Raw genomic sequence first — 72,089 nt, 5'->3', positions numbered from 1 at the left:
TTTCCTGATTGGCAGGCTGAAGGAAAGCAGTTCAGTAGCACCACCATGTCACACCACAGCAGCATTCCTTTAATTAGGATGCATTCCAACACCTGGCCATAGAAAAGGACCAGTCTGAACCAACCTGAACTGGTACAGTTCTGCTTTTTACTATATTCATTTCTGCACTGTACCGGTGCATCAAAGCCCAAACCACAAGCTACACTTTTACAGTAGTTAATGGATGCTTACAGTAGTGTTAGTCTGGTCTTGATAGGTTAGCGTTTCTTTCATTCTAATAACCCTAATTTGATTAATCATCTTATGAAGCCCTAGATCGTGGGAACTGGAGCGGGCGAGGAGGTGTTGTAAAGAGCTCAGAGAAACACTCACTGGTATCGCTGGATTTCCTGCCAATAAGGAAGGGGGTTTAATGTTTGTAGTGAAGATAACACTGGGATCAGAAGACCTCATTATGAATATTGAAGTTCAAGGTCATTATTTTACTGCTATTATTTTTACTGGTATGTTGAATAGGCTCTGTGTTGTGCCATCATAGAATAAAACATCCCCCCCCCCCCCACCCCTCACCCCTGAGGAAAAAACACTTTTTAAAGAAAATTGTACAATAGTGCAGCATTAATTGTTAAGCCCAGGGGCAGTTCATTACAAATGCATGACCTGTGCCAAAACAATTTAATCACTGCCACGAAGTTATCCTGTTGAGTTAATGATGTCCATATTTCTTGCAATTTTGGGAGGAAGGGTAGGGTAATAGGACTTTTTCACCCAGACTTCTCGCATCACAAATATCATTTTGTTCTGAAGTAAAAAGTGTTCCAAGTGTTTTATCACTGATGCCATGCCTTCTGATAGGGGCTTTTAATTAATGCCAAATCCTATTTTGGCTCTCTCTGCTAAAGAACTGTGATATATTTTGAATTTTGGAGCTGGGCAGGAGCCAGCCTTCTGCCACAAATGATTCCAAATTGCCCCCAAACTAAATCACCCCAAAGATTTTAATATATAAGTTTTATGTTTATGTATCAGAAACTGCCATTATGAACTGCCAGCTCATATGATATCATTCATCCATTTTCTGGAAATAGGCATTATTGTTCCTTATTTAACAGTGCTGTTGTGCAACGGTGTTTATTATTGGTTTAAGATTGCATTTTGGGGAAGAACTGTGTGAGCGAGAAGACATTGCCAACTAAAAAAGCTTGATATGATTTGTACCCATCACCTAAGCTCTTTGTGATGGGTTTTCACTCATTGAACACAATGTATTACTCATCCCTCATGACCTGTCTTAATATTATCTTATGATTGTCGGGTACTTGGAAATTCCTTCCCTCTGTTGGGGAGCTGACATGGTCACGGCTTCATTATATGAAACGCGACTTTTCATTTTCCTCCTGTTTTTCTAACTCAAGCTGCCACCTCAGTATCAGTTTATTATATTTTTCCCCTGTCTGTTAGACAGACACAAACCATGTGGTTTTTGTATGCTAACCTCTGTTAATAAAAATGTTTATAGTTTATTTTCGCCAAAGATATGCAATTGCATTATACATGGTATTATGGAATAAAATATGTGCTTGTTTTACATGAATTGTCCCTATTTTTGTTAATAAATCCTATATCTGCTCCCACTCCTCTGAAAAGAGAAGTTCATTTCTTATTCTGGAATAAAAGTGCAGTTTCACTCACCAGACACGTTATTTAAAATGTCTACATTGTGGTTGTAGAGAGGCTGTAGCCCTTAACCAAATGTTGCCATGCACAATGCAACGGCCCATTTCTGACCACAGGATCACAGTGTGGCTGGATATTTTGGGACACTCTCAACCCAGCAGTTACACTGAAATTTGTAAAAACGCCTGCGTGACTGCTGTGCTCAACACCCACAATCGTGCCACTGTCATGTCGGTGTAAATGGTGTATTAGGAATTGTCCCAAATAATATCCGGTCAGCAGTTGTCCTGTTCACCCAGGGAGCAGTGATGAAGAGCAGAGAGACTGACTAACAAACTGTGAATGTGATGGGCTCCAGTGTAACTGGCCACATATAAAATTTGCCTGCAAAATAATGCTTAATTAATGATGCCAATGAAGTGGCCAGCAAGTGAAGGTGCAAAATGTGTTTCTAAGGTTAACACATTTCTCAAAATGTTTCAAATAAAGTGCTTGGTGAGTGTAGTAGATTTGTCAGATTTTTTAATGTGATGAATCTGTAAGCTTAAGCAGTGGTGCCATCTCCTGGTTACAAAACAGTGTGAATGCAGTATTTCTTCTTCTGTCTCAAATAGTGGAATGCAGTTGTAGCAGTTACTATTGTACACATATGTACTGGATAATCCAGTTTTTTCTGCCTACACATTCTCTGCTTCTCACTCATACACCTACACTCACACAATCTTGATTAAAAGTTTTGGTTATTGTCCCTGAAAAGCATCTTTCTTGGCCAAAACATTATATATTTAGCTATAACTTTTTCTTAAGTTATAAGTGCAACACTGAGCCCAGTATGTTTATATACTGCCGTGTGTGTGTGTGTGGAGTGAAGAGGGGCTCCTCATCTTCCCTGTCTGACTCCACCAAGCCCAGCCTGAGACCTGCAGTCTTCCCTCGGCATTACAGTGCCCTGGCAACTGCACTATGCTGCCAGTTACCAAGCAACCAGACAGGGCTGAAGTCTCAGTTTGTGAAGTACTATATGAATGAGCGGGAAGCAGCTTGTCTATGTGAATTAGAATTCAGTATCTACATATCTGCTACGGTATGAAATAAACAGCACATACTTTCATTTAGCCTTTGTAACATTGTGGTATCAGATTATTATTAGTAATGTAGTATATATTTAAAAGGCTTTTCCATGTTGGAAAAACAAGCCCTAAGAGAGAACTTTAGCTCTAAAGAAAGATCTGAACTAACACAAATACAGAGGAACACAGAGTAGTGAACACAGTTACTGAGGCGTTCTGAGTGTGCTGCACTTGAGGGGCTGCGAAATCTCTGGTTGTTGATCTTCAAGTACTGTGATCAAACATTCAAGATTTTTATAACGTTAACACTGAGAGGTTTCCAAAGAAGATAATTGCACACAATGTAGTAACAGCTTTGTTCACAATTTGGGGTTGTTTATAAAGGGTGCCCCCTATAGAACATGAAATAAAACATGTAATGACAAGCCTGTATGACCACCTACTGATTTTAGGTGGTCATGCATATCATGACCAAAATAGGAAATAAGTGTGAGAATGTGGGTGAGGTGCTGAAAAGTAAATGTAGTAATGAAAAGTAATGTAGTAAAAACAATACATTTCATAATGCATTTAACACTGCACAGTTAGCATATAAAAACAATCTCTGAATATTAATGGATCATTTGCAGATTCCGTTTCTGAAGCAATCTACAGCTTCATAGCAAATAACATATTTATTTTCTAAATGAACAGTAACAAACTAATGAGTGGGGTGCTGGTGAAGAGATGAATAAATGTGACAATTGCACATGGTGTAACAAAGTAAAGACAGGGCAGACTAAACGTGCAGGGAACACTTGAGTGAGTGTCTGTCAGCTGGGCTGTGCATGGGTGTGTGAACGGGGAGTGTGGGGAGTGTTTGACAGCTGACTCATTTGTCTGACAGGTGAAGCAGGTGAGGGCCTTCTTCCAGCTGTCCAATATGATTCCAAGAAGCTCTGTCAGGCAGGATTGGCACTCTGGGTGAGGGCTGTGATTGGCTAGTTTAGCAATAGTATTCCAAGCTGGTGTCAGCTGTGGGGAAGGCGCACAATAGTGAGATTGTGTTCTGGGTTTACAGCAGCTGTCTCCAACATAGCATTTGCATACATAGCCCTGACACAGCCTGTATCACTAACATTCTTCATCTTCATACCACCAGCAAAAGGGATACCTTTAATTGCACAGTTGTCATTATAAGATGCATTTACTAGAAAGAGCTATGTTGTTATGATGGATTTTGTTACTGTACAATAATTCACAAATAAAGACCAAACTTTGTACAAACCGCATTCCAAAAAGGTGGGATACTAAACAAATTGTGAATAAAAATTGAAAGCAATGATGTGGAGATGGCAAATGTCAATATTTTATTCATAATAGAACATAGATGACAGATCAAAAGTTTAATCTGAGTAAATGTAACATTTTAAAGGAAAAATATGATCAAAATTTCACAGTGTCAACAAATCCCAAAAAAGTCATGGTCATAGGGGCAGTCATGGCCTAGTGGTAGGGAACTGGTCTTGTGACGGGAGGGTCGTGGGTTCGATTCCCAGACCTGAGGCCATGACTGAGGTGCCCTTGAGCAAGGCACCTAACCCCAACTGCTCCCCGGGCGCCGGGCTAGGGCTGCCCACCGCTCTGAGCACGTGTGATCCAAAGCCCCCTAGTAATCACTAGTGTGTGTGTGTGTGTGTGTGTGTGTGTGTGTGTTCTAACTGCACAGATGGGTTAAAAGCAGAGGACAAATTTCGATTGCGGTGTAAAAATCACAATTGACAAAATATGGCACATTTTGCACAAACGTTGGGACAAGTAGCAATAAGTGGCTGGATAAAAGAAAGTGAGCATATAACGAAGAGCTGGAAGACCAATTAACACTAATTAGGTCAATTGACAAAATGATTGGGTATAAAAAGAGCTTCTCATAGTGTCAGTGTCTCTCTGAAGCCAAGATGGTAAGAAGATCACCAATTCCACCATTGTTGCATAGAAAGATAGTGCAGCAATACTAGAATGGTGTTACCCAGCATAAAATAGCAAAGACGTTTAAGTCATCATTATCAACCGTGCATAACATCATGAAAAGATTGAGAGAATCTGGAGCAATCACTGTGTGTATGGGTCAAGGCCCTAAAACTACTGGATGCTCGTGATCTCCGGGCCCTTGAACGTCACTGCACCTCAAACAGGAATGCCACTGTCAAAGAAATTAAAGAATGGGCTCAGGAATACTTCCAGAAAGAATTGTCAGTGAACACAATCCACTGTGCCATCCGTTGTTGCGAGCTGAAACTCTACAGTGCAAAGAGGAAGCCATTTCTAAACAAGCTCAGATGTTTGCACAGGTCCAGGGGTAATTTAAAATGGAGTTTGGGAAAATGGATGACTGTTCTGTGTCTGAGTCACAATTTGAAGTTCTTTATGGAACATTGGGACGCCATGTAATTTGGACCAGAGAGGACAAGGATAACCCAAGTTGTTATCAACGCTCCGTTCTGAAGCCTGCATCACTGATGGCATGGGGTTGCATGAGTGCTTGTGGCATGGGCAGCTTGCATGTCTGGAAAGGCACCATTAATGCTGAAAACTATGTTCAGGTTCTAGAACAACACATGCTCCCATCTAGACATCATCTCTTTCAGGGAAGACCCTGTATTTTTTTCTGTAGGCCTACATATATATTTCTGGGTTTTGATTTCTTGGCACATGTGTTTTATCATGATGATATTATGGAACATTTGATTTTAATTCATCTTCCCCCAAAATAAAAGTTTACCTTCTGTTCATCAAAAGAGCTGAAGTGCACAGCATAGACAATAAGGCTGACTTCATTTAGTATTTTTCCCTGTTCTTATGAAGGCCAGCAGTTTATTCCACTTCAGATAAGTAACATGAAAATTCTCTCTGTTGGCATAAAATGATTCCTAGAGATGTAGTCATGAAAATCTTTATTTGGACCTAAAGAAATAGACTGGCAGAAATTACAACTGTTCCTGTCATCTGCTGATCACGTGTTGAATATGAGCAGCAGAGGCAACCTGCACCTGTCAGGGCTGACCCACACTGGCTCTCTCATCTGACACAGGGCTGGACACAAGTGAAGCAATCACACACACACACACACACACACACACACACACACACACACACACACACACACACAGATGCAAGATGAGGTTGGGCACCAATCAAACTCCAAGCCTTCTATTTCTCTCATACCAAACTGCTGAAAAAACACAAGTAAATATCAACTGCTGAAGCCAACAGCTGCTCTAACAGATACAGAAATGCTTGGTTGGGACCAGTTATGTTTGTACGGTCAATCGGCTCACCTGTGTGCTCATCGTCTGGGGACAGGAAGGTGGCAGTATGCAATAGTTTCAACTTCTACAGAAATACTTTGTGTGGAGGGAGAGAGAAAGAGAAAAATGGTAGAGTAGCATTATCTACAAAAACAATTAGAACATTTTAGAAAATTCAAACATTAAATGACTGTTACAACTCTGTATTCTGTAGATTATCAATTCATGGGTTTTTATTAGCTCTATCTTGTGTACTACACTTAAATCACAGTACAGAATGCAGTAATGGCTTGCTAGTGTAACGACGGTGGTAGGGACGCACACACCGTGTTAGAGAGAGCGAGAGAGAGAGGTGGAACCAAGTGCCACAAAACAATAACAGAACTAAAAGGAGCGCCTTCATAAACACGGACTGCTCAACGCGTAAAAAAGAAATAAAGCAAAACAAGGACGCCAGGGGAAGTAGCTGGCTAATAGCAAAAAGGCTAATCAAACAAAAAAACCTTCCCATACAAACAGCAACAGGATAGGAAAATAAACAGGTTGAGGAAAACTTGAGGAAGGTCAGTAAGCGACGCAGGAGAGGACTCGAAAAAAGACAGAGAAAACAGACAGGAGAGATAGGTGACGGGACACCTACAGAGGCCAACGCTGCAACAGAGAAAGACAAGAGAGGCTGAGAGCGTAACGGCATAACCACAACGAATCAGCAATGATCTGTCTCCACTGGCTTCCTTAAGAAGCCATGGCAACAGGTGAGACAGATCATTGCTGATTGCGTTGCCGGAGTCTAGGACTGGCTCGGGTGCCCCTTGTGGATGTAGACGGCACGGCATCCGAGCCAGCCCTGACAGAGCCCCCCCCTCTAGGCCCGAGACCCCGCGGGCCCAGAGCGACAGCCCTGTCACGATGGAAGTCACGAATAAGAGAGCGGTCGACAACCCGAGAGGCGGGGACCCATGACCGTTCCTCGGGCCCGTAACCTGCCCAGTCAACGAGGTACTGGTCCCGACCACGAACACGGCGGTGATCCAACAACCGAGAAACGGTGTACACCGGACCGCCGTCAACCATGCGGGGAGGCGGCGGGGCCGGAGCACGGGGCATGTGACATAAAACAGGGCGGAGACGCGAGACGTGGAACACCGGATGGACCCTCATGGAAGGAGGGAGCAGCAGCCGATAAGAGACGGGATTGATCCGCCTGTCCACCTTGAAGGGACCCAGGAACCGAGGGGCCAGCTTCTTGGTTCCACCACGGACCGGCAGATCCTTGGCGGAAAGCCAGACCCGCTGCCCGGGGCGGAAAGACAAAGCCGGAAGACGGTGCTTGTCAGCGTTGCGACGGTAACCGGCTGAGGCAGACAGAAGGGCCCTACGGGCCTTACTCCATGCCAACCGGCACCGCCGCACCAAGGCACGGGCACCCGGAACCGCCACCTCGTCCTCCTGGTCAGCAAACATAGGAGGGGCATAGCCATAGAGACACTCAAAAGGTGACATCCCGAGGGCAGAGTGCCATAGGGTGTTGTGGGCGTATTCGGCCCAGAGGAGCTGGTCAGCCCAGGAGGAGGGGTTGGAGGACGCCAGGCACCTGAGAGTCTGCTCCAGGTCCTGATTGGTCCTCTCGGTCTGACCGTTGGTTTGGGGATGGAAACCCGAGGACAGACTGGCCTTGGCGTTAAGCAGACCCAGAAAAGCCCCCCAAAACCGGCTAGTGAATTGCGGCCCACGATCGGAAACCACGTCGACGGGGAACCCAAAATGCCTGACAATATGGTGCAGGAAGAGCGAGGCGGTCTCTTTGGCAGACGGGAGCTTGGGGAGGGCTACGAACCTAGCTACCTTGGAGAACCTGTCCACAATAACTAATATGGTAGTGTTGCCACGGGAGGGTGGCAACCCCGTAACAAAGTCTAAAGAGGCGTGAGTCCAGGGCCTGGATGGAATAGGCAGGGGGCGAAGAAGACCCGAGGGCTTAGAGTGGGTCGTTTTATTTTGTACGCACGTGGCACAGGTCGAAACGAAGTCGCTAACGTCCTTATCAATCCCCGGCCACCAAAACCGTCTACGAATAAGTTCTGCCGTACGACGAGAGCCAGGATGCGCAGCAAAGGGTGAGTTGTGACCCCATTCCATGACTTTCTTTCGCAGGTTAGGGTGGACAAAGAGACGACCCGATGGCTCACCACCTGGGCCAGGATCGGCTGCTAACGCCCGTTTAACGGCGGTCTCGACCTCCCATTGAATGGGCGCAACGATTTTGGAGGCGGGAATGACCGTACCGGGCTCGGTGGAGTCGGGGGGTGTCTCCCATTGACGAGAGAGAGCATCGGGCTTAACGTTTTTAGTCCCTGGGCGATAGGAGAGGGTAAACTCGAAGCGCCCAAAGAAAAGCGACCACCTGGCCTGACGGGGATTGAGCCTCTTGGCTTGCTGGAGGTAGGCCAAGTTCTTGTGGTCTGTCCACACAAGAAACGGGTGCTTGGCCCCCTCCAGCCAATGCCGCCATTCTTCCAGGGCTAGCTTTACAGCCAAGAGTTCCTTATCACCCACATCGTAATTACGCTCGGCAGGAGACATACGGTGTGAGTAATAAGCACAAGGGTGGAGCTTAAGTGGCATACCCGTTCTCTGGGAAAGGACGGCCCCAACCCCGTAGTCAGACGCATCGACTTCCACCACAAACGGTAGGTCAGGGTTAGGCATGCACAGAACAGGTGCCGAGGTGAACCGCTCCTTGAGCTTATCAAAAGACTCCTGGGCAGCAGGAGACCAGACAAAGGGATCCGGGGTTTTCTTGGTAAGCGCAATGAGGGGACCAGCCAGAGTGCTGTAGTTCTTAATAAAGCGACGGTAGAAATTAGCAAACCCCAAGAACCGTTGAACCAAACGAAGCGATGTGGGAGTGGGCCAGTCGGCGACTGCTCTGATCTTAGCAGGATCCATAGCAAGAACGTTTTGGGCTATTCTGTAGCCCAAAAAGGCCACCTCCTGGACGTGAAACAGGGATTTTTCTAATTTAACGAACAGGTGACGTGTTTGACGTGCTCAGACCGTGAACTACTGTAAATAAGGATGTCGTCAAGATACACGAAGGCGTACCGGTCGAGAGCCTCACGCAACACCTCATTAATAAGTCTCTGGAAGACAGCCGGGGCGTTCATCAGACCAAACGGCATCACAAGGTACTCGTAGTGACCCGATGGTGTGATGAAGGCTGTCTTCCACTCATCCCCCTCTCTGACCCTCACTAGGTTGTAGGCACTCCGAAGGTCTAGCTTAGTGAAAATGGTAGCTTGTTGGAGTGCCTCAAAGGCCGTTGACATAAGTGGCAGGGGGTGACGGTCTTTGACAGTGATCTTATTGAGACCCCTGTAATCAATGCATGGCCTCAGCCCACCATCTTTCTTGCCGACAAAGAAAAAACCAGCACCGGCTGGAGACGTGGAGGGCCGTATGAACCCAGCGGCTAACGCCTCCTGGATGTACGTTTCCATGGCTCTTCGCTCAGGGGCGGCCAAAGAGAAGAGACGACCCCTAGGAGGACTAGACCCGGGAAGTAGGTCAATGGCGATGTCGTAAGACCTGTGAGGCGGAAGAAAACTGGCCTTCTTTTTGCTGAACACCGCTTGGAGGTCGTGGTATTCAGCAGGGACAGAGGAAAGGTCAACGATCTCGACCGGCTTTTCAGCAGAAGAAGCAGGGAGGCTCTTACGACATGTGTTTTTGCACATAGCACCCCAAGACCCGATACTGCGCGAGAGCCAGTCTATGTCAGGGTTGTGTCGTTGCAGCCATGGAAACCCTAGTATGAGCGGCATGTGAGGGGCGCTGATGACATATAGGGTGACTAACTCAACGTGCTCCCCGACGTGCATCTCCAGCGGTACGGTTTGGCAGTCGATACCGCCGGAGATAAGGGTGCGGCCATCCACCGCGGCGACAGCGAGGGGTTTTTCAAGGCGAACCAGAGGGATTTGTAATTCCTGCGCTAAAGAGCTGTCGATAAAATTTGCCGCGGCACCAGAATCAACAAAAGCCATAAGGCGCTTTTCCTGTGATTTATGCCACGACAACGAAACGTGGATGGATAAACCGGTTGTGGGAGGACTTGTGTTACGACCCGCCAGAGCCTTCCCGTCTACTGGTGGGTCGTGTCTTTTCCCTGCAGCTCGGGGCATTTGGTACGTTGGTGTCCCCCGCCCCCGCAATACAGACACCGCCCCTCCTGTAAACGCGCCTGTCTTTCCTGCCGTGACAGGCGTGTATGACCGAGCTGCATGGGTTGCGGTTCATTACTGGGATTATCGGTTTCACCGGACTGCACAACGTCAGGCATGCGGGGTGTTTCGCGATGGAAATGCTTTTTGGTGTTTTTGCGCTCGCGCTGGCGGTTATCGAGCCGTACCGTCAGGCTGATCAGCGTTTCTAGATCAGACGGAGGGTCGCGGAGAGCTAGTTCGTCCTTCAACTCCTCCGTTAGCCCTTCCAAAAACACGGACATGAGGGAGTCCAAACCCCAACCACTTTCGGCTGCCAACGTGCGAAACTCTATGGAGTACTCTGCTATGGACCGCTTTCCCTGCTTGAGACGCAGAAGCCGCTGACCGACAACCCCGCCCGACGAGGGATGGTAGAAGGCTCCTTTCATGGCCCGGGAGAAGCTATCGTAAGTAGCACAAACTTCGTTCTGTTTTTCCCATACTGGGGTTGCCCAAGCCAGGGCTTTGTCTGTAAGTAAGGCTATCACGTATGCTATTTTTGCGCGCTCGGTAGGGAAGCGTAGAGGTTGCTGTTCGAATACAAGCGAACACTGTAGTAGAAAACCCCTACACCCTTCGGGATCCCCTGAATAGCGAGCCGGGGCGGGGAAAGTAGGCTCGAAGTGCCGCGGGGCTGTTGCGGGTTCGGTTGGGCTTGCGGGAGGCGGATCCCGATGAGCGGGAGACGGGTTACGTAAAGCCCGGATGGCAGTGGTCACGTTGTTGAGCTGATCCATGATCTGGCGGAGGACCTGGTCATGGCTGCCCAACAACTGACCCTGCTGGGAGAGGGCTGCCCTTAGTTCTGCTGCTTCGTTAGAAGCGGCTGGTTCCATGTCACGGGCTGATTCGTTCTGTAACGACGGTGGTAGGGACGCACACACCGTGTTAGAGAGAGCGAGAGAGAGAGGTGGAACCAAGTGCCACAAAACAATAACAGAACTAAAAGGAGCGCCTTCATAAACGCGGACTGCTCAACGCGTAAAAAAGAAATAAAGCAAAACAAGGACGCCAGGGGAAGTAGCTGGCTAATAGCAAAAAGGCTAATCAAACAAAAAACCTTCCCATACAAACAGCAACAGGATAGGAAAATAAACAGGTTGAGGAAAACTTGAGGAAGGTCAGTAAGCGACGCAGGAGAGGACTCGAAAAAAGACAGAGAAAACAGACAGGAGAGATAGGTGACGGGACACCTACAGAGGCCAACGCTGCAACAGAGAAAGACAAGAGAGGCTGAGAGCGTAACGGCATAACCACAACGAATCAGCAATGATCTGTCTCCACTGGCTTCCTTAAGAAGCCATGGCAACAGGTGAGACAGATCATTGCTGATTGCGTTACCGGAGTCTAGGACTGGCTCGGGTGCCCCTTGTGGATGTAGACGGCACGGCATCCGAGCCAGCCCTGACAGCTAGCATCTTATACCCCACCTTTAATGGGCAGGGCGTGTGGGGCATGGCGTTTAGGGGTTCAAGACTAGTCTAAGATAATCATAAAACATGATTTAATTCCAACACATGGGATCATGCATTTTTGCTAATTTAAGGGTAATTAAATGAACAGTCCATGTTTATCCACACCACAATTCACACTGAAAGGATTTGGTATACATGCTGGCTCTTAGTCCTTAGCTGAAACCATAATGGTTACCACAGGCTGCTATTTTTACATCTTGCTGCCTGAAAGATTCTTTGTGCTCATGACCAAAGAACCTTCAGAATGAAATGTGTACTGTTTGTCTTGCATTGCAAACCATGCTTTAACACCATTCCCTACGTTAACTACAGACACACATTCAGCAGTCTCACAATACCATTCCACTTCTCACACCATTCGGTGAAGAATGAAGTCGGTACTGTTGTTGCATTAAACTTCTGGAGTTTAAAGAGTTCTGGCGTCACCAGTGGTAATGCAGAGAGAGAAGCTCATGGCTCAAAATGCTTTGCACATTCTCAGCTTCTTTGCAATTGCTGGTTAACCTCCCATCAAACACCTTAATGGATTTCAGATTTTTTAGATATTTTCTTATCTTCAGAATTACTCAGACACTTTTTAGGTATTTCAAACAATGCTAGCAAAACAGTTCAGCTCATGAATTAATCTCCAAATGCTAAATGTTTTTCTCTCTTAGTCACATTAGCTTATTGGGGTGACGTATTCCTAAGCTCAGTGTTTCAGAGGAATGAGGCCAGAGAAGAATAAGTTTATGCAGCTCAATTTATCAGCACTGCATCTAACAGAATATTAGTGCCCTCTGATTAAAGCAAACAGGTTGTTAAAAGGTTCTTAGTGTGATTAAAATGTCATATCTGGTTGGTTAGGAATAAAACAAGCAGTGCTTACAGACCTCACTCCATCTCCAGTGAAAAAAACGTAGCTGGACTAACAGCTGTGTCCATGTCTTTAATTAAAGGTCTTTAATATTCTAATAAACTTCTCTGCTCCAAGCTACAATGCTGTGTTGGGATGCTGGGGCTGTATTGCCCTAATCAACTATTGTGATGACATAATTGTGAAAGGTGCACCCCCCCAATTAATGATATTTTGGAGGCAGAAAATAAGGTCCAGGCAGTCATAGATGTTAGTCCTGGCCTCCAAACAGCTTTGATATGTTGGAAATGCATTCCAATGATGGAGCAAATCCTAGCTAGCACAATGCCATGACGACACATGATTGAATGACCTCATTGAGGGCAATTTCCTCTGTGATTGCAGGGTTGCCAACTTTTCAAGATCACTTGGAGTGAGATTTGAACCTGGGGGTGGCGAGTGTAAATTGTTGATTGGGGGGGTGGCGTAAATTGTTGTGTCGGATGTGTGGCGTGAGAGCGTGTGAAGACAGTCAAATGCGTGTGTCTCACGCTCAATGCGTGAGAGTTGGCAACCCTGTGATTGCCACTCAAGACTGACTTCCGATTGTGTTTGGTGAAGGGACAAACATGTCAGTGACTGTCAGTGACTTTTTGCGATACCTTTCATCGTCACATTACTCCACCCCCATCTCTGTCTGTTTACCTAAGGTGTTACGTGGAATGTGGGACTGGTCCAGGGTCACGCTGGGAGAGCAGAATCGGGGAGGTACAGGAGGACAGGGTACGAGGTCTAGGAGGGAAGCAGAGGTCAAAGCATGGGAAGACAATTATGGAGAGAGTATGTTCAGTATGCAGCATAGTCGGCAATACTTCGCAACCTGGAAGTGTGATTCAGGCATTTAAATAGCAAGGGCAGAGGGTGTGACAACGAGAGGCAGGTGCAGCCAATATCATGACGAATTGTGTAAATAGACAAATCATTATTGATCAGAGAGCTTTGTAACTTTAATGCTTTGAGCGAACCTGCTTCAGAGATGTACCTAGATAACCTATCTATGTAAGCTAATGTTGCACACTTAAATGAAAATGTCCTCAAGTGTGTTTAATTTCAAAGGGTTCGTCGTTTTATTTTCATTCACTCACTCATCACAATCCATCTACATCGTTACCACCGCTACCTCTCCCTCGTCACGTCTCTCCTCGTTCGTTCTTCTTCTTTATGCACGTAACCCGCTACTAGCTACTCGGATCTTAACCTGGTCTTTTACTGCCATCTTCTGGCGATAAAGTGCAACAGCACGATTACGCTAGATACACATCAACTCATGACACAACGACCGTCAAAACAAGGAACAAGAATGAGGGGATAACAAAAAAGACCACAGTGGGGGGGGTCCACTACACTCTCCCCTGCTAAAATTAAATGGCGTCCCGACATTTCCCACTTCAGTTCATACTGTTTTCAACAGTTTGATTGCTTGCAGGTTCGAGTCCCATAGCTAAGACACATATCTCATAACAGATATCACATAACATTTATCAAATTTAAGTCATTGTGTCCAATGGAGGAAGTCATTGTGCACTATGACCACCATCCATTTCTCCGCAGTGTCCACGGGTAATCTGTCTTAGCTGGGAAAAGGATGACCTTTGACCTAGAGCAAATCAGATCTTAGAATCTCACACTTCACACATCCAAAGTATTGGACATCTCATTCCCTTCTACTTGCTTATGTAAGAGTCCATTCACAGTGACAGTAATTATACTTATTTGTTACTTTCTCCTACCAGGGCTAATCCTTCTTCAATAAAGCCACAGTGTGATTCTAAGTGAACTGTCTCATCCCTTATTGAATTATTCTCTCTATGTTAAATTTTACTTAATATCTTTGCATAAACATCAACTAACAAATAACTACACTCCTCTTAAAACTAGAGTGCATGAACATAACTTGAAGGCCAATAGTTCTAAGGATTTCTCACTGACGTGAACTAAGTGTAGGCAGTCCTAGAGTGTCATATGTCAGCGTTCTGGGTGCATATCTTATTCTGGAGGGGTACTGTCTTGCAGGCGGGGAGGATGGTGGCGACACCGCTTCCTCTCTCTCTGGATCGGCCATCACAGTCTCTACCTCCTCTCGCTCACCCACTTCTTGTCCTTCCTCCTCACCCACTGGTTCTGCCATGCCACCCTCTTCCACAGGTCCTGGTTCCTCGATTGACTGATGTGGGTGGAACTCCATGGCCTCCGCTCGCAAGTTGCTCGGTTGCTCTGCAGGCTCCTCTTCTGGCCAGCCAGCGATGCCTCTCCAGTCCTCCTCCTCATAGTCAGATGAAGACTCTGGTTCTGTGTGGTGTGTGGTCCTTGTTCTTGTCTTATTGGTGTGTCCTTTCTCAACTCTTCTCTTGTCAGATTTCTGTGTCTCGACCGGCAAGAAGTCGCAGGGAAGCAGTAGGTTCCGATGAAGCACTCGAGTGCGACCCTGGCCCTCTTCTGGTTTCACTTCATAAACTGGACTTTCTGGATGTTTTCTCTTCACAACTACATGAACTCTCTCTTCCCAGAACGATCTCAGTTTACCCGGCCCACCCCTTTCTGTGAGGTTTTGGATCAGGACTCGGTTGCCAGGACGTAGTTCTGCTCCCTGAACCTTTCTGTCGTAATGTTCTTTTCCTCTTTTCCCACTAGACTGTGCTGCCTTGTTGGCCAACTGGTATGCCTCCTCCATTCTAATCTTCCAGTTCCTTGCATACTCCTCATGAGACACACTAACATCACTGTGTGGAATGCCGAACATACTGTCGATGGGCAATCTCGGGTTACGACCAAAGAGCAGGAAGTAGGGGGCATATCCAGTGGACTCGTTTCTGGTGACATTGTATGCGTGAACTACTTTGTCAAGAGAACTTTTCCAATCGGCTTTGGCTTCATCATCCAGGTTACGCAGCATGGCCAATAGGGTGCGATTAAAGCGTTCTACTTGACCGTTCCCCTGGGGGTGGTAGGGGGTTGTGCGTGAGCCTGAGATTCCACAGTACTTTTGGAGTTCAGCAAACAGTTTTCGAATTCTCTCCCCTGATCATGGTGTAATCTAGTGGGAAAGCCAAATTTAAGGACAAAGTCTCCAAAGATTTTTTCAGCTGCTGTTCGAGCGCTATTGTTTTTGCAGGCATACGCTTGTGCAAAGCGCGTAAAATGGTCCATGACCACTAAGATGTAATCGTATCCTCCTTTGCACTTTTCTAGATGGAGGAAGTCAATTGAGACCAACTCAAAGGGGTACGTTGTCGTGATACTAGTGAGTGGTGCTCTGACTGCTCTCTGGGGTCTTTTACGCTTCACACAACTGCACACATTGTTAATGTGGTGCTCTACGTCTCTCTGCATGTGTGGCCAGAAAAAGCGCTCACGGACTAGATGGAGTGTCCGTTCAACACCTAAGTGACCCATCTCTTCATGTAACTGGTTTAGGATTAGCGGCCGAAACTTTGATGGCATCACTAGTTGTGTCCGTGTAGATGTTTGGCGCCGGAGAACGCCGTCCGTGTCACACAACAGTTTAGTCTTCTCTCTCGCAAACACTGACAGCTCACTGTGTGTGTCTCTGACCTTGGGCCACCGCTGCCGGATGATACACTGCTTCACCTGCTGCAGCAGGGGATCCTCCTCTTGTGCGGCCCTCAACTCGTCGGGGGAGATCTGCTCGGCTGGGTCATTCTGCGCTTCACTGCTCACCACCGCGATTGCTGTTGTGATGGCCAGTGGACACAGGAGCGGTTCTCTTTCTGCCTGCTGGACAGACAGACCCTTGGAGAAACTGGACAAAATTTCAGGCTGGATCTGCTGGGAACAGGTAAGCAGGTACTTCTCTATGTCAAGAGGCATTCTAGATAGCCCATCTGCATCAGCATTAGACTTCCCCGGGCGGTACTTAATTGTAAATCTGAAATCTGCTAACTCGGCCACCCATCTCAGCAGTGTTGCACTCAGTTTAGCAGTGGTAAGCACATACGTTAGAGGATTGTTATCAGTATATACTACAAAACTTGGAGCATAATACAGATAATCTCTAAATCGCTCACAGATGGCCCATTTCATTGCTAAAAATTCTAGTTTACCAAAGTGTAGATGGTAATTCTTCTCTGGAGCAGAGAGTGTGCGGGAGCCATAAGCAATGACCCTCAGCTTCCCTTCTTGTCTTTGATACAGCACTGCCCCGAGTCCTTCTTGTGACGCGTCACAGTGGAGGACGAACGGCTCTTCGAAGTTGGGGTAGCCCAGTACAGGGGGACTAGACAGGTGATCTATCAGCTGACCAAGAACAATACTATGCTCCTCTGTCCACTTGATACGCTGATGTGAGGGCACCTGGGTTCGCTTGTTCTTTTGTGACACTGCTGTTCGCTTCTGGTGGTCAGCCTTGGCGTCCTGGCTTGACGTGTCAGCGCACAACAGGGCATACAGAGGTTTAGCGATGCAAGAGAAATTTGGGACATATGCTCTATAGTATGAGATGAAGCCAAGTAGTTTCCTCAACTCGCCCACGGTAGCTGGTTTTCATTCCTTCATATCTTGCACTGGGGCCACCTCTGCTGGATCCATGGTGTAGCCGTCTTTTGTCACTATCTTTCCCAGGAATCTGACCTTGTCCTTGAACAGCTCACACTTCTTGGCAGTCAGTTTCACTCCATGTTGCTGATAACGTTGAAGCACTTTCCTCACATCATTCAGGTGGTTTTCAAAGGTTCGACTATGACACAAGTTGTCATCTAAGTAGGGCTCACATACCTCATCTCGAAGGCCAACCAGGCATTCCTCCATGCTGCGTTGGAATTCAGACGGGGCCGACGACAAGCCGAATGGAATTCTTACCCACTCGTAGAGTCCCCAGGGTGTTATGAAGGCGGTGAGGGGCCTGCTACTCTCCTCCATGAAGCCCTGGTGATAGGCCTTGCCTTGGTCCAACACTGAGAACCAGGAACTACCATGCAAGCTGTCCATCATGTCTTGGATGCGCGGAATGGGATGGCGATCAGGCAGCGACTTTTGGTTGAGCTCTCTATAATCGCAGCACAGACGGAGAGTCCCATCTTTCTTCCGCACACAGACAATAGGTGACGAGTAGTGTGATCGTGATTTCTGAATCCAGCCCCTGTTCAGTAGGTCCTCTAAGTACTGCTTGACGTCTCTGTGTAGGGGTTTAGGGACAGACACATAAGTACGCCGTACTGGTGTTGGGTCAGTGAGTCTGATTTTGAGTTGCAGAGAAGGGATGCAACCCACATCATCTTCATCTCTCGCGAAGGCTTGACACTCTTCCCTTAACATCTGTTTCACCTTGTGCCGCTGAACAAAGGGGAGGTGAGTGAGATCAATTGGTGGATCATACCTGTCTCTGTCGTCCAGCTCCATTTTAGCAGGCTGGAGTTCCTCACTGCTGACTTTTGGAGGCGCCACAGGAGGGGCTGGGGGGACCACAACTGGCTTGGCTTCTGCAGGATAAACAGCTTTGACTAACTGGACTTGCCCCAGTACTGAGCGCGGGCTCAGGGCGATGTCATGGCATGTTTTATTGGCGATAGGCAGGGCTAGGCGGGAGTATGTCCCTTTACTAAGTGATATCACATTCTCGGCCATACTGAGACCATCTGGCCAGGGGGCATGTTCGTAAGGCATGAAAATCGCTTCCTTACTGGCTATCAGGGGCCCTGTCCTCACAGAGCACCTCACCCTTTTCACTTGGCCAGCCGGTATCACCTCCCTCTGCCTTCCCATTCTCACCACACCATCGCTGCACTCAGGGTCACTGGCTTTTATTATTTTTACAAACATTTCAGTCTTTTTGCAGTCAAAAGAGAAAGCTGTGCTTACAGCCTGTGTTATTACCTCCTGTGGGTGGTTCACCCCACTCTTCAACAGCTGTTCGATGACGTTGTAGCCAAGGATCGGCTCCTCAGCTGCACCCTTCTCACTGGTCACCAGCACAGGCACTTGAAGCATGAACTGCGGGGCTTGCGCTGGCTCAAGCTGGAACTCCACTTCCACCCACCCCCGAAACGGGATGTCTGTCTGGTTGACGGCTTTTCCTACTAAAGCGCCAGGGCCAAGCAGCTCTTCAGTGTCGCGAACTCTAACCTTTGGGATGTACTTCTTCCTCCAGGCTTCACTGATGAGGCACACTTGCGACCCCGTGTCCCATAATGCTTGAGTCCTGACGCCATTGAAGTAGCAGTTCACCATGCACTTCTTCCCAATGAGACGTAGCAGCTGAGATTGATATCGTGGAGAGATGTGGCTGACGTACACCGATCCTGCAAAACGCTCACCTGGTCCGTCTGCTGCCTGCAGTCTCTCTTCTAACTGTTGAATGCTGTCCCTCAGGGTCACCTGCGTGTCACGTGACTCATTGAGCGGTTTCTGAATGGCAGGGGCTACGTTTCCTATGCTTTGGCCAGAAATGTTCACAGTGTCACCGTTGCCTCTATAACTCCGCTGACCCCTACAGCCTCGAGAGAGATGTCCCGCTAGGCCACATTTGAAACAGTGGTCACATTGTTCCTCACTGCCTCTCTCCTGACATCCTCTGCACGCCCGTCTGGTTCTGGGTTGGAACTGGTTCGGTGTCCGTGGTGACTGGTGAACATTCTTCCTCAGCTCCGCTACTTCCTCCCTCAGTTGCTTAACAGCCTCCATCAGTTCCATTTCCATTTTACTTTTTGCAGCAGTGACCTTTTGACTCTTGACATTGGTCCTGGCTGAGGCGTTCTGTCCGAGTAACTCAACTGTGTCTGCTTGCGACTGATCCAGGGCTGTCTCTGCCAATAACTCATTTACTCTGGCGGGTTTGACTGGGAGACTCCTTTTCATTTTCTGTTCTCTTTCCAAATCAACAGCGGCCGCATCATTCATTTTTTCTATCAGAGTCTCATCAGTCACGCTCTGGTCATCCATGTAGCATTTTAGCTGCAGCTTGATATTGTCACTTAATAGCCCGGTGCTAAGTGACCTGAGAAATTTCTTCTGGATTAGGTCGGGGCTATACTGTACATCAGCACTAGAATCAGCAGCAGCTACCATCAATCTTTCTTTGAGTTCAATTGCACGAAATAGAAAGTTCTGAGGTGATTCTTTTATATCTTGAGTGATATTCACAAGTCTGTGAAACAAATCTGTCGTGCTATTTTCTTTGAAGTGAGCTTTCAGAATTGTCTTTAAATGTGCCAGTGTCAAATGACTCTTGCTTTCCAGCATATCTCTTAAACTCAGTCCTGGGGAAGCAGCTTTCACTACCGCTTCCACAATTTCTGCATCACTGTGGCCTTTACGTTTTCCCGTATCAATTTGATGCATGAGACTGGTGTATGATAGCTTATCCTTCTGTCCCAGCTCACCTATTTGGCCGCTAATTCTGAATTCACGTCTGATGACCACTTCGGGAGCTCGGGGAGGGGGAGATTGAGGATCAGTGGGCGAGCTAGTTGGCTTACTTATTTTCTCTCTTAGCTGATTCAATTCTTCCCCGATCATTTTTGTTGACTCTTGGAAGCGTGTCTGCATTTCAGCGTACCGTTTCTGTAAGTCCTGTAGCTCACGCCCGCTGGCGCCATTTTCCCCATCCCCTTCCGGTCCACTCTGCCTCAACGTTTTCGCGGTATTTATCAATTCTCGGATAAATCGTTCTGCCGCATTTTCATCTTCATTTTCAATTGCTTTCTCCACAGTTTCATTTATTGTACGGATCAACGCATGCCTCTTTGTTGTGTCTGACGAAACTTTAGCTTGGCTACACACCTGCTTTAGCTGCTCCAATGTCAGCGGGCACAGTAGCTCCGTTAGCTGATCTTGCAGCTGCTCCAGCTCCATCTCGTGTGTTCAAACTTTGTTCCCTCAGACGGCTTTCTTCACGTTGATCCGCCCCACGTTGGGCGCCAAATTTTGTTGCACACTTAAATGAAAATGTCCTCAAGTGTGTTTAATTTCAAAGGGTTTGTCGTTTTATTTTCATTCACTCACTCATCACAATCCATCTACATCGTTACCACCGCTACCTCTCCCTCGTCACGTCTCTCCTCGTTCGTTCTTCTTCTTTATGCACGTAACCCGCTACTAGCTACTCGGATCTTAACCTGGTCTTTTACTGCCATCTTCTGGCGATAAAGTGCAACAGCACGATTACGCTAGATACACATCAACTCATGACACAACGACCGTCAAAACAAGGAACAAGAATGAGGGGATAACAAAAAAGACCACAGTGGGGGGGGTCCACTACACTAACACTCACTATTAGATAATGACAGTAGCTAATACAGCTAGTGACCGATAAACTCCTACAAAGAAATATTGGCCAGCAAAAACACTCCAATGCTTTCATCAGCAAATATTTTTTTATGACTTCTAAAAAGCTGTTAAGCGCAAAACAGAGCAAAGGCCTCAGCTTAAACAGTGGATCTCTGCATATGTTTGCAAGCTGAGGTCTAGACTCTTATCATTGAAATGTAGGTTGTCAATGCGTTTGCCAGCCTGCCAGCACATCCATGTTGCTGAGATCCGATAGAGAGACATGTCACAAGCAATTGCAACAAACTACTCTAACTCCTTCTTAGAGAAATTCAGTTGAGTTGATGTCCTTTTGCATAGAGTAAAGGTTAGATTGCTCAACAATGCCAAAGATACTCAAGAGTGAACATCTGCCTGAAATATTCAGCTGGAGTGAAGGCCGACTGTGACCATCTGACACAGATGGAAGATGACCTAACCAGATAGGGGCATGATAGTAAACACAAGCCTGAGTCTTGCTTCTCCTGACTGACTTTCATTCCGACCCTCAGCTTCAGCCTCACTCTCTCATATATTATTCACATATTCACTATACATCTCTATGACCTCATAATATGAGCTGCTGCCCTCACTACTCTCAGGAATAGGGAGAGCACATTTCCTCTTCCTTTCATAAAATATTCTGGCATCCTATAAAGAAAAAAAACGTTAATTATATCAGAAATTGTAATTGCTGCAATGGTAACACATTATTGTAAAATTGTATACTCTAATGGTACTTTGTTAGTTCTACATGATGCATTCTCTTTCAGTAAAGAAAAGCCTTTAATTTTTATAAACTACTGTTAAAATGACTAAAGATGTTAGTAATCATATCAGTAATTAGTAATTCATTAGTAATCAAGCATGATTTTAAGAAGGAATCTAATTACCGTACATTTTCTACAGCAAAATTATCTTACAATGGCACCTATCTACCGTGTGGCAGAAAGCATGGAATTGTATAGCTTATTTTCCCTAGAGACCAAAAAGTTTGGTCACATGATGAAATTCATCAATTTTATTGGCTAATGTGGATGTTTTTTGATATATTAGATTGGTTGAAGGTTTAAAAATGTTTTTAAAGTGTTCTTTCTCTTTGTCATTTGTAACTGACAAAGTCCCAAAGAGGGTTAAAGGAGCATTTTCAGTAGCCTGTTAGTTGTAAGAGCTTAACATGCTGGGCCGCCTGATCTCACATAGTCATGTGCTAACTGTTGGACAGATGGTGAATGATTATTTTGAGTGAGTGGTAGGAACCAGGTGACAGACAGTGTTCTCTCAAGTGCTCTCCAGTGACCTGTGTGCGGTCTTTGGTATTCACACATCCAGATGCTCTGTGTTTGTACTTGTCATCAATGTTAAGAATGAGCTCGTTTGTTTTAAGATATAGCTGAGCATGAATGGACTTTATTTTGGAGGCAGTAGAATACTTTACCAGGAACCTGTGAAGTTAAACATAACAAATGTGTGCGCGTCTTACCCACACACCCTTTTGTGATATGGGTATATTCATAAGGGGCAGTCAGAATATAGTCTTGGCTAGACGGTATGAGGGTCTTTCAAAAACTGGCACTTAAAATTTTTGAAAATGTAGGTAGCTAATTTTTTTGTGGAAGGCCTGCTTAAATCCAAATATATATGAGATACTACAATACTTTTATGGTGATTACTGTCTTCATTTTCTACTTTCACAGTACTTAGTAGAACTCAAGGAAGTTATGTTTTAATGGTACACAATTTTCTCTTTCTCTGTGTCTCTCAAACAAGTGCACACATGCACACACACGAACACACTTTGGCTTGTTTTGTTTTTCTCTCACTCCTGTCCTCAGTCACTTTTTTCTTTTCTTTCTGTTAAGACATTTTGTTTTGTGTGGTCGGCGAAACATGACCCTGGTCACTCATCTCCAGGTGTGTGAAGACGTCAGCCACCAGGCATGCACTCTCCCCACAGACAGTGTGTTAGAGTACCATTGCACATATCTCATGCACATTTCTGAGCATATTAAATCAATGATAAAAGGATGAGGTCATAGGTAGGGGGTGCCAGAAAGTTTCGGTTTATATTCTTTTAAATCGGTGGGAAATAGTGACATCTAAGAGGGTACATAACACATTGTTAATTCAGCTCATGTCATGTAACATGCATGTTACTGGAATTACAAAATAAATAGGCATTATTTGCTTTTGCTCAGCAAGAACAAAAAACATCAAAAGTCTGCCATAGGGCAAACATGACAGGCATGAAACATTTAGGTAATAACAATGGAATTTAAGACAAACAAGATGTGCCAGGATTTATGAGTTCACCGTAACTTTTCCACCATCGTGTTCTTCTTGGTTTGCATTTGCTTTTGGTTTTGCAAACTGACTGGCTTGAACTGGTTATCAGCCTGATGCATCAAAAGCAAATACTTTTAAAAAGCTTTATTCTATGTTGTGTTAATATCTGATGCTTTAACTGTACTTTTAAATGTAACTTTTCTTCGCTGTTAAATAGTATAATGTGTGGATTAACCTGGCCTGTACTGGCTGTGTGTTTTGCTATCTTTCCAAACCAAGCACAATACAGTTCATTGCTACATACATACACACATTGCTTTCCTATGCGAATTGTCCTTTCACAAAATAGCCAAACAGTTCTAGTCTTCTTGTCGGGTGGTAGACCTACACAGACTGCAAAGTCTGACCATATTTCAAATGATTGGCCCCAGTTAGACAGTTGTTGAAGTTATCTGTTTGAAGTTCTGGTGTGATCAGTATGACCAGCTGTTATATGTGAGTGCTCTTCCAAAAGTGTGAATAAATCAAAACTATTCTATTTTTTCGTCTCAGAACCAGAACTAGCCCATCTGTGTCAGTAACAGTCAGCTATCTCCAACTTATTCCCTAATCTAGGCATCCTAAAGTGGTGTTTTTGGTTTTGATTACAGCATTCCCACTGCTTCTTTGAAAAGCTGCAGTTCTCTTTAATGAGCCCCCTGATATTATTACTGTTTGTGGTCCGTGTATCAGTAATGCATATGGCTTTATGATATTTCTGTAAACTGTTGGAACACAATAAATTACACACAGCCTGTCTTATTACATTAGTGAAAACTGTTTACTCTGCTTAACATTGGTGTCTACTGAATGCAGGAAGCTAAGATTCAAATTAACATGGTGCATTTTATAATGATTAAGGTTTCAGAATAAATTTGATGCCCTTGAGCATAAATAAATTAAGAATTATTTAATATTTGATATTAAGTGCTTCTTAAATTATTTTCAACGTATGTGCCTTGAATTACTTATATAAGAGGATGATATTATATTGAAGAGCACCAGAGTGATTTCAAATCAACCAATACATCAAAATGTATTTATGCAGTGCTTTTTACAACAGTTGTTGTCACAAAGCAGCTTTACAAGTGTCTCAGTCCAAGCACCCAGTGAGTAAGCCAAGGGCGATAATGGCTGGTTAGGCAAGGCAGTGGGTTGAGCCTTCATCGATAGCTGGTTAGGCAGGAGGTGGCTGGCCCAGGGTGGATATCAGGAAAGGCTCATCTCTCCTTGTCTTGGAGAGAAAAACCCTATATCTGCTACCACCCCCATTGAGAGTTTTTGTGCATGACCTCATCGGTGGTCCACAGAGGACCAGAGGCTCCAATGTGTAGTTATACTATTAGAACGTCTATGGCTTACTAACAGTAACATTGGGAGAGAGAATGATACCTTGTATGCAAAGAAAAATACATCTTGTACTGAAATCCATAACAGAAAATATTGCACAACAAGACAGAAAGATCATTCATATCTTGCACTTTTTAAACCTTTATTTCAGAAATTTTGCACTTTAAAATTCTATTTAAGAAATGGAATCTTGCATGATTTTGTGTCATTTAGATTTATTTTATATCTCCCACATTTGTGATACAAATATTCTATTATTTATTAAATCCTTATTTTGGAAGGAACAGGGTCAAAGGGTCAAGACCGTTTTGTATAAATCTCCTAGGTTCTCCTTTCTTATCAAAAGAGGCAAACAACAAGATGAATGCAAAGACATTAAGACCACTAAACCCCCTTCTGTCTGAAGGGACATCTGTCAGGTTCTCCGGCAGTTGCCATATGATCTTAAAACAGTCCCATGAGATTGCACAGTTGAGGCTGCCTTGAGCCCTGTTTGCATATGTGACTGGGGGGAGTGTGACTGGGGGGTCCTAACACCCATGGTCAAGATTGAGCACCAGGACATTGTAGGCTTCTTATGTTTGCCATCATGTATAACTGAAGATGCATTTTCCAGACATCCACTCCTTCCCATTCCCCCAATCCCTCATCATGTAGAGTGTAGGCCCATGTAATTGTTAAAGCTGTATCACATTAAATACTGTGTGGATGACTTCATAGTGAAACCAGAGTCACTCACTGTGTTTTAAAAGTTTTAAAGCAAACTCTTTAATTTGGGTTTCCAGCTAAGAGATAGACCAATAGAGCTATACAGAATAGTGAAATGAATTAAAAATGAAATGACAAATCGTCATTTCATAAATCACAATAAATCACAAATTCATGTCTAAATACACATCTTTGGTACTTTTAGCTTATATTTTTATAGCTCCTTTCATAAATGAACATGCTGTTCAGCACACTATACAGTGTGTGCAGAAACCATCAAAGTATGGTAAAATAAATGGTAAAAGACCTTATACTGAGTCAATAGTCAAGAGTATACTTTCATTTCTTAGCTTACTGAGTGGCTCCACTTACTTTGTTCAGGAGTTTGCCTTGTTCTTCAAACTCATTCGTTTCTAAATGTGGCTAGTCAGCTCCACAAGTGTTCCTGCATTCCTGTCATCAAATGGTCATAGGTCAGACCTAGAGCCATCACTTGTTCCAAACATTTGTCTTTGTATGGAGACTTTCCCTTAGGACCTTTAAAACTGGGCTGAGCAGTTTCATTGGGCCCCTACCCCAAATCCAACAACTGTTACTGAGACTGCAGCACACAAGAAGACAAACAGCAGAGGTTTCAGTTCTCTGTATACAGCGAACAGAGCACACTGCAACTTCACACTACAGCATCGCCTGCATGTGCTCTTCTTCATTTATTTTACACCTTCAGCCTGAACATCATTTTTCTTTATTTGGCATACATCTGATTTTTGCTATTTTTTGATAAGACTCTTTGACGAGAAAGTTGCTGTGATGAGAAACAGCTTATGGACTGCAAGGCCATTCCACATATTTTCTGAAGCCAACAAAAGATTTTTTTTAATGCTGATCGACAAATCCTTTGTGCTTTAAATATTTACTTTTTGGAGAGCTCTGGGGTGAATGGGGGAGAAGCTGCAGGAGCAGTGTGTGTGCTGCATTAGTCTCAGAGCATTACCTCACACTGGAGCTGCTCTGATTGAGAGGGTCGTGTTAGGGTCGCTCGCCGTCTCCCCCACCCTGTTCTTATCTTCACGGCCTTTCTGCGCTTGGTTAGAGTGGAAGTTTTGACAGCCAGAGTTTACAACATCCTCTCCTTCCCCTGAGCTTCACACATGCTCTGACAGACAGCAAGTCCAGTGACTTCATCCCTCATTCACGACAAACTCCCCCTCCCTTTCCAGCTCTTTCCTTCTCTCTCTCTGTTTCTCTCTCCCCACATTCAGGCAGCATGCCAGCCGTTGTGCTCTTGCTCCGCTCGGTGGTCATCAGACTTCTCAGTAGCAAACTAGCAGGCTCCGCTGTGCAGTTCCTTCGCAGGGTCATCACTGTGGCAGCTTCACACCTCGGTGCCGCACTGCGCCACATTTGGGACCGGTTCCGATCTCAGGAATCCAAGGAGGCCATCCTGGGCTGTGTCCTCTGCATTCTCAACATGCACAAAAAAGTGGACAACTGAGATAACCTCCACACATTTGCTCCATTCCTGTCTGCACTAGAGGGTGACAGTGAAGAGGAAAGTAAGTAAAGGTTTCAGACTTTTAAACTTCTTGTTGCTGAGTACTGTTTTTGTTAAACACTCTGTCAAACGAGACTATGTCGGAAAGCATTGTAAGGAAAATTCAGCCTTTCACAATTGGGACTAGACTGTCAGCACCGGCTGTGCCGAAGTGTTCAGACATGACAGAGGATTACATACCAAATGCATACACACCAAATCGGTCGTTGGACAACTGCAAGCTACAACACAATCTAAATGACAAGGTGTCTGTCTACCTTGGCCAGCCTCACATGTGTGCTACTGAAATACATCCTGCAAAGACCCAGGACACTTCAGAGAAGTGTTGTCAAGAGATGGCAAAAGAGGATCACCTGAACAGAAACATCGCCTCTCCAACTGCTACTTCCAGATCTATCCGAAAAATCACTATTTCTAGCAGTGTGGAGACCACCGAAGAGAGAGTGATCCTAAGGGCAGATCAGCATGAAGTGAAAATAAATTCGGAGAACATTAACAACAACAACAACAACAACGTCACACCTGACAGAACACAACTTCCAAGGATAGTGGGGGTTAGCTGTGAAAAAAAGCCAAGTTCCCATTTCAAGGTACCAGTAAGTAATCTGTTATTGTTAAACTTACTGTACAATCTAGAAAGAAAGAAAAAAAAAACAAATTTATATATATATTTAAATATTTATACATATACTTATATGTTTGCTTTTTCTTAAAGAAAGGAATGGGTAGGTAAGTCTATAAATGCTATGTTGTTTCAGCAAAGAAACGTTTAGCAAATATAATGCATTTGATTAACAGTAAAAGGTTAATTCATTTAACATGTTGTCCATAAAAAGTTAAAGGCAGATTTTATTTGGAATGTCTCTTGAAAAAAACGAAACCAAACTACCAAATCAAAATGAAACAGACAAAACACAGACCTGACTATTACTTCAACTTTCTTCAACTTCAGTTGCTAACTAATTTCTTGTTTTTTTATAATTCTGCCAAACTTACTACATATTGAATAACGCAAGGTAGCTTACATGATAATAATGGACAATATCATATGCAGTTTCAAATTTACACAATTGGAGTGGATTGGAGGAATTACAAATTGGAGATTCTGAGAATCATTTTTTCAGTCAATTAGGTCACAACCCACCCCATCCCCACCCCACCTTCAGGCTTAGATTTGACATGTGTGCATTGACATAGACTAGAACACCTAACTGTTATTATATAAGGGATAAAGGCACTATCTGTGGTAGATAGTAGGCTAGTTTCACATTTACCAGATCACGATTTGCCAGTTAAATTGGAGATTAATGAAATGCCAATCATTATTAAGGTCGCAAAACACATACTCTATATTTTATCCGTAAAGTTCCAACTGATTTAATTCTGAGAAATACCACCAAATCTGCCTGAATATGCAAAGCCATTGTTTAACAATCTCATGCCAAATTTGTATGCCAAAGCCACATTGAGCAGTTAGCTACATCATGCGAATGCTATGGAAACAATAATACACTAATGTATTATTCATTCATGCTTCAGGCAGAATGATGAGGTCATCTTTTTTTTCAGTCTGGACTTGCTATTCAATTTTTGATTGTATGTTTATGCATGCACAATGGGGGTGATTGTAGTTCTAATGAAAAGAAGTGGATTCAAGTGATGTATTTATGCAGTTAAAGCTCTTCCTGGAATGACAGCTGGATTTCAAATGATATAAGTGGTTCAGCTGAAAGGACTATTCTAAATCCTACTTTGAGATTTTATGGTAGTTTTAATACACTTCTGTTCATTGCTGTATTTAAAGGATTAAAGAGTCAACTAACCAAAATCTGCCAGACCCTGACGCTGCAGCAGTTCTGAATGTTTCGTCTCTATTTGTTTATTTTTTTTCTTAGGTTTTGCTGTGCAGGAATTCAAATAATGAACCAAGAAGCAGCAATGAGCAAACAAAGGGATTACTGCTTAACTTGGAAAGATGCTTGGATGTCCAAAAGGTGCAAATTGTTCAATATAATAATACATAATGATATGGGGTGGGTTTCCCGAAAAGCACTTCTTAACCTTGTACGTTTCATATGAGGTTACAAAGTACTTAGCGCTACGAACGTTTTGGGAAACCCACCCATGATGTCTTCAATCATTAAATTTTTCCTAGTTCTCATTTGTACAAGTTTATCAAAAGTCTCATTTTATTCATTATAATTTTTATACTGAGTTTAGGGTATATCTTAATCCACCGTCATTATGAGTGTGGCATTGCCTCTCTTAGTTCCTTCAAAAGGGCTGCTGCATCAGAACCTGTAACCATTATAGATGTGCTTTATTTTATATCCGAGGCATTCTGACGGCTTTCAGCATCTGCATTTCCCCCTCAGTACTTGTTGACTGAATCACAGAAGCTTAGGAGTTCTCAGACGCAAATCAGTTGAATCTTAAGAAACCATTCAAGAGACATTTAAAGAGCTTAAAAAGCACAAATGAGAGTGTGTGTTTTGACCATGAATCACTTTTTGAGTGGTTGAGTGGAGTACAGCCAGAGCCAGATGTACCTATCATAATGGTCTCTCGGAATTTAGGAAGTGATGTCACTTGCAAAAGAGGCCAAGTCTACATGACTTATTATTTTAGGTTTTCAGTTGGGTTTTACTAAGGAAAAAGCAGTGAAACTTTTATGGCCATTTTGGGTTAATGTGAGTCAAGGCCCTTAAAAAGAAAAGGGCTCTTTGATCGTGTTGAGTATGTGGTCTGACCACCTGTGTGCCACCCGCTTGTTTAGGAGAGGCGCAGAGTTTGTAAAGGATGTTTATTTGCACTATTAAGGTCATTTGCTGGTCAAAACAAACGAGTTGCCTTGCCTTGCCTCAGGTCCAAGACTTGAGTCATTGGAAGTGCATTTGAGTGTAGTTCAACCCCAACTACACATTTCAGAGAGGGGCAGGGATCTTCCATGTGGAAAACATGAAGTCACACAGGATGGCAGTCAGTGGAAGACAGGACTCACACAGACATTCAAAGTCCAGAATGGATACATTTCTATTTATAAAGTGTATTATAAAGTATAAAGTGTGTGTGTGTGTATATATATATATATATATATATATATATATATATATATATATTATATACTTTATTAGGTACACCATGCTAGTACTGGGTTGGACCCTTTTTTGTTTTCAGAACTGCCTTAATCCTTCATGGCATTCCTTAGAGAGTCTGGTCCATATTGACAAGATAGCATCATGCAGTTTCTCCCATCCCTCCACATCCCAAAGTTGCTCTATTGGATTGAGATCTGGTCACTGTGGAGGCCATTTGAGTACAGTGAACTCATTGTCGTGTTCAAGAAACCAGTCTGAGATTATTTTATAACATGACACATTATCCGGCTGGAAGTAGCCATCAAAAGATGGGTACAATGTGGTCATAAAGGGATGGACATGGTCAGCAACAATACTCAGGTAGGCTGTGGCATTGACACAATGCTGAATTGATCCTATGAGCCCAAACTGTGCCAGGAAAATATCCCTCATACCATTGCAACACCACCACCAGCCTGAACCCCCAGTTGATACAAGGCAGGATGGATCCATGCTTTCATGTTGTTAATACTAAATTCTGACCCTACCTTACCAGCCTTTGTAGTTCTGATAGCCGTCATGTTTGCAATGGATGTCTGATGTGTAAAGTGCGTAATTAACTGTTAAAATTTACACTTTTATGTTCCCTCCTGTTGAGGTGATTATGGTGCTGTCTAGCTTTCTTCTTGATTCACCAATATGGTTTAGAGCTGCAGTCAATGACCACCCCCAGGTCGAGTGGGAGTTTTTCCCCACATGTCACCATTTTGAATCTAAAAATTTCATTCTTGTTAAAAGCTGCTAGAATGTGCATTTTATGGTAACAGTAGTTAAAATAAATTGATATAACATTGTGTTTAAAAAGAGACAGATTGTTCATATAGCAATGGCACAATCTGTTAAAAATAAATTTTGTCCTGTTTGGTAAGTTAGCACCCCCTAAATATTGTAGTTTTTGATTGAGTTTGCAATCTTTTTGCATTAACACTTTAAAATTAATTGGAGGTGATAGAGTGAGTGACAGAATAAAGGGTTCTGTCTTGTAATTGTCTTGTAATAAAAAAAAGTAATCAAAAAAGATTCGTTTATATTAGTTTTGCCTGGACACTTTCTATGCTCTGATATGCTGTATTTTTGAGGTTTAATATATTGCATTTTGAGATGCAAATGATTTCCAAGAACAAGCTTCCTCTTCTAACCTAATTATCATCAGTATCACAGCTATGAATGTACCTTGTGCTTCTGTTCTGTGGCTAGTAAATTCCTTAAATATGAAAACAACTTATCAGAGCGTATGATTTATGGGCATTATATTAATATATTATTACTCTTAACATTCCTGGGAGGAGAGCCTATTGGAGAGCATGCAGATCATTTGTGTATAAATTAAAATAATGTTTCATAACTGTTGCAACAAAAGATAATCTTTTGCTCAATCTTTTGCACACAGACTACAGTGCTCAAATCCCAGTCACCCAGAAATGATCTTGACAGCCCTTCCTGCAGTCAAAAAGAAGTCTCCAAGGTTTCAAAAGTTTTGTCAGATCAAAAGGACTCCTTTTTCACACAGCAAAATGCACTCTTCAGCAAGGAGTTATATAAGGTATCACTTTATACTTTAATACAATTATGCATTTGCATCTTGCAAATCTAGAATATCTGTATTAAAATGTACTGTATATTGTATACTTGTATCTTAGTTTAAATTGAAAAAAATGAAAATAGAAAGCAATATATAGTACACACAGTATTTGTGTCCTTGTGTGATATCTAACGATGGATGACTAATCTCACTTTACAATTTTGCAGCTGATCCTCTGGTGAGCTGAGAATGGTCGTGTTCAAGAACATTACTAAAGTTTTGAAAAATTAATAGGCAAGCAAAAGTGCCTTAGAGAGATGGAAACAGACAGTCAGTATTCTCTGACCTTACCACCAGGTTCAGAACCATGTCATTCTCATTCTCATCCTTTGTTCTTTTCTTTTTTGGCTGGGGCGTGAGAGCAGGCGGTGGAGAGGGGAGGGGGACCAGGCACAAGAGGAGTGATTATTTGGGCATGAGATCATTGTTTGGCTTCATGTATTCACGCCTCGGGCTCACTAGGATGAAGCTGAGCAGCACAAGCTCTTGCCTTATCGCACTGCTGCACTGACAAGTAAAGATGTTTTTCAGACGGTTTGGCTCATGAACACAGGCTAGGGCCTTGGTCTGAATGTAGAGCAGTGAAGTTGTTGTTTTCCCCCAGAGAGAGGAAAAACTGCATCCATTATGAACATTTATGTGTGTTTAAGAATGGCCCTCTAATATTGCTGTAATGGTAATTTGACACCAGTTGATTAAATGGTGTAACATTGACACTTATGAGTAAAAAATGGAACTTGGACCAACAGTTTACAACTCTGGTAGCTAAAGACTGCTCATTTACTCATACACAATTCAACTTTTAATTAAACGATACATATGAGGAGACATACATAAGCAAATGTCTTATAAAGATTACATAACATGAAAAACAGGCCTAATTTATGAATAAAGGACTTCTTGGGAGAGTTGTCTCTCACAGAACTTAACAGTAGAGACAGGAGAAGCACAGTGAAGAACACTACTTTGATGACCGTTTGGTGGTTGGTTATACATTGTGTTCATACCAAATAAACATGGCTAGGATGTTTCTTGATTTGGCCACCTGTTTTTAATTCTTGCAACACAGATGTAGCTAGAAATGGCAGTTTTTAAAAGGACCTGTGCAACAGCTATTGCAAGCTAGCCAAAAGAAACCTCGGTTGTGAATAACACATTTGCAGAACAGAGAGGTCCACTTGTAATGCTTATGAAGTGTTACTGTATGTGAAGACAGAAACAACAGCTGCTACTCCATGATGAAAAATTGTAATGAACCTTTACCCTCCACTGAGTGCTGTTCTGGAACCAATGAAGTTCATCTCAAATATACAACATAAACTACTCCAGTTCTTAACGGATCAGGAGAGCAAGAAATAGACTTTAAATAACATAGAATGTCAAGTCAAAGTCAGATTTATTTATAATATGCTTTTTACAATATGTGTTATCACAAAGCATTTCCATGAATTTCTGAGTCAAGATCTCTAACAAACCAGTGGCAACAGTCGCAAGGGGAAAGTCCCTGGGTGAAACTCCCTGTGTAGAATATTAAAGGATAGTCCTTGGGAGGAGCAACACTCAAGAGGGAGCCTTGCTCCTTGGGCAGCCCAGATTAAACTAGTTTATGTTATACTGAATTACATACACACTCACCAGCCACTTTATTAGATACATCTTCCTAGATCCATGCTTTCATGTTGTTGATGCCAAATTCTGACCCTGCCATCCAAATGTCACAGCAGAAATCAAAACTGATCAGACCAGGCAACGTTTTTCCAATTTTATATTGTCCAATTTTGGTGATCCTGTGTGAAATGTAGCCTCAGTTTCCTGTTTTTAGCTGACAGGAGTGGCACATCACCCATGTGATTGGCCGATTTGCATTAATGAGCAGTTGGACAGGTGAACCTAATAAAGTGGCCGGTGAGTGTATAGCCTATGAGTGCAATACTCAAACTGAACAGCATTTCAGATGGTTAGATACATTTAGTTCAGTTTAGGTGTAGGAGTCTCAGAGCATAGGATGGCAAGTGATAATATTTCAGGAGTACATTACAAAGTAAAAATTGAAAGAAAAACTACAAAAAGGACAAATACATACACATACATACACAGACTCATTTACTCGAGGCTATGCGATAATGATAAAATATATTTTATTTATGTTAACTTGTGTAGGCTGAAGCATGGATCCAAGGGAAACTAAAGAAACTCAAGGATATGCAGACATATGGACATGCATGTTCCTTGATGGACTGGGAGGAAGTGACCCAGAGTCTCCAGAGAGACCTGAAGGACTTTGACAACACACTTATTCAGCTTAACCAGGTGATTTCAACACCTGACACCTTCTTTAATCAAACAATCTTAGTAAAGGCTTTTGGAATTATTAGGTCCTTAAAAAATTTAATTTTATTGTAATTTTATTGCATTTTTGTTGACTGCTGGCAGATGTCTTTGATTAATTAGATATGGTCAAAACTTCTACCTAATTCTCTGGCTGTCTACTGAACATCAAGTCTCTTTTAGAAGATAGATTAAATTAATCACTTTCTAATTTTAAATGCTCTTTACAAGCGTCTTGTATGTCTTGTAGCTAATATGCTCTTTTGAAGACATAACCATTAGAGATATTGGTTGATATAGATGGGGGAGCAGCTGATGTGTAAGCTGAACCCATCATCTGACATGGTGAGGAACAAGCTCAGCCAGCTCAGAGACCAGTGGAGCACACTTAAACGGACAGCTGCCAATCAAACCAAAGTAATTAGTGGAGCTCAAAGTCTGCAAGACTTCAACAAGAAGGTGGATAAGCTGGAGGCATGGATGAAACAGAAGGTAAATACAATCCCACATTTTTTTTTTACTACCAATTTTTTTAAATTTGTACTAGGTAAACCAAAGATCCATTAAAAAAAATTCATCACACTTGGTATTTTATTTGATATTATATTCCAAACATTTTAAAATAAAATGTCCCATAATTTCAAAGTCTGATACTAGTGGTTCATATCCCACTTTATCCCATTCATCAGTATTTCTAAATCTTCCATCTCTATCTAAGGTGTTGCATAATAAGTCCATTCATGTATTTCATGGTAGCTAGGCAAATTTACAACAACAGTAGCTCTCCTCAAAGAAAAACAATAGCTGGGCTAAAACAATTAGGATTGTGAAGCAAACACTTTTATTTGTGTCAGCAGGAAAAAGAGCAGTCGCTGGCCGGCCTTCTTGGAGAAACCAGCGATAAGTTGCAGCTCACTCGGAGGATTCTAGATTTGAAACAGGTGAGGCCTTTCAAAACAACAAGCCATCAAGATCTTGCCAAGAGATTACTGTAGACTTCTCTATAGAGATTTATAAGCACAACATCATCACACAAGTAGAAAAAGCTGAATGGAAGTACATTTCTGTTCTTTTTCATTTTAGGATGAACAGCTACATAGAAATCTTCATGAGGAGATCAACCATCTGGCTCTCAAACTGGAGAAACAGGGAAAGAGTGAGGGAAAGAACATTTCCACTAGAAGGAAACACATTAACAAAATGTGAGTTTTAAATCGCACTTAAGATCATTCCCACAAATGCGGTACACATTCTTTGAAGTGGGACCAGATGTACTAGTTTAAATACAATAATGTATTTTTGGATTCTAGGTGGTTGAAAATTCAGTCCCATCTTAAAGGCTGTAAGGACAATCTGCAGGTTGCTTTGGAAGTCTCAACCTTCTTCCAGCAGGCTGATAATATAATTTCTTCTGTCAGCAACATGGTAATAATCATGTCTTGGTAACGTTCCTATCAATAGAACAGTTTTACTTCAATCTCAGGCCACCAGCACAAATAAGTGCTTAATTTGACTCTTGAAATTCAGGTCTGCCACAACAATTCACAATTCAGTTATTTCTTATTAAATCTCTTTAATAAGAATATGCAGGTATGACTTCTACCAACCCTCTTTACTTCTCTTTATCCAGAGAAAAGGTCTTTCCGTTACTGATCGAGCTGCATTTAGTGGAGATGGAGAGATTCGGGATATTGCAAGCCAGATTATGGTATGTAATCTGAAATCTAAATTTGACTAGCCTCATGTTGAACACAAAACAATTCTGTAAACTCTAGACTTGGAAACCAAATCCCTTCTGAAGCAAAACTAAGCAGTGAACATTGATACAGCATTTTCTTTTCTCAAATTCCAATGTTTAAATATGCAGGATCATACAAGTTTATAAGCATTGGTCGATTAATTGTAAATTGCATTTGACATCTATCTGTTATTTCTGCTTCTAGGTGCTGGATGTGACCGTGTCTCAGCTATCTAACCTGCACCCTGCATTGGCTGCCAGAGTTGCTGAGAAACAGGGTGAGGTGAAGGACAGCTGGCTCCTCCTCCAGAGCACTGTCAGGTGACTTACATGACACCAGGCCCCTCAATGTTTCTACAGGGAGACAAATCATTTCCCCACTTAATGGGAGCACTGTGGGTTTTCCTCAGACCTGGAAGACTTTTCCACATTTCTGTTTTTGTTGTATTTCTATCCTCAGCTAACCACAGTGTGCCAAGGAGACCTTTTCCAAATTCCACATTAAATGTGTATAAAAATGTGTATTTATTTTTTATGTTTGCAATTCCTGTTCTGAAATCACCGCCCCTACCTAAATTCAGCAGTGCGTTACTCCACTTTTTAATAGAGCAATATTCAAGGCCACTGAAAGTAATGAAATGAGTTGGAATCTGCACTGAAGTGTTACAGTTTGTTGGTTGGTTGGCTATTTTCCCCTCAGGTCAGTCTTGGTTTTATATTACATGCACATGCCCTATTTATTGATTTAATTATGGTTTGAAGTTTAATAGCTTTTATAACCATGATAGGTACACAGGAGGGGGAAAGTATGCTTTTTTTAATAACTGCAGTCTAGTTACTCAAGATAAAGACAGCTTATTGTAGATTTGTTGCTCCAGCATATTTTATTTAAATCACATTTATAGAGAGTAAAGTAGAAACTTAATCAGGATAAATATATAGCAGATGTTTTCAGTGGTAAGATTACATAAGCCTGTGGCATTTTAAGATTACATTAGCCTTTAGAGCGTTAGGTAAGATTTAATGAGATTTGCTGAGAGCAGTTGAAGAAATTCAGTAGACTACTCTTCTCAAACAATTAAAATGCTGTTCCCCTGTACCGTGACCAGTGATGGCTAAGTTACCTTGAGAAAGTAATCCGATTACTGATTACTGATTACTCCTTTTAAAAGTAACTTAGTTACGTTACATATTACTTTATTTTAAAAGTAACTACGTTAGATTACAAGTTACTTTAGTAGTTACATTCAGCAGCAAAATAAATGTTTCCAATACTCACTTTATTGGAAGTGCATTTTTAACAGTAACAATGTATTGAAGCAGGTTCGGTAACCGAAGCAGAAACTGCTTAATCCAAAAATCCCGAGGAGGGAAACTTTATTGATAACGCAACCCTGGCGCGCGCAGGCTCCGCCCCCCCAGTGTCACTTAAAGGGCAAGACTCACCGTGAGGAGTAGTAATCGCTACAGTATCTCCTGACATTACGTTTGTGTAGCTGCGCGGTATTATTTGTAAAGTTATTTGTAAACGTAATACAAGCGAACTGGGTTGGGTTTCCCGAAACGTTCGTAGCGCTAAGTACTTCTTAACCTCGTACGTTTCATACGAGGTTACGAAGTACTTGGCGCTACGAACGTTTCGGGAAACCCACCCCAGTTCAGTCAGACAGCTTGTGAAACGAAATACCATTACAATTTCAAGCATTTTAAAGTAGGCGACGTTAGTCAAAATTCCAGCACTTTTCAAACGTGGAACACAAAGCAACATTAAAATTGGTCAGGTAAATGTCCCTTCCCCTGTTTTGAGGGGTGTTTCTTTACATTACCACATATCGTTACGGGAGGACACTGCACAGAATGACTTGTAAAACGTGCTCGCGCTCTCACAGCGTCGCGCGCAGCGTGCGGAGTCGAGCGCTACGGTCAGACGCAAAAGTAGAACTGAGCCAAGAAGAAAGCAAAAATATATATTTTACTAGGGAAATATAAATAGTAACGCACAGTTATTTGGATAAGTAACTTTAATCTGATTACTGGACTGGAAATAGTAGCGCGTTATATTACTTGTTACTGAAAAAAGTGGTAAGATTAGAGTAACGCGTTACTAAGTAACGCGTTACTGACATCACTGACCGTGACACAATTTTTAAAATCTCTCTATATATATATATATATATATATATATACATATCTAGAGAGAGAGAGAGAGAGAGAGAGAGAGAGAGAATTTTAAAATTGTAGTAAAGTACACAGGATGTTTGACAGGATGACAATGACAGGATGACAAAATGCTTTTGAATTAATAGGAAAAGGAACCAATATATATAGTATATGAAAAAGTAGATGTTTATATTATCACATTCATTCCATGGGGTTCTTGTGACGCTCGGGCTGTCCCGAAAGATGAGACACGGAATCCTCTTGGACTGACGTCACTTTTGTTTATTTTAAGTATTGCCCAACAGCGCACGAGCAACATAAACTGGTTACACACACACAAAGTGTAAACTTAGACAACGACGAGCACAGGACACTGCGCGAGCGCACATTAAATAGGCAAGACACATTAGCCCCACGTGATCACGAGACGATTCACAGGTGAGACTTATTAATCACACAACAAAACCCCAACCACGTATATCCACTGACGCAGACAAAGCACGTGGACAACGTTTACACACGCCCAAAAGGGAGGGGCCGGGGTCCTCAACGTGACAGACGCCCCCTCCAAGGGCACTACCCGTCCCGGGGTGCCAACAGGACCGAGTGCCCCGAACCCACGACGATGGGCGGATCCGACGCGCTCAGTCCTGTGTCTGGGAAGTGACTGCCCTTGGCGAAGCCTCCATCACGAATCGCCTAGCACACCCTCCCTGGGAAGACGGGGGAAAAGACGTTAAACACATTAAACGGCACAGGAACAAACACACAAACAGGCACGCTTACACACATCGATACAAACGGGAAAAGGGGGTTTGGTACACATACGGGCAGACTTACGATTACAGGAACACACACACACGACATAGGCGCCAGGCTGCGCGCCAGGAGAAGGGCGAGTAGGGGAGAGAGACCGGGAGCTACTGGTGCTGCAGGCGCTGCAGTGGGCGGTGTTCCTCTTGCCCCTGCTGCATACCCTCCACCGGGCGCAGTGCGGCTGGCGGACGTGCCCGGTGCAGCGCGGCTGGCAGACGTGCCCGGTGCAGCGCGGCTGGCGAACTCTCCCCCCCGCTGGTCGTATGGGAAGTCCATCTCGCTCCACGACCCTCCTCTGGAGTTGACAGTGGGCGCTTCCACTTCCATGTCCGTCGCCTCACTGTCCTGGCTCCAGCTCATGGGCTGCTCCGGGCTACCACCCCGGGAGCAGTCCATGCTCTCTCCTTCAGAGCGATTAGAGGACGGGGTCCGCCTCCCTTTAGCCTTCTCGGCCGACAGTTCCGAGGGTGGAGGGCTCTCCTCTTCTTCCTCGGCATACAAGCCCTCGGACGGAGGGTAATCCCCGTATTCCCCCTCCCCATCGTCTTCGTCGGGGTCTTCCTCCCCGCCTTTCCCTACAGTGGCAGAGGGACCTACGGGCGGAGGGAGGTAATCCTCCTCCTCCGACTCCTCTTCCTCTTCTTCACTGTAGTCGATGGGGATGTCCTCGCTCACCGACGGAGGGTAGTCCTCCTCCCCTTCTCCACCATAGTCAATGGTGGAGGCGTCGTCTAGAGACGGGGGGTAGTCCTCTACCTCCTCCTCCGAGTCTTCTGACCCGAACTCGCTCTCTGGGGTGGCACCTATAACACAGGAACCCACCCGCAGAGGCGAGGGGGCGCGGGAAGGCGAAGGGTGTAGCTGCCACCATAGGCGCACCGTCCCCTCACGGAACATCTTCGCTGTCTCGGGGTCCCTGCTGTCGAGCCCCCGAGCTGCGGCCAGTTGTTGAGCGCACACGGGGTCCTGCTCAAGCTGTTCCAGCGTGGGCGTGTTCTCCTGGTGCGGGGCTTCGCGGCGCAGGGGGGAGGAAGAAGCGCGGTGACGCTGCTTGCTGGGGCGCTGTGCCTTCTTCGGCCGGGTGGCATAGCCTGGCATGGTTAGGGTGTCTCTGACGGCTGGTCGATCTGTGACGCTCGGGCTGTCCCGAAGGATGAGACACGGAATCCTCTTGGACTGACGTCACTTTTGTTTATTTTAAGTATTGCGCAACAGCGCACGAGCAACATAAACTGGTCACACACACACAACGTGTGAACTTAGAAAACGACGAGCACAGGACACTGCGCGAGCGCACATTATATAGGCAAGACACATTAGCCCCACGTGATCACGAGACGATTCACAGGTGAGACTTATTAATCACACAACAAAACCCCAACCACGTATATCCACTGACGCAGACAAAGCACGTGGACAACGTTGACACACGCCCAAAGGGGAGGGGCCGGGGTCCTCAACGTGACAGTTCTAAAGTTCTGAAGATCTGTTCTTTTCTTAAAATTTTCAAATTTCATTGCTGCCATAGCAATAATACAATATCCATTAGTATTAAAATGCCTTGACACTGGAAATGACATATCCACTCAGTGCAGTCTTCAGAACTTGCTGACTTTTGCTGTCTTTAAATGTAGAATAAAGGAATTCAAACAATCCCGAGTCACTTCTGATGGAGGTCCTTCATCAGCTGTGCAAGCAAAGTGTATACCCTCTTGTAACTTGTGTTCATTTTCTCTGACAGGGCTCTAGCTTGATGGCATTCTTAGAGACTGGTTTAGTTGTACTAGGATGAAGATGACTTACATGGAGAAAGCAAAGCATTTCTGTTAAGTTGCATTGGATAAGAGCGTTGAATGCTGTGGATGTAAATGTTTTGACAGTACCAGCTCTAACAGTTTAATAGTGCATAGTCACTTGTACTGACATCTGAACACACAATGATAAATGGTTTTAGGGCATAATGAGAAGTAAAGGTAAACATAACTGTCACGGTACAGCCCCTGACCCCTCCCTTTTGGGCGTGTGTTTGTTGTCTACGTCTAGACGTCTGCATCTGTGGATCTTCGTAGGTGTGGTTGTGTCGGAATGTGTTCATCAGTCTCACCTGTGGCTCGTCTCATGATCACTCGGGGCTTATGTGGTTTGTCGTTCGCGCAGTGTCCCGTGCTTGTCTTTGTTAGAGTCATTCATGTTTGAGTCAGTTCCACTTATGTGTGAGTGTTTTACATGCGCTGTCTGCACTATTTGTAAAATAAAAGTGACGTTTGAGGATGAAACGGTGTACTCGTGCTTCGTCCATCTCCCTGCGCCCAGCGTCACAATAACTAACTTTTTGCTGGTTACTTCTGCGGATTTTATGACAATAGTATACTGCAGTCAGTACTCCTGCCTCATTAATGCTTTTTGGATATTTATTGTTTGATTTACTTAGGAGAGAATTACTTTTTCCCAATAAATATAAGTGCTTAACGGTATTTTTAATAATTGTGATGACATTCAGTGCATGTTGATAATGTAGTTTAGCTATTATCCAAACATCTCACATTCAGTCCAGACATGAAGTGACCGGATGCGGTTTGAACATTGCAAATTCCAATTCCTCAATTGCTGAAGTGGCAACACCCCAAATGTTTTGCTTTCTGAGTATGCTCAAGACATACTTTATGAACTCGTTATAACTGTTTAAAAATTCAGTTTTTGTCCCTTTCTAATTCTAATGAATGAATATTCCATGTCAGCTTATTATTTTCTAAGCACTTTCCTCTTCTTTTAGATTAATAACTGTAAGACTAAAAAGGCATTTAAAGGTTCAATAGTATTATTTATTCTCACATTGTAGTCTTTTTCATATACACATGTTGTGTTACTTATGATTTAGATTTAGTTACACTGGTCATGTAGAAACAATAATTTATCTACAATTCCTTGAGGTTGTTTTTGTGAATAGCTGTTTATTTTTAAACTAGATCAATTTGGTAGCTATTATGTTAAAACAAATAAAAAAATTGAACACATAATTAGGTTTAGTGATTATTCTTGTGCTATTGATTGCTGCTATGTTGGCAGGTATGTGATTCCAGTGTGTTCTTTTTTAGGAATGTGAAGGCAGCACAATTTCCCTTTGCCTGCTCAGTCACTGGGGAAGACAGTGAACTCCCAATCTCAAACAAAGAGCTTTTCAACAGTATGGGAATGGAGCAGCACAGAGTCATGGGTAAAGAGGTTAAGGAAGAGCAAAACCGACTGAAAGGCACTACGGTTAGTAACATAGTTATATAACTCTTATAATTGTCTTCTCCATCTCTTGATTTTTTTGTCATTGAGGCTTTTTGATACTCCACAAAAAGGTTCAATCATTTGAATTTAAATGGGTTTAATGTGTTCATTAAACACATACCATAATCTGCTGAATATTTGAGGTATAGCAACATTAAGTAAAAGAACACCTAAATATTCACTGTAGCATGATTCTCCATTATCAACACAACAGCATTTGGACATTTTTACAGCTTATTAATTTCATTTTATTTTGTAATGAATACACAAATCCTCAAGAAGAACTATCCAAAATGATATTTACACTAACTTAAATCTGGAAAGTTGCGTGAGGAGTAGTATGACTGACTTACCAGAAAAAACTGCACTTTAACTCCATACTCCCAAATCTAATAGTTTTCATATCCACTCACACTAAGGCTGAAACATATGCAGGCTCCAAATGCAGGTGGCTTAAGGAAAAACCCATGGGATTAATACAGTGATAATATAACATGTACTGGCTGTTATTAGCAGGCATGAAATGGCTCAGAAAGTAATTTATATGTTTTCTTCATTGAGAATAATACATCTTGTGCTGTATTATTGGGTGTTTGGGTACTACTTACCTTACAGTTTAAGATGCCCGCATTGCCATAAATAAGTCAGAAAACTTAAAGGCTGGCAAAATATAGAGTATAATAGCACTGGCCAGGTGCATCATGGAATCTTGCTTATAAATAACTTAAAGTTTTGTGTTTAATTTTTGACTGGTGGAAGTTAGCTTTTTTTAGCACCTTGACTAACATACTTCATGGGCTTTACAATCACTGGCTGCTCCTGAAAGTATAGTTGATGCAGCCCTATGTTATTCAATAATGGCTACCAAATGCAGCAGTGGCACATTTCATCTGAACCTGATATGGGGTCACAGTTTTGGGTTGACAAAATCATATTTCATATTATCATAATCTATATTATATCTATAATACAAAGGTTGCATCCATTATCTATAACGCACAGGTTTTCTCTGTGCATTATCTTCTCTTCTCTACTATTCTCTTCCAACATTCAGAAAAGTGGCCAAGGAAAACAAAAAAGACAAAGGCAAAAAGACACAGGCATCTGGATATATTGAGTCATTAATAATTTGAATAATTGATTATTAGATCTTTACAAATTTTTCACAAACAATATTCATATTACATGTTATGTCTATAATAAAACATTAACTGGCGGTAAAACAAAAACTCCAAAAACACCATTTCCATTGTGGTGCCTTATAGAGGTGTGCCAAAAAATCGATTCATATATCAAAAATCGATTCTCATTTACTACGATTCAGAATCGATTTTAAATGTCCCAAAATCGATTCTAAGTCGTGGTGAAATATCGCGTTACGTAATTACAAAATTACGCGAGACTTTATGCAGCATGTTCTGGGACACACTCATGCGCGGAAAAGTTTCAAAACACATGGAGGAAAGAGATATTCAACCTGCCTGGTCTTCATTTAAGGCAAAAATATGGGTTCATTTTGGTTTTTACCGAATGCCGGGGAAGACCGAACTGGACACAATGTAGCTCGTGTGCAAGGCTTGTGTAACGCGGTGAGCACGGGAGCGTTAATATAGAGAAGGGTGAGAAATAATATAGAGAAGGGTGGACCCAAGTGCCGGCTCGCAAGATCAAGACGTTTGACACTCGTCAAATGTATTAGCGAGAGGGAAACGCGCACAGCGAGCCAGAACGAACAAACAAAACAACACGGAAGACTCAACGCGCAAGAGAAAAGAAAGCAAAACCGTGAGGGCACGGAGTAAATAGAAACAAAAAACCAATGCGGAAAATACAGCGCGTGAAAAATAACACTCAACCGTAGTGAGACGGGAGGAAGAAACAAAATAACAACAGTAACTAAAAAACAGCGCGGATAAATGCAACGCGAAAACGAAACCAAGGACACCAGCAGAAGTAACTGGCAAAAAAAATGCTGCAGCAAAATAAAACTCTTCCCAAAAATAAAGGCAAAACGGTTAGGAAGACATACAGGATTGGGAAAACTTGAGATGGGTCAGAAAGCGATGCATGAGATACTCGAATAAGTAAAGAGAAAGCATAACAGAGAGAGGTGGCGAGACACCATTAAACGATAAGCAATCACAGAGAAAGCAGAGACTGGCTGAGAACGTACGGTTACGTCGGTTTAGTCTGGGACTGATTCTGGTGCCCCTAGTGACGGCTGGGGGAACTGCATCCGAGCCAGCCCTGACAGCTCGCAAAATGAAGTTCAAGAATTTTGGTAACAACAAAAACCATTTTATTTTACCAAAGCACTTAATTTTTGTTAATTAAATGTGAAAGACACTTAATTTTCTGTATTTGTCGTTCTGTCTTGCAAAGCAGACTGTAGTAGATCATGCAGATTTTATAGACTGAAGCAGACATTTTTATAAATCAAATCGTTTTTTGAATCGAAAATCGTTTTGAATCGAAAATCGATTTTTGAATTGAATTGTGGCCCCCAAAATCGGAATCGAATCGAATCGTGAGATAGTAAACAATTCCCACCCCTAGTACCTTATCAGAGTTGTATAGTAACGAAGTAGAACTACTTCACTACTGTACTTAAGTACTAAAATGCAGTATCCGTACTTTACTGGAGTATTATTTTTTTCTCCTACTTCCACGTTTACTTCACTACATATTTTCCATCAGTTTAATACTTCTACTCCGATAAATTTTTTACGTGCTGTATAGTTACTCGTTACAATCATAAACATGTTAGCTGGCGCTGTCACCGGGTCAAGCGATCAGGCTGTCGTATGAGAACTGCGCATGCTCCGGTCGCGTCTCGTTTACTCTGCTGCTGCCTTCACTGAACACTTGAGCTTCGTATTCTAGGTTCACTTGACAAGTCGTGACTGCCACGAAATCATGCATTCACGGTGGCTCCGCCCATGCGCGTTGAACACGCGCGCGGTTGCGAGGTCGTGCACCTCTCGATATTTGTGCGTGCAAAATTACAAGGTGGAATTCATGCACTTGTACGGCACTTTGAAGGTCCATTTTCAGTATTTTCCAGCACGTTCAGCTTATTCATTCATTCTCCGAACCGCTCAATTCCGCTAGTCGTGGTCACGGGGGGGCTGGAGCCAATCCCAGCATCTCTGGGCGAAGGCAGGGTACACCATGGGCAGGTCGCCAGTCCACCACATGGCCAACACACACGCACGCACTCACACCTATGGGCAATTTAGAGTGATCAATCAACCTAACACGCATGTCTTTGGACCATGGGAGGAAACCGGAGTACCCGGAGAAAACCCACACAGGCACAGGGAGAACATGCAAACTCCACACAGAGCAGCCCAGACCGAGAATCGAACCCTGCCTTGCTGTGAGGCGACAGCGCTAACCACCACACCACCATACCTTCAGCCTAATTTACATATTTATACAAATACACATATACTTGAAATTATTCCAAATAATTTGCTTTTTATCTCATTAAAAGAGATGGTACAGTGTTTGGTAACAGCAGAAGAGCAGCATAAGTGCTGCATAATAAGTGCTGGTTGGTGTTTTAATGTACATATATTCTTCCTTCCACACCTTCAACATCGAGTGATCGTGGCGGTGAGGGTGAGGAAGGAGACCACCCTGGCCCTACCTAGAGACAGTGTTTGCGTTTGCTGGAGTGAAAGTAAATTCCTATAGGATGAAGTGCCATCTCTGCCTCCTTAACACTAGAGTGGCCCAACAAGTAAATACAAGTAAAAAGAGGGGGAAATATTGGCCTTCAAAAAATTCACCTTCGAAGTAACTTGAAGTATCACATCAATGTAAGTTATAAATATAATGCACAGAAGACACACCAGCTTTAGCTGTCAGTAAGCGCTAGTTAGGTTAGATATCTTAGCTAACTAACCTAATTATGTTCATGACGTGCTGCAGTATTCACTTAACATTAGCTGACAATCATAAAGGCGATGTCACGCTGAGTTGTGTTTTTAGTAACAGTAAGCCATGTCTCTTTTCATGTTGACTAATCATGTGCCCATTGTATTTTTATAGCGTAGTGTTTTTATAGGGTAAGGGCATTTATTGAGGGTAAACGCAGGGCAGTAGTCTCACCCTTAGAATCCGACGGACGGATTTTACGTCCAAAATACACCTTGTTTTCTCAGCTAAATTAAGGCGATCTTGTACTTCTGCATCAAACCTACAACGTAGCGGGACATAGGTTACCTGTTTTTTGTGTGCGAAGTGTTAAGCCCAGTTTTATAAGTTGCTACTTTTTTGTACATACAGAACACTTGTATTTGTGCAGGGTTGCCAACTCTCACGCATTGAGCGTGAGACACACGCATTTGACCGTTTTCACACGCTCTCACGCCACACTTCCGATATCTCACGCCGAAAAAAAAAATCCAGTTTATTTACCTCAGATCCACATATATGATTCAATAAGTTACTAGTTCGCTAGCTCTGGTGCCATCCACCGGATATATAACACTGAATCTGTGTCCATTTTACGTTCGCCACCCCCCCCGCTCAACAAAATACACTCGCCACCGGCTCCAGGTTAAAATCTCACTCCAAGCGAACGTCAAAAGTTGGGAACCCTGTTTGTGGTCTTTGGCATCTTTGATTTGTAAGTGATATATAAAAACTATTGATAATCAAACTTTGACGGCTTTCTTTAATTAGTTCAATACACAATACTCGTACTTTTTACTTTCAGTACTTGAGTAATAAATTTTAGAATAAACTACTTGCAATACTTAAGTACAAAAAATGCTGAATACTTCTGTACTTATACTTAAGTAAAGTTTTTAAAGAACACTTCAACTTCTACTCAAGTGACTTTTTTGATAGAGTACTTGTACTTTTACTCAAGTATGTGTTTCTAAAATACCACATTAGGGAGCTGATGAAAAATATAGCTGTCACGGTGTGTAACCAATTTTGCTCAGGCTTCCTGGATTGTGTTGACTTGGTTTGCACTAATTAGAAAATCTAGCAAGCTTGAGTAAAATTCTGGTGAAGACTTTTACTTTCTGAACCTGGAATGCCCACCTCTGCCTGATAGCAATGATGAGGGGGAAGAGAACAAGGGTGGGGCGTGAAGTCAGACACAAAAAAAGTTATTTCAAAATAAAGATACACAAAGACAAAAACCAAGAAAAAATATTAAAACCAGAGGGGTTGCCAAGGAAACTGTGACATGATGCAGCCCCTGACTACTCCCTTTGGGTGTGTGTTTGTTGTCCATATATGTACTTCCATGTGTGGTCCAGTGTGTGTGTGTGTGTGTGTGTATGAATCTGTGTTATTCTTGTCACCTGTTCCTTGTCTCATCAGCGTCATGTCTTGTTTGTGTCTGTGTATTTTAGAGTGTGTATTAGTCTACGTCATTGTCAGTTCTTGTATTGCGTTTCACCGTGTGAGTATTCTGTGTTACTAATAGCACTATTCTTTGCCAATTAAACAAATATGTTTATGTTTAACTACGTGTTGTCAGCTTTTTGCCTCAGCCTCGCATTGTTACAATACAAACCGGATTCCGAAAAAGTTGGAAAACTAAACAAATTGTTAATAAAAACAGAATACAATGATGTGGAGATGGCAAATGTCAATATTTTATTCGTGTTAAAACTGTTTATGTCAATTTCTTGTGTCCCTGCTTTAAACAGGGTGAGATGTTTTCCCACTGTGTTCAAAAGTGTTGTTCTTTTTCTGTTACTTCACCTGAGTGGCCATAAAGAGGATAGTTTATAAATGGGGCATGAGCAGGTTTTTTGACAGCAGACTGGATCAGGCATTCTGCCTCCTTTCTCATACACCTTCTCTGGGAATAGAAAATGAGAGTGGAAAATGGGCACAGAGTGCCTAACTGTGGCTAATCCATAAAGCAAATATGTATCACAAATGGGAGGATGAGAGAGAGAGAGAGCAAGAAACAGACTGAGAGAGAGGTGTGTTTGAGGGAGAGATACAAAACAGCGTGTGTATGTGTTTTGCTGTAAACATCAGGCTGTTCAGTCTCTTTACAGTTTTTCCTAATAGGCCTGTCTCCACGCTGACACAATAATGAAAACATTATTTACTAGTATTGTTTTCTAGACTTGTGTTAATGCCTCTGTACTGTCCTCTTTTACTCTCACAACTTAGTCTAGGTCAGCTAGTCCAGGTCATTAGCCTTGGTCTGTTTTGGAGTGCTAGGCTGTCAAATGCTGTAATATGCCAGGCTGCTTCTCCACCAGCATTTTTATTTAAGATCTGATATTAACTGAAAATGTTGGACATAATGTTTAATGCTGGACACAATTTAGGGTGAAGTATATGGTGGTTTGAGAGAGTAGCCTTGCTATGTTGACTTTTTCCTGTGTTGATTTTCTCCTGTGGTGTTGTCTTCACTCAGTCCCAAGGCTTTGAAACTGTTAACCTTTTTTTATGTCCATGACACTTGTAAGGGTAAAATTCCTATGAGAAAGGACCACCATGTTTTTAAATTAATGTCTGCAGAATATCAAGACATTCTTTCAAGTATTCCATTTAATTCACATGAACAAAATGACCCAACATCCATTTGCAAATGAAAGTCTTAATTTATGATTTTCTCTCCCAGGGGGGCAGAAGCTTGGACATACCCAGGAAGTCCCTGGACATCCAGCAGGAGCCTCAGCCAAATACAGCGGGGAGCTTGGGGAATACTTGTGCCAGTGAAGTCAGCACAGGGTTCCAGGACCAGGGCAAAAGGTGGTGCAACATTCAGCTTGGCTTGCCCCCATTTCCCAGACAAATGTGTTTCTGAGAGAAACAGTTAGTGAATGCTGCTTAAAGGAAGTGCTGTGTTTTTGCTTTGCAGTGGGACGCTGCCAAAGGCCCACAGCCACCCACAGCTCCATGAGCAGCTCCAGAAATTTACTGTGTCTGCAGACAAGGTGCCCATTTATGACTCCATCGTTACACATGTAGCAGATGTCTTACATGGGTGGCACCAATATATCTAGCGGATATATTGATTAATTATGAGTTATGAAACAGGGCACCATCCTGATCGCTCAGGAAACAAAATTTGGAGCCAAGTAAAGGCTGGGATTACTATCATGATAAGCTATGAGGGGGCTTTGCACTTTCATATAAGTCTCGTCTGACATAAGCATGTAATACAGGTTGAATGTTGGCACGATCAACCTAGAGTACAATGATAATAATAATAATAATAATAATCTTTATTTGTATAGCACCTTTCATACATACATGAAACTTAAAGTGCTTTACAGAATAAAAAAAACATTAAAAGGAAGCAAAGATAAGAAGACAAAAAGAAAATATTAAAGGAAATTGAAGATAAAAATGAAACAACATAATAGAATAATGTAATAAAGTCACAAATTATAAAATAGACAAAATAATGTAATTAAGTAAATAAGATGGCAAAACTATTAACATAATAGAACAGACATAAAATGTAACTAAATAAAATAATGTAAAAAAGTAAAGAGAACTATAACATTTGGCGCATCATAAAGAGGAAGGTGCGATGAAGGTCCCAGACGATTGAACAGTTAGAGGCCAGTAAACCTTTTATCTGTGATTTGTGTTCTATTCTGAATAAAATACTAGATGCTGGCATCTCCACATCATTGCATTCAGTTTTTATTCACAATTTGTTTAGTGTCCCAACTTTTTTGGAATCCGGTTCATATAAAGGTATGCTTATGTGTACTTTATATGTAAATGTATTTTAACCCGTTAAACTTCAGTAATGCTGGAGGAAAATATTATGTAGGTAAGCTAGACCTGATTAGTTTTAGACTTTAGACTAATTAAGTTTCAAATTCAATTTCACTTGGTTAGTAATACAAAGCAAAGAACAGTTAAGCTGTCTTTGATTTCAAAACTTAAAGGATTGATTAACTTTAATCACTTTACTACCAATCAGTAAAAGTGAATCTATAACAACATTGATATTAATAACTCAATTTCAATCACTTATAGGTAATGGCTTTGTAGATTAAAGCAATACATAGACAAGCCATAATATTTCAATCTTCATAGTATTTCTCGTTCTGATCATTTATTTGTATTGAAAATTCACCGTACAACCGTACGATGGAGGCATAAAGCTAAGTCTCAAAAGGCAAGGGCTAACTCTCCAATGCTAGCCAGCTTAGAAGTTGTTCCCTCCCTACTAGGGAACGAAGCACTTCAACAGTGACGTGTGTTTGTCTTACACAACTATACTTAAGGCCTCAACGGCAAGAGAAGCCGTGCGAGGGAGACAAAGAGTTCACTTTCACAATACGAGAGGCTTAATTGGAGGTTGAAAGGAAAACCCATCCATGGGCGCTCAACTGTCAAAATTTTCAAAGGCAGACTGGACTCAACACGCTGTCTTGGAGCATGGATCTTGGCCTTGCAGTTGGCGTTTACATGACCCGGGGACCTTTCTCAAGTTAAGTTCTCAGACATTCACTTCAGGCTGCTCCCAACTTCCTTGGATAGTGAAGTCTGCGCAGGATGTCAAAGCGGTGGCCTAGAGGTGCTCAGTCGAACTTTCGTCTGCGTTTGTTATCTTGATGTTGACTAGGTCTACACTGAATATTAACTAGAATCAATATTTCAAGCAGAATTAACTTTAAATGTGAAATGAAAATAAAATAACTTTAAAAGGCTAGATGATTTAGAGCAAACTTCACTAAAACGACATAAAAATGTCGTTTTAAGTACTTCTTTTGTCTCAAGAGGATCTTCCATAGAGCCTGGAACAAGTAGCAATGTTCTGGCTTTGGTCCGACTCAACTCCGGAGGCTGGGATCAGTAGGGGTGTGATCGTAGTAAACGTATTGATCAGTTACACTGCTGACTATTGAAATGTACTTAATAAATATTCATTACCTCTGTCACAAAAAGAGGGTTTTCTTAAGAGAGAGAGGGTAGGAGTGTTGAAATCACAGGATTTCCCCAGGTCCAGGTAACACATAATGACAAGTTGACTAGAGAGAAGACAGTAACATAGATGACAAAGATGCCCTCTATTCCTGACTATACCAGGGTTCTAAGAATCTCTGAAATTTTGCCTTCTTGGAGATGAGTATTGATGAATATCAGAAGGGGAGAGGCAGTTGGGGCTGCAGCTGTGGAAAGACCAGATAAGATTAATTCCACAAATTTATGGGTAATGGCCCTTCCTGAGTTCCTCAGCAAAAAGGTTGCAGAAACCATTTCTTGGAGATTTTAATTTCTTGTTGCAGGACCCTTTAAGGGACCAGAGACGGTTAATGAGTCAACTTTATGACACTTCCCGTGATTGTGGCCTGTAGGCCCTCAGAGCAAGGGATTAGAAAATCGTCTGCTTTCTCCACTACACCCATCCGTTACAGAACCAATAATACTTTAAAAACAAACATTTGGCATGCTCTCATCTGTCTAGTCCAATCAGCTTAGACAGGAAAAATAGATTTCCAAATAAATGTCAGGAACCTCTTCCTCTCCTGTTTAGCTTGCTTGGTCTGAATGGAACCAATCGTCCGAGTTAAGGTCATGGAAGTGAAGAGTAGGGAGTGGGCATATTAATAATCTTGTACATATGTGCTGTTTTTTTTTTTTTGTTTTTTTTTTCTTCATTTGTTTATGACACACTGTTCAGTGTATGCACCAGTGTTAGCCTCTAATAGAATTGCTGACTTCCAGGGATTGTTCAGGCCTTGAAAGCTCTGCCCTACAGTAAACCCATCTGTATAAAGCAACCAGCAGTTTCAAAGCCAGACAGACTTCTTCCAGTAGTCATTCTGTGTACTATTCAATCCTACCTTCCTGCTTCCTTGCAGAATCTCACACCTCATCTAATTTCCCCTGTTTTTTCCTGTATCCCTCAGACCCTCTCATGGCTCAAAGACAGCATCACCATGGCAACACATGTCTGCAGCAGTGCTGCAGGTCCCAGCAGTTACAAGGCAGCCAAGAGGTACCAAGCTTCTCTGGAACAGGACATCCTGTCAAACAAAGCTCGCATAGAGCTGGTCAAGAAGGTGAGGTTACCAGAGGGCTGTGGCTGTTACTAAATTGTTCTCACTGGTTTTAAGCCAGTTTGTTGTTTAACCACAGGAAGGACATAGCCTGGTGCGGGCTCAGCACCCTGGCAGTTCTAAGATCCAGGAGTTTCTCAGCCAGCTGGAAGTTCTGTGGGAGGAACTTAAGAGACGCCACCAAAGGAACGGAGAAATCCTACAGTGCTCAGAGGAACTCAACTACAGGGTAGTTACATGGGCTAATGAAGCGTTTTATGGAAGGGTTTGGTTGATGGATGTGTTTTACCGGAGTCTTCCATAGTATTCCACATTAAACTATTTGTGACACGATGTTTCCAGGTAGTTCCAAAGTCCACACTATGACACTATGATGATTTTTATACTCTCTCTCTCTCTCTCTCTCTCTGTAGGCAGTTAGGCTGCTACAGGCACTGGGCAGTCTGGAGGCCTGGCTAGATGCAGTGGTGCTGTCCATCAGAAGGGCCTCTTTGGCAGGAGACCATGAGTCTGTTAGTGTGGCTGAGCGAGAGAGCAGTCTACTGGAAAAGGAGCTGGAGACACGCAGCCTGGATCTCCACAACCTTCAACAAGAGTTGGAAGCTCTCCAGAGCCAGAGACACCTCTACACCCAGCTACTCCCTTCACGCATGGAGCAAGTGGAAATAAAGTGTGTAACCCTGCAGAGAACCATCAGTCCAACTCTGATGGATGTTCATCATCACTCTTTTATCAAGCTTGGTAGTTTAGTATTTTGTCACTATGTCCAGACTTGGCATTTATGTTCCTTCTGTTCCTTGCTGAAGACATAATGTATTGTTTTCTCCAATTTTTTACACCTTGGAAGCTGTCACTCATACAACAAAATATAGTAATACTGACTCTCATGGCATATAACTTACTCCTGGTACTGTATGTCATATTTATTCTTTTACAGTTTATTAAGTATTTTACTAAGGTTACTGCTTACATTGTGATCCACCCACAATTGTACATGCAAACCGTACTCTAGTTTCAAATTTTTGGTTGCATCTGTAGGTGATGCAGTTTTTTCTTCTCATAAAGGTTCACTAGACCAGATATAGCTCTGCCTATAAACCATGTCCCCTAAAGAAATCAGAGAGAGAATGACTCTGCATGATTGATTGCAGTTATGACTTTTTTGGAGCCACTGTATTTCTGTGATTCTTTCTGATACTTTCTGACATTCTTCAATGTCAGATATGTAAATATATTTGAATTGGACTAAATCCATACACATTAAAACATCTACAGTAGAAATGTATATGAAAATTACATTTAACATTTGGGGCCTGTGCTTGTTTATAACCTATAAGAGCTATATCAGAGTTTGTATAATGTTTCTCCCTATTGTAATGCTAATGGACAATGTGTTGATATTTTAATTACTGTTTTATTTATGTTTGTTGTTGTGTTTCAGGTTTAGAACTGTACAGATGGCACTGACCCAACAGAGCTCCGAGTTAAAAGACACACGCATGCTGACAGAGTTTCTAGAGAGAGTGGAACTGGAGGAGAGCCACTATGGCATTGTGGGACAGGTCTGACCCAAACCACAGTACACTGTCAACACAGTGACAATGCTATTTAATTTATTGCTGAGGGTCTTGTTTGATGTGTTACATTTCTCTAGGTATTTCAGAAAGTCCTTGATGCTGAAAGCATGAATTCAACACTGAATCAAATGTACTTATACACAGGATAAAATGTCAAATATCCTATCCATTAGAGTACATACAGGGTCCAGATTGCTCATTTTATAAAAGAACCAATTACCTCACAAGCTCTTCACAAAGGTCATCAGATGGGCACCTTGTATCTTATATCTTATATATATCTTATATCTATATCGTCTTATATCTGCCTGCCGACCATGTTCAATCACCTCAGCCACCAAACTGTATTTCTTCTTCTTTCAAATGCTTTATCAAAACATTTCACATAATAAGAACATAATAATTGCATCTCCACATAAGACAAACCAACCTTTCTTGAGAAATTAAGCTAGTACGTTTGTGGCTCTACTGTTAGTAATGGTTGTGGTTATACTGTAATGGTTGTGGCTACATTTTAACACACTGTAAAGTATTTTCATGCTTTGGTTTTGCGACCACTGCAGAGTGATCTGGACTGTGCATCACCTCTGTTGGCATTGCAAGGGAGCAGAAACAGCGAGTCCCTGGTTGAAAGTCTTGGGGACCCTGTAGGGGAGCTGAGGGAGGCCATGGAAATGCTCAATGACACAGCACGAGAAAGAGACCGTTCACAGTCACATGACCAGAGCATTCAGGAACTTATCAGCAGGGTAAAACTATAAGACACAATAACCTACACAGTATAATATTCTGTGATGTTCAGATCTCAGTACTTGAGGGTGAAGCTTGTGAATCTTTAGCTTTTATATAGCATAATCATGACCATTTAAGCCATACAGAGTTAGTTTGGTCCAAGGCTCATATGTTGTGACTTCAAGTTAAATCTGTCAAATCTTAAAACCAGGCCACATTTAAAAAAACAAACATGCTACATAGCTTACTGCTTTTGCTAGCAGTACTTTGAGAAACTATCACAACATTCTTACATTTCTTACCAATGATTTCCTGTATCCTAGCACTCCATAGTTGCAACAAGGGTGGAGCAGTGTCTACAGCGCTGCATGGAGCTGGCTGTTGATATGTTGGATATGGAGAGTGAGATGGCTGTCCGCTGTGAGCCAGAGCACTGTGGCCTGGACAGCCTACAGGAGCAGCAAGATCATTTGGAGGTGAGCTAGCCAGTCAATAGGAACATGTTAGGGAATTCTCAATTGCAAATAAGAGCTAATAGAAGATGTGACTATCATTTGAAAAAAGAGGAAATATTGCTAGATTAATTTTCATACACAAATTTTGGAAAATGATGAGCTCTGAAATACTTTTTGAAGGCATTTCATGTCTATAAATCTAATTTAGTTGTCTGTCCAGGGGTTTTAACCAAGCTCTTCATTTTCCCAATGGAAGCATAAAGCCACTCAATCTGTCCTGTATGCATCTTGTTTGTGATGACATAGTGGGTTATGGGTGTTAATGTAATAGCTACAGCCAGACCTGTCCCATCTCTCATGATGCCTTTACATTAGGACATTTTTACTACAGTCTGTTTCCTGTTTGGGCCACGTCTCCCATCCATTGTGGGCCCGCTGGGCCTCTCTTTGGAGAGAGTTAATGAAGTCAGCTGCAGCATATGATCCCACACAGTCTCCACAAAACTTTATTACTCACAGAGGATATCACTACTTGTGAAAATGTGCTTCAGTACATTATATGTGTATGTGTCTTGACCTCTATAAAACTATGTTTTTAATTAATTTATGTCAGCGATGGTTTGGAAGAATGTGTGCCTGGGTGTGTTCATGGGTATAAAATACATGGGGGCTCTACACTGTAACTCATATTTGGGCAGCTTATGTTTATCACATGCATGCACAACTGTTTGGGTCTGATAGCACTGAAGGGTAATAATGACCTAATCGTTCATATTGAAATAGACTTGCTGTCATGCTAATGGCATTCCACAGACTCTGCACCCCATGTGAGAAACAATGTGAATTATTGCTCCCTTGAAGCCTGTTGCACCATTAATTACAAGCCTCAAAAAACTGCAGAGAGAGAAAGCAAGATATACAGACACTCAACATATGTACAGCATATGGTCTCTTACACAGAAAAAGCCCAGAATATGTAAAACCGGGGCACAGCATATGTAAATGTGAACTAAATCAGAATGAACAAATACATTTTGAATGTTATTATTCATAAATTGCCATGTCATGTTTCAGTCCTGTAGTTTTACACTTTGTAATTCAGTTGTTCTGCACACTGATTTGTGTCATTAAAGGGCGTTTTAAGCTTTTTTTTCATGCACACCTACAAAATGTGTTCTTGCCCCTGACAGTCTGACTATGTAACACTGAAGGAGGAAGTTGAGGCTATGGAGAATCTGTCTGCACGCCTGGTGGACTTGTGTCCAGAAAGAGTGCACACACTGGTGTGCAAGGTTCAGAGTAGCCTGGAGGCCTGGGATGAGCTGGCCAAGAGTAAAGCTGAAAACCGGAGCAGGCTGCTGCAATTTAGCCACCTTCGCCAATTCTTCAGAAACTACCTGGCAATGATGTATGTAATATTTAAACTTTATGCATTTTCTTTGGAAGTGGCACTTACATTATGACTTTATTAACTAAAAAGAAAGTTCTATAAACTGTGATGAAGCTTTATGGAAGAGGTTTGACAAGTGTGGCGAATATGTATTTATTTTGTGTATCACTGGAGTGCTAAAATATTACTCTTTTACTCAGTTCCCATCCTGCATGTCTTTTTCCCACATGCAGATCTTGGACAGAAGACACCCGTTCCCGCATATTCTCGGAGAGTTCTCTGCGCCGAGGCCAAGAGAACCAGGGCTGTTTGGTTGAGCTTCTAGACAAGCAAATAGAACAGAAGTTTCAGGAATTTGACATTCTTGCAGTTGCAGGAAAGAAGCTACTTGATGAGGGCCACCACTTGGCCAAGATGGTGAGCTCTAATTACTTGGATTAAAGGCCATGTGGTAATTTTTTTCTAAAAAGTCAGTTTTGATGTTTACTGTTAAGGATCTATGAACTAATCTTCCTAAAGATCAAAGAGAGGATGGAGGAGCTGAGAAGCATGCTGGGATGGATCCTAGTCCACTGGAGGGCCCAGAAGATCCAGTGGCTGAACAGGAATATAGCAGAGGAACCACAAGACGATGCCATTTATTCTGAGGCTACTATCTGCTCTCTTCTAGAGGTTGGGGTTAGGGTTAAAGCCGCAAATCTTATTAAAATAATTGATTGCAAATCAAAGAAATTACCTTACATCTTGATAAAATGTACATTTTTTTAGCTGGAGTCAGGAACATCATCTGAAGACCAACAGAAGACACAGGATGCTGTCACTGTGTCCCTTGGTAGTCTGGAGGATAGGGTACAACAGGATAATGGATATGAGGTGATGGGAAGTGTGACTCTCAATGGCAGTAAGATCCAGAGTGGGTCAGAGGAGCTTGATTCACCATGCTTGGTGCTAAAGGAGCCCAATACATCATCTCTTGGAGGCACAGTCAACCTTATTCTCAGCTTTGGTAACTCAGGGGACAGTGAGGTGCAGGTGCACCAGTCAGAACCTGAGAAGGCTGTGGAAATCTCTGAGGCTGTTCATAGGGTGAGAACAACTACACATGGACTCGCACATATACATTGCAGTTACCAAAAGCAAGAAATTATTACTCTGTATTTGTTTAATCCAGGGGCCTCAAACAAATTTTTACCGTGGGCCACATCAGCATAATCGTTGCCCACAGCGGGCCATATGTAACTTATAAATGTACCTACTCCTTAATGTTAAATATACATCAGAGATATCACATTTACTTCATTCAAAACTTGAAATATCAAATAACTGTGAAAATGACAATTGTGCTTCAAAAACGCTCCCTCTGAAAAACTCTTAGAAGCGTGGGTGATTTTTCAGCCACAACAAAGTTAGCTTTTACAGCTGCATGGCTTGTGGTTGTGACTTTTGCGAACACATTCTGTTGCGATTGCAGTTTGCCTTTTAATTCTTTGGTAATTTGTTGTTTTTCTTGATGCCTAATTTTGGCATACGTAGCTCCGTATTTGATCTCAAAATGCAGACGTAGACTGTACTCTTTGACAACTGTCACCGCTTCATAACACAAAAGACGTACCAGTTTTTCTCCTTGAAGCACAAACATGTATTCACTTTCCCATCTTTCTTGAAACACCCTTCCATCTGCATCAACTTCGCTTCCTGGACATTTTGGGATCATTATTTGTATTTCTCAATTACACTTATTGGGATATTGGGAAAGTTTCGATGTGGAAACACTGCAGTGTCGAGATGCCATCACTTTATGGGTAACATAATTGTGGGAAATGTAGTTTTTAGTCACTGCACATATTTGACTCATTTTTAGATGATTAGGCTGTTTAAGCCCTCACGGGCTACATAAAGTGATGCGGGCCTTGAGTTTGATACCCCTGGTTTAATCAGTTTTCAGTATTACGTACCATTACATTTGTTTCATCAGTTTTCTGCACAAGAGTTACTCTCTCTCTCTGCTAGTTTTTCCTCCCTTGTACTTTGTCAACATTCCTGGTTTTCTTCCTTCCTTCAGCCTACCATGCCTCACTCTTCTGTATATAAAAGCTTTTGGAAACACTGCCAGGGGCTATTTGGTAGTATAAAGCGAAAGAGAAAGGTTTATCATCACAGTGCAGAAGAGGTAAATGAAGCTCTAAGTTGTGATGCTGCATGAATGAGTATTTGGCTGTCGTGTGGTCATGTTGGTGTGTTTTAGTGTGTGCATGATGATTTGCTGTGCGACAGCCTGACTAACCCTAAGAGCTTCAAGGCTTAACCATGTTGTCACTGTGTATCATTGGCCTTCATTATTGTCTTGTTTTGATTCATGTAAAAATCTTAGTATGAATTAAGCTAGGGTAAACGCCTCTATTAAGCTCACTTACCCATTAAGCACACTTGCAACTTTGAACATAAATTATGCTTATACAGAAACAAGTTATTATCCTGCTTGATCACTAAATCAATACATGTAGTACATTTGGAATGTACTTTTAAAATATTAAAATATTTGGAATATGGAATATATATATTCCATACATTGTAAAGCCAGTCATACCAATGCATATTCTGAAAACATCCTGTCAATGTTCCCTCTTCCCGGTGGCCATTTTAAAAGCCACACAAAAACTTTGATCTGGAGAGACCCCTCAGATTTAGAACATTTTAATATATAGCAACTTTTAATTTGGCTATCACCAATTTTTACAAATTTAAGAGATTAATAATTTTAACATAACAGCACAAGTTGGAACTTGGATGCAAGAGAAAGTTATAGTTCAAAAGCATGCTAGTCATATCAGATTGCTGAAGACACCAATGTATTAAATCACACATGATAATTTCTTGTGTTTTACTATTTAGCACATCATTTATTTCCAAATAGATGTGAAATAATATTTGTAGATTGCAGGATTTTTTATAGATTTTGTATCATTTTTACATGAGCTTACAGGGTACAGCAGCAAAAAAAAAAACTGGAGTGCATCAGTGTGAGCACATTGGAGAAAAGCTTAAGTATAAACAAATCAGTATTTCTAGCTTGACTACAAACAGTATATGATTATATAGTACACGGTAAAGAACATGTTTGTGACAAAATACAGATGATAAAATAAAGTCCATTATATTTTAAATGCGAAAGTATTGCTGTCCCCATTAAGCTCAGGGTGCTCCCTTTAAGCTCACCTACATAGACTGCCTATGTGAATAGTTCATTAACAATCATCGTCAAAAACAATCATCGTCAGTTTTCTGTGTAAATTAAGTTAAAATAATAATTATTATTAATTATTAAGTAATTATTTTTACAGACTTTCCATGTCTAAATTCTATTTAAAATTTAAAAGTATTGAAATTATTTACATTAACAATCATTTTAAATGTAAAATATTCTTGTGAACTGTACCCATTAAGCACACCTCAGATTTTTTACTTTTAAACTTTATTTTAAATTATAAAACTATTAACATTAATATTAACATTGTTATATGAGAGATTAATATTTCATTTTAACTTAATATCTCCTGCTAAACAGAATTACTTTTGCTTTAAATATGTCAAATTTTAGATTTGGGTGAGCTTAATAGGGGCATTTACCCTATTTCTTATAATCCATTAAATATACTGAAGGGTCATCTTTAGGACTGTCTACGCCAAATGGGGCCCATTTTCTACTGATTTGATCACTACCTGTGATTATGAACCGATACATTTTATCTTCCAAACCACCAGGCTTATCTTCCAGTTTGTGATCTCTAAAACATAAAATGACATAATTAAAGAGACAAAATTACTTATCTGTTCATTACATCAAAAGAAAGAGTGATTGAAGATAGCTATAGTGCATAACAGAAAATGACTTAAGAGATGTACAGTTAAGAATGAAAAGACGATTGAGGAAATTGCTTCATTTAACTGACCTGGCACAATGTGGGAGATATCAGTATCCCAGGTCATGCATTTTCTCCAAAGCAAATATAAAGCCCCATTTCAAAAGCTAAAATTGTTTACCAAGCTATCCTTGGGAAATGTTGGGGAGTAATTGCAAGGAAAATAAGAATAGTGTGTTTTTTGGAAAATATACAGAGTCAAGAAGCAGGCACATGAGATTGTGTTTAAGCATAACTAAGCCACGCTCTTTATTGTGCTGTACTGATCTTTAGAGGGGTTATTACTCTCTTTTCCACATCATCCAGTAGTATTCTTTTGTGAATTTGTTCTTTCTACTAGAAACTCCCCAAGGAGTCTCACATGAGTTATTTGGCTAAGAACAAGGAGATTTTTGCTTGTGGGAAAATACAGGGTTGCCAACTTTTCAAGATCACTTGGAGTGAGATTTGAACCTGGAGGGGGGTGGCGAGTGTAAATTGTTGACGGGGGGGGGGGGGATGGCGGTGACGAACGTAAGTTGTTGATGGGGGGGGGGGGGGGGGGGGTGTAAAATAGACACAAATTTATATTATATTGTATTATATTGCCAGTGGTTGGTGCCAGAGCGAACTAGTAACTCATTGAATCATAGATGTGGATCAGAGGTAAATAAACTAGATTTTTTTTTTTTGCATGAGAGATCGGAAGTGTGGCGTAAGAGCATGTGAAGACAGTCAAATGCGCCTGTCTCACGCTCAATGCATGAGAGTTGGCAACCCTGAAAATAGCTGGCCACTATCACATTCCTTCACTTCAACCACATTTCAATGTATTCAGTCATTTTTAGATTGTGCTACCTCTGAAATGATGAATAATTAGAATGTTATGGAGATTGGCTTTCAATTAATAAGACTTTGGTCTTTGTGTATAGACAGTTTGTGTTAAAAAAGGTTATACACTGTTTGTGAAAAGTCATCTTACAAATGTATAACTATCTCTACCTTTACCATAATGTGCACATTTACATAAAAGAGTTTGTTAGCTAAACAGAACAATGAGGATTTATTAGAGTTATAGATTGGACCTGAAAAAATACAAAAGAAGAGAGATAAGAGCAGAGATAGAGGTAGACATTTCACCATTATGTAACCCCCCATGGGACTGATATAAAAGTAAATGTGTTTCTAGGGCAGTGGCAGGATGTGACCGCACCCTCTCACTTCCCAGGAAAGGCCGGTTTTTACATGGTTTAGACTGCTGGAAAAATGTGAATTGAACTTTCTAGAAGGCCTCCTAAAGCCTTCTTTGATTTATGGTTTGGAGCCACTGGTGCAACATAACATTAGTCAGACAGGTGAAAGGTTGAACCATTAGAGTGTGATGGCATGTTCTAGAGCAGATGATTCTGATTACGCCATTAAGACAAAAGGGAAATGTACTGATACAAACTTTCTTTGTATTGTGTTGTGTTCTGCACTACTTTGAAAAAAAAAATCAGTTTAGACCATGAATATTTAGTAAGGAATGTATGGTAAGAAGTATGGAACTGATGTTTCAGTTTATCATGTTAGATTGATTATGTAATTTTAGAACAAATGTCATAATTCATATGTAGCACATCTGTAAAGAATTCTGGCTGTGGTTTTGTTGAAGAATGCAAGTCTGAAGCTGAGCTAGCATAAGACCATTTGTGTTCGTAGGTTAGCTGGTATAAGTACTATTGCGTTTGGCTGTAAAGACAGGGGACTCCCAATTCTAATTTTTTGTGTTTTTGATGAATAGTTGTCAACGATGCATTTGTATTAACTTGGACCTTATCATGAAACAAACTGGTAGACGCAGCAAACCACTATATATTTGCTAGCCCATTCTGTCTCGGAAAACATTAGGGAACACCAAAACATCCTCTGCAATAAAAAAAAAAAACAATAGAAAAATGTAGAAAAATGTCCCCCAGAAGGACCTGCTGTCTTAGGGACTCACCACCTCACAGGCCATGACAAAAGTTGCTTTTGCTCTCTAATTCTCAGGAGAGTAATCATATTAGCAAGAAGGTAGCAGGCTGTATGGTGGAGGCAGCAGGTAATGCAGCAATGAACATGCAGTGGCAGAGTCTGGACTGGGTGGGAAGGCATCATGGGCCACCAATGTAAAAACCTCCATTAGTTCAGTGACTAAGCCATGACCCTGTGCATTATTCACTGGGTAGCTTCTCTAAGGCTGGCTGCACTCTAATACACACAGTCTGACTACAGTCTGCATAGCTCCATCTGAGTCTACTGCAGCACTTTGCTAGCATCACACCAGTGTAGCAGATGACAGGTAAGGTGAGAGACAGAGTACGGATAATGATGAGTAAGATGAGAGTATGGTTAATAACGGGTAAGGTTAGAGTGCAGAGAATGATGACAGGTAAGGTGAGAGTGTTAATAATGATGACAGGTAAGGTGAGAGTATGGGTAATGGCAGGTAAGTTGAGAGTACCGGTAATGATGACGGGTAAGATGAGAGTACGGGTAATGATGACGGAAAAGTGAGAGTACGGACAATGATGACAGGTAAGGTGAGAGTACGGAGAAATTATGACGGTAAGGTGAGAGTACGGATAATGATGACGGGTGAGGTGAGAGTACGGATAATGATGATGGCAAGGTGAGAGTACGGTTAAGGAGGACGGGTGAGGTGAGAGTACGGATAATGATGACGGGTGAGGTGAGAGTACGGATAATGATGGCAAGGTGAGAGTACGGATAATGATGACGGGTGAGGTGAGAGTACGGTTAAGGAGGATGGGTGAGGTGAGAGTACGGATAATGATGACGGGTGAGGTGAGAGTACGGATAATGATGATGGCAAGGTGAGAGTACGGTTAAGGAGGATGGGTGAGGTGAGAGTACGGATAATGATGACGGTAAGGTGAGAGTGCGGGTAATAACGGGTAAGGTGAGGGTATGGATAATTAATGACAGGTAAGGTGAGAGTACAGGTAATGGTGACAGGTAAGGTGAGAGTATGGATAATGACAGGTAAGGTGAGAGCGCGGGTAATGATGTCTCCAACCTGTCCACAGGAACGATTAAATAACAGTAAAATACCAGGCAGTTTAATAATTAAATAGGCAGAAACTCACCTCCGTCACTAAAGTGTTTTAATTTAAATACCTAAGCATGGGGCTCTTTATGACATTACTACTCATTGCTAGTTCTGGCCAAATGTTATGAAATTATTAGCCTGTTGTTTTTTTACAGCACAGGCAGAAGGGTACTATGAAAATTACGTTTCATAAAGTACTTGTGCATGCTTCCTCGTTCACCGGCTTAACAGTTGGTATGTTCTTGAAAGTTGAAAGTTCTTGATAATGACGTTAAACACATAAAAATTATCTTCTTTTCTTCCAGGTAAGTACATACTTGCACCTTAAGGACACAGTTCCACCAGTAGCCCCTGTATATGAAAGTATGGCACTACCTCAACTACATGGAATGGTGCAGAGCCCTGCCTGTGCCTCTCTATACTCATCCTCCACCTGTGAAGTGGACTGTAGTGAGCTGCCAGTGAACAACACAAGGTCCATCTTTAGTAACTTGAAGAGTAAAAGCAAGAAAAGAAAGAAAAAGAAAGATGTCTGTAGGCACACTGTACAAAAAATCCTGGGAGTTGAACCTCCAGAGGAGGCATCGACTCCTCCAGTGCATGAACATTTTATGTACAACATTCACACCTGGCCTCTAAAGGAAAAGAAGAAAAGAAAGAGTGGGAGGAAATCTGACTGCAATGAAACTCATCTCTTGGACTATGAGACGAACCCTTTAGTAAAGGACACTGATGCTGAGTGTTCAGGAGGGCGTTTTTCTCCAGCTCCACTCTCAGTAGTGGAGCACCTTAACACTGCTGCCACTGGTTGTGTGAAGAACCATTGCAGGTTCCTCTCATTAGGTTCTGTGCTGAGTTCTGACTTGCCTAGAGACATGACCCATATCCCTAGTATTCAAGATATTATCACCATTGGTGCAGCAGATTCCAGAAAAGCAGTCTCCCAAAATAAAGATTCTCACACAGAGCACCCTACAGCTCTTAGCACGTTCAAACTGGCTCACTCACAACCAGCATACAATGAAGAGTCCAGATTTTTCCCTCTATGGGAAATAAATCTTAATACTGACTTTCAGGAGACTCGGAAAATCCACATGGATGCTACTTCAGTTTCTAATAAAGACTTCCCTTCTCAACTCTCAACTGAGGATTCATTTAAGGAGGGTCCAGTCTTATCTCTCAGCAATTCAGCCAGAACTCCCAGAGGGAAATCACAGCTGAGTGCAGAGAGTATTTCATTACCAAATCACTGTCAAAACTCCACTACAGAAATCCACATATGCCCCAGTGTCCATACTCTAACTCGGGACCTTAATGATCATCAGTACCATAAAGCCAAACCAATGTGCTCTCTTCCAAGGAGAGAGAGCCCTGTGATCAGCCAGAACCACGAGTCTCACATAGTTCTAAACTTTAAATCCAGTGGTAGAGAAGACTCGTTGGACTCTGGTCACTCAAGCTCAGGGAGCTTTAAGCTGGGTACTGAGAGTTCATATTTGGACCGTCTGGAATTCCCAGCATCCAAGAGAGCTGTGGGAAAGTTGTTCTCTCGGGAATCACAAGAATTTCAAGAGAGTAAGGAATGCCTAAAAATAGAGCCCACTAACTTATCTGAAGATGACCCTGTCCACCCTGACCACCAGCAGTTTGAACAGGAAGAAGAGGAGCTGGAGGACATATGGAACCAAACCAATGGCTATCGTCAGAGCATCTGTTCAGATATCATGTACCAGGGTCATGAGTCACAAACCACCACCTCTTCTTCAGACCATCAGAGGGAGCCCTCACCTAAAGAAGTAGTGCAATTCAGGCAGCTCATCACTGCCTCTGCACCTAACCTCCTCGTAGCAGAGTTCAGACTTCCATCTTCCATCCATACTCTCATGGGTTATGGGAAGGACTGCGACATCAGGGAGGAGCGTTACATATTGGCTCAGAGGGAGAGGAGGTCCTGGGCTGCTTTTACTCAACAGGAGCAGTCTTCTAAAGATGGAGTGCTGGTTAATGAGACAGCCTCAGATCCTGTGAATCTTCCAGAAATAAAGGATCAAAATAAATACATATACAAGTATAGGGAGGAGGAGGAGACAGGAGGCATGAAGGTGAGGTGTGCAAGATTACAGTTTGATAGTCTGTTGAACATGTACATAGGAATCAATAGTAGTGTACATTTTATTTAAATCAGATTATTAGATATTCCAGAAGATCACATAACTATATTCAGGAAATTATAGTGCACAGACACTATTTGTGATTCATGACTGTGGCTCTGACCCATAAATGGTATCTCTGTTCTTTACAGAACCAGTCATTGAGCTTCCTGTCTGTTCACATTGATTTGGAAGAGGCTGTCCCTGAGTCAGACACTCTAGGGCACAACTCCAGCACCAGGGTGCATTCTAGCTTTATGGTAAGTTTGGGAACATGCTTAAGGTGAAAAGAACACATTAAGGACATGCAGAATTTTTGCTTTTGCTGCTCAACAGATGCAGTTTTCAGATAACATACATGAATGTTTTAAGGTTTTTCTGATCTCATTTAAGGCATACTAATGCTGGAACAAAACTCAATAATGCTCAATATGTTATTGCTGATCAGTGCTACACAGCAGTAAGGAGGTATTTTGGCACATTATACTATATGTAATGCATATAAATTATAAACAAGTCTAAGATAGCAAAGTGGCCACATGATATTATGCTCCCTGAACTGCTTTGCACTTGGGAAGATGATGTCTTAGTACAGACGGATTTGATTTCTCCACACTTTCTTCCTGTAGTGGTGTGGAGTCACTGGTATGAGGATGATTTTATGTCTTTGTAGGATTCCCACTCTTAGTAACAATGTGATGCTGAATCTGAAATATTTCACTTAGTGATGTAGTGGGGGAAACACACACTATAAGACTATAATTACACCAATTAATTTTTTGTTCCATCAGTGATATTGTTTAAATTATTTATGATACTGTAAAGCATTGCATTTCCATTGTCAAATAAGACTTTTCTTATATCTTATTTTTTTTTATTATTTATTAATAACTAGACTTTATATAGGACTGGTTTTCCCAAATCTTCGTAAACAAAGATGCTGTTCAATTGGCGCAATGACACACTGAATACTCATGATCTTATCACTACAATGATTTGGCAAAACAGAGCCCAGATCGAACTTTTGAAACCATTCATGCAGACCTCTAGATAATTTTACTACTTCACAAGCACACAGCTGTAGTTTTGGTTTAATAAATACAGATTACTTTCATTTTAGTTGTTGCAGTACGACATTGTTGTTTGAAGGCATCTATTTTTGGACTAGTAAAACCAGGCTGCCTGCTACAGGTTGCCTGATATAGTGATGGACTTTAAAATACACAAAATAGGTACTTTGAAATTCACAAAATACATAGTAAATGAAGTAATCTGAGATGCTTTAGTCTAAGACTTGAAAGATGTTGCTCTTTCACTTTAGAGCGGGGGACGAGAGTTTCCATCTATGGAAGGCACACTAGAGAGGAAACACAAGCTGATGGTGGGTGGTAGGAGGGTATGTGTCTCTCTCAAGTATCAGAATAATGTGCACTCTTCTATATAATGCCTAAAATATTTTTTATTGATCACCTTGTGACATTGTGACTGCTGGTTCTTTTAGGCACCATGCAGAGTGTGGAGCTCGTACCATGCTGTACTTTACAGGCAAACTCTATGTTTTTACCAGGACAGAAAAGACACAATGAGTGTGAGATACAACATTTCTGTTCATTATCACTGCTAGAACTTTGTAAAGTATACCAACAGTATGCAGGCCAAGAGTGACTTTTGTATGTGTTTTCCCAGAACTCTGTGATCAGCCTTCCTCTAAACTTGATTGGAGCAGAATGTATTCAAGCACCAGAGTACATCAAAAAACCCCACTGCTTCTGTCTCAGGTCAGAGCAGACACTGTTAACCAGTTACACAACATATAATGCTGTGCCACTTCATTTTTTATTTTTGAGTTTGTCAGATACATTTGTCAGATACGTTTTGACTTACAAGTAATTTGACTTTAGTAGTTTTATTGGTATCATTAGTTCATTCATTTTCATTAGCTTCATGTGCTAGATTATCGTACATGGTTTCATACACATTAATGTTTACTACTGTTAATATTTAGCTTGTCTCAGGAGTGTATGCACTCAAAGTCTCTTTTATTCAACAATAAGATGGATGTGTTCTTTTAAGTCAGGGGTGTCAAACTCATTTTGGTCTGGGGGCCGAATACAACTTAATCGGATCTCAAGGGGGCCAAACCAGTAAACTGGTAAAATTACATGGAACTAACAATAAGTCCACTTTTTTTCTTTGTATTAGTGCAAAGAATTAAATTATAAAAATGTTCATAGGAAATGAATTGTCCTTTTACTAAATATATTATGAACAACTTTCTACTTTTACTTTTTACTTTTTAAGAAATGTACATGCAATTTCAACAACACTTTTACTCAGTTAAACTTTTATTTAAGTGCATTATGCATAAAAACTGATCACAGTGACAATTTCCACATCTGGGAAGCAATTCTGAACATGTGAACTTCCCATTTTTCTTGAAAAATCCAACACTCTGTGTCCACTTTTCTCTGTTTTGACAAAGACATTTCACTTAAGAGGGTGCCAGGGTCAAAAGAAAATGCAGGTAAAGCGACAGAACTGACTAAAACGCCCCTAGCGGACAATATAAGGACTGCAGATTTCAAATAAAATGGAGTTTATTCTTCTTTAATAATGCAGGTTTATTCCGTGGGCTGGACTAAACCCCCAGGCAGGCCGGTTCCGGGGCCGTATGTTTGACATCCCTGCTTTAAGTGTTGACTCGTACGATGCTCTTTTAAGTGTTGACTCATATATGATGCTTTCCTAGATTGAATGATGGCTCAGAATATCTCCTCAGCGCATCCTCCCATTTCATGATGAAGAAATGGATCCTTCGAATCCAAGCAAACACTGGTAAACCTGTTCAGTATTGCAGTCTAACAATAAATGCATCAAATACAGGATTTATTATGAGTGGTTAGAAATTCATGATTTTTGCCCTGTTCTCAGAATCAGAGTATGAAGCGAAAACAGCCACATTGTGCGGGCCTGCAGTACAATCTGTGTCCTCCCCTGCTCACTGTCAGTGTGGAGCTTTATGCCAATGTTTTATGAAGGGAGAGGAACCCCTAAATCTCCCAAGCTGTAATCAGACAGGCTCTGCAAGAACAAAAGAGATCATCATCCTTGCACAGGACAGCGATCACATCCCTCAGCAGCGCTGTGAGAAAATGGAAGAACATGCAGGGCATTATGGTATGTTTAAGGTTATTCATGATTGTTTATTCACTATATGGCCAATATCTTATGACCTTCTTATATCAGCCATTAGATAATGAAATGTAATTCTTCACTACACATAATATGTTTGTACTGCTCTAGAACTCCCATGGTGAAGTGATTTACAACACCCCAGCCATGTGTCAACATACAGACCATGTGCTTTAACATACCACTAGGGGGCAATAAAGTGTTAAGTGTTAATAAAGTGTCTGGACATAATTCTGCATGCCCTTTTTCTTTTTATCTTCCTTATCTATTGCTCCCTTTTCAATTTCTCTCTCTATCTATCAATCTCTCTCTCTCTCTCTCTGTAGACTCCCTTGGTGATTTGCCAGGCCAGGTCCATTCTCAGTGCTTACGAGGTCTGTCCCGCTCCCTGTGTCCCAGTCAAGACTGCAGCACTAGCAAGAAACGTTCCCACTCCTTCACCTCAGGTGCAGCCATTGCCCTTATTCAAAGTCAGGCCTGTGCTACTTTCAAAGCTCTATATACTTCATAATCAGTGTTGCGAATAACTGATTAGGTAACGGTTAGGTAACGGCGTCATTTTGTCAGTAACGGGATAATATAATTAATAACTTTTCCTGCCGTTACAACGCCGTTGACGTTACTGGTCATTAAAAGTGGTGCGTTACTATATATTGATATACTAACAGTAAACCGAGCGGACCGCTGCCCAGGTTAGTGAGGAGTAACAGATCTCGATAGGTCACAGTTCTCTGTGTAACACCCGTTTAACTTAACAAGTCAGTAAGCGATTGGCTAAGGCAGCGTTATGGTAGCCAATCAGAGCCAGTGTTTTTACACACGCGCCGAAGCGCACCAGGGACACACCAAACGAAAAAGAGGCCGAAATGGCGAGTCAGGAGTAAGCCGAAGACAAATTAGCATTTTCAAGGTGGCGATATAAACATTATTTAAGAAAATACTTGTTCCTGAATGTCTACCAGACTGGGTATTTGATTTATTTAATTAAGAATAGAGGTTTTATTGTTAAGTTTACTTATCTTGTGAACAAACCAGTCGTCTCAGGTTGAGAGAATTTTATGTAATTTGATAGATGTAAATGCACTCTATATAGTGTAACTGTTTACTTTTGCTTTTTTGTTTTTTTTTTTTTTTACAAAGATTTGGGATTTTTAAGGATTTTATCCTGCACTGGTCTGTGGATGTGCAATGAATATAAAAAGTACACTTTTCTCATCTACTCATTTCAACTAACTGTGAAAACTGCTTTTTCAAAAAATCCTTATTCATTGGCATATAACTTTTTTTTTTACTGTAATGCAAATAGTTACTTTCCCTAGTAACGAGTTACTTTTATTATAGAGTAATTCAGTTACTAACTCAGTTACTTTTTTGAACAAGTAGTGAGTAACTATAACTAATTACTTTTTTAAAGTAACGTTCCCAACACTGTTCATAATGGAAGTAGATAGTGGCAGTAAATACTTTTTTTCTTTGTTTGTATGCTGCCTCCGCGCTGCGTTTCTAGCTTGTAGAACTAGACAGGTAAAACTACAACAGGAGGAAATAAAGAAAGATAGCCTACATAAATTCCACATAACGCATGTTACGCCAAACGCAGTCGCCAAACTTAAGAAAGCTAGCTTAATCATGGTCGACACAACGAGCACTAGCATAATACACGCTAAGCATGTAAAACTTATCAAATCAAGAAACTGATGAATTCGCTATTCAGAAGGAAGACACACACATCAAAACAAAGAATACACTCATAGACATATAGTTTCCAACACTCAGGCGTAGAGAGCTGTTTCTGCTGCCTTACAAAATGTGCTCACATTGAGATGTGTCGGTCCAGAACTGAAACTGGAAACAGAAACTTCACATCCTCTAGATGGCAGTATGTCTAAGACAAAATAAACTCACTGTTTATGCCTTCATTAAGAAGGGCAGAACAGTTTGGCCTTTTTTTGCTGAATGTAGCAGCTGGAAATACTGAACAAGTTTTTTTTTTTTTTTTGACAGGTTTGTTGAATGTCTCTTAAAATAAAACATTAACATAAAATAAAACTTATAATAACATCTTAAAGTACCTTTATCTCTTAGTCCATAGACAAACGTTTCCTGTATTTATAGAATACCAGGAATCCATATGATTAGTTAGGAATCATGTGGAAATCCTCACAAGCACACCTCACATAGATATTTAAAGGATATGCATTTTTGGGAGGAAATTACTATTGTGATAATGAAGTGTGCTGCATAAGTTTACTGAACAAATTATAAGTGTGAGCTTTCACCCATGACATTGGTTTGGGTGGTTGACCGCAATGGAATTGTCTCTCTCCCTGTCTCTGCAGCAACATACCAAAGGATCAAGCCTGTTACACTGCCCCCAGCATGCAGACGCCAGGACAGCAACTCTAGCTACTCTGTGACACTTTATATAGGGGACAGAGAGAAGCCATCGGTGTGCAGTAGCACTGCACTGCCCCAGCCCCACAGCTGCAGACAGCAATCTCCTGAACCGCCTCTCAAGAGCTATGCCAGCCTCCCACGGTCTCATAGTAAATCTGTCTTTAGGAAGTTCTTTGGGAAGAAGGACTAACTGGGGGGTTTAGTAACACAGCAGGCCAATTTGTCACTGTTTCCGTGTGCAGGGCACATCTGAAATGTTCACTGTGTTTATTTTTATTTTTTTGGGGGATACAATTTATGATTGAGATGGAGAGGTACTGTATTGTGTCACTATATGTTATATAAAACATAGCCTATAGTCATATAAAATTTACACCGTTTTTGTAGTTAAGCCTTTCACTATTTAAAGAGGTGAACTACTTTGATGACAGTAAAAGATGAAAGTAGGTTAAATGCCTTACTGTTAAGTTTTTGTTTTTGTCTGGATATATTTTGATTATCATTAATCTTTGCTGTGTAGTTTGAAATTTGTGTGGATTGCAGTTTATTACTATGACTATGTCTGATATCTACTGGTTTGGTTCCTGTAGAACCTTTACTGTGTCTAATGGAAACTAGAGCAAGCTTCCCTATCTCATAGAAATGTAAAACCATAATTATTTTCCAAGGTTCCTTAGACTGTGTGTGAGTGTTCACATAGTGTTTGTGTATTTGGACTTACACTGTATCTGACTAAACGTTCACTGTCTGATACTTCATGGAAGGACTACTCTTTGTAATTCTTTGATGACTTCCTTGCATAGCACGAGTTGGAGCTAACATATTCAGTGTATAATTCACAATATACAACTGTATTTTTTACAGGTTTTATTATGGCTGGTGTGATTTATGATCAGAAATAGTTTGTTTAAATCTTGTAAAATGCCACTGAAGTGTGCCTTTTCAAACCTCTCTGTAATCACTGCAGATGGTTGTTTTTCACTCAGCCCTAAGGATTGATAATAAATGGTTTTGTTTGAACACTAACATACCACCACTACTATTAGTCTTCCGTTCCACACACTTGCACACTATATCGAAATGACCTACTACTATAATGATAATAATAATAATAATAATACTATATACTGCAAACTGCACTCAGTATATACTGGATACTGCATACTGGTCCTTGTAGTACTATGCAGTACAGTTTTCAGTATTTGACAAAAGCAAACCATACTATGGGCTCATGCGAACATATAAAGCTAGGTTTAGGTTTGGTTTTTACTTGGTTTA

At 41.8% G+C, this 72,089-nt stretch overlaps 2 protein-coding genes across 7 annotated transcripts in view; both read left to right on the top strand.

Moving 5' to 3' along the window:
• The window catches only part of foxn2a (forkhead box N2a), a 20,791-nt gene extending 19,157 nt beyond the window's left edge, over positions 1–1,634 (top strand). For both annotated transcript variants that reach the window (XM_076974069.1, XM_076974070.1), the window contains exon 6: positions 1–1,634. This exon is cut by the window's left edge and continues 1,610 nt beyond it. The gene's annotated coding sequence lies outside the window, so the exon portion shown is untranslated.
• A 25,167-nt stretch (positions 1,635–26,801) lies between these two features.
• On the top strand, positions 26,802–71,835 carry mymx (myomixer). 5 transcript variants are annotated; one of them, XM_076974123.1, is made up of 33 exons: positions 26,802–27,459; positions 28,765–28,863; positions 31,397–31,549; positions 33,749–33,898; positions 34,217–34,408; positions 34,771–34,857; positions 35,000–35,118; positions 35,227–35,341; positions 35,547–35,624; positions 35,860–35,975; positions 41,726–41,888; positions 48,520–48,650; positions 48,760–48,835; positions 51,776–51,928; positions 52,005–52,154; positions 52,339–52,595; positions 53,367–53,487; positions 54,066–54,251; positions 54,558–54,710; positions 55,880–56,097; positions 56,313–56,496; positions 56,599–56,751; positions 56,848–57,165; positions 58,142–58,249; positions 63,378–65,174; positions 65,375–65,482; positions 66,544–66,618; positions 66,724–66,810; positions 66,909–67,000; positions 67,972–68,057; positions 68,154–68,399; positions 68,741–68,860; positions 70,754–71,835. In XM_076974123.1, the coding sequence occupies exons 1-33, from the start codon at positions 26,947–26,949 to the stop codon at positions 70,999–71,001; spliced, it is 6,852 nt and encodes a 2,283-aa protein (XP_076830238.1). In that variant the 5' UTR covers positions 26,802–26,946; the 3' UTR covers positions 71,002–71,835. The 5 variants fall into 5 exon arrangements, with proteins under 5 accessions (XP_076830238.1, XP_076830237.1, XP_076830239.1 ...); XM_076974122.1 differs by having other exon boundaries at positions 26,802–27,465; positions 34,774–34,857; XM_076974124.1 differs by having other exon boundaries at positions 26,802–27,465; positions 66,544–66,603.
• The last annotated feature ends 254 nt before the right edge of the window (positions 71,836–72,089 follow it).

This window comes from Brachyhypopomus gauderio, chromosome 15 (assembly GCF_052324685.1).
Source record: "Brachyhypopomus gauderio isolate BG-103 chromosome 15, BGAUD_0.2, whole genome shotgun sequence".
In the NCBI taxonomy this organism is placed as follows: Eukaryota; Metazoa; Chordata; class Actinopteri; order Gymnotiformes; family Hypopomidae; genus Brachyhypopomus; species Brachyhypopomus gauderio.
The sequence above is the reverse complement of the archived record's forward strand: the minus strand, read 5'-3'. Positions and strand labels throughout refer to the sequence as shown.

Bases quoted from the DNA above. Each gene is read 5' to 3' on its own strand.
- mymx (XM_076974121.1), top strand. From the start codon at position 26,947: ATGTCGGAAAGCATTGTAAGGAAAATTCAGCCTTTCACAATTGGGACT. The intron at 54,711-55,879 runs GTGAGCTAGCCA...TGCCCCTGACAG, and splicing joins AGCAGCAAGATCATTTGGAG to TCTGACTATGTAACACTGAA. The intron at 67,001-67,971 runs GTCAGAGCAGAC...ATGCTTTCCTAG, and splicing joins CCCCACTGCTTCTGTCTCAG to ATTGAATGATGGCTCAGAAT.